Source organism: Molossus molossus, unplaced genomic scaffold (genome assembly GCF_014108415.1).
Source record: "Molossus molossus isolate mMolMol1 unplaced genomic scaffold, mMolMol1.p scaffold_m16_p_10, whole genome shotgun sequence".
Taxonomy (NCBI): domain Eukaryota; kingdom Metazoa; phylum Chordata; class Mammalia; order Chiroptera; family Molossidae; genus Molossus; species Molossus molossus.
Window position 1 is genome coordinate 25594318 of NW_023425345.1, and position 72089 is coordinate 25666406.

The 72089-nt window shown below is 42.9% G+C and overlaps 2 protein-coding genes and 1 long non-coding RNA gene across 3 annotated transcripts; 1 reads left to right on the plus strand and 2 right to left on the minus strand.

The window, feature by feature from the left end:
- Positions 1-4869: 4869 nt before the first annotated feature.
- GPRC5D (G protein-coupled receptor class C group 5 member D) lies at positions 4870-11737 on the minus strand. The gene is made up of 4 exons (XM_036250847.1): positions 10846-11737; positions 6282-6338; positions 5047-5117; positions 4870-4908 (listed from the first exon to the last, which is right to left on the minus strand). The coding sequence occupies exons 1-4, from the start codon at positions 11735-11737 to the stop codon at positions 4870-4872; spliced, it is 1059 nt and encodes a 352-aa protein (XP_036106740.1).
- Positions 11738-24061: 12324 nt separating this feature from the next.
- LOC118623584 lies at positions 24062-37613 on the plus strand. Its single transcript, XR_004958296.1, has 3 exons — positions 24062-24152; positions 29932-30018; positions 37421-37613. It is a non-coding gene; the product is annotated as an uncharacterized LOC118623584 (long non-coding RNA).
- On the minus strand, positions 30503-53879 carry HEBP1 (heme binding protein 1). The gene is made up of 4 exons (XM_036251314.1): positions 53696-53879; positions 45225-45363; positions 43497-43677; positions 30503-31083 (listed from the first exon to the last, which is right to left on the minus strand). The coding sequence occupies exons 1-4, from the start codon at positions 53771-53773 to the stop codon at positions 30912-30914; spliced, it is 570 nt and encodes a 189-aa protein (XP_036107207.1). The 5' UTR covers positions 53774-53879; the 3' UTR covers positions 30503-30911.
- Positions 53880-72089: the final 18210 nt, after the last annotated feature.

Here is a 72089-nt window from a genome sequence, read left to right on the forward strand (position 1 = left end):
AACATATTAACCAGAGTTAGCGTCATGGTCCCACCCAGCCTCAAAAGGGACAAAAGTGTAATCTTACCATGTACGAGGAAGGAGGAGAGTTTGGAAACATTTGGCAAACAGCACTTATGACTACCAGAGTTCTATAATGCTTTCCATAAAATTGACTGATTTCTAAAATTTCCTAAATAGTCACTTCAACCACTTGTTTTGGTGTTTAGAAAAATGAGTCGTCAACAGCAGGACATGGTAATAGAGTTATAGCTAAAACCCTAAAGCACTGTCTTTTTGGAAAATTGTCAGTGATATCTCTGCCCGTAAGTAAGGATTCTCAGGGGGTAAAATAAAGTGTGAATGAATCTCTTATAAAATGCCAAGCTTTTACATGTAAATGGTTTTCTTCAAGAACATATTAAAGTCAATAACATCCTCTTAATTTTCACATAAAATAAATGTGTGCCCAGAGGATTCAACCCCTAGTGGTCTGACACATGTTTTCCAAACACAGAGTTGTTTTCACCACGTACTAAATATGGTCCAAATTCTAATAGCTACTTTAGAAAATCCAGAAAGATATCCAATGGCATTTCCAATGTGTAGTTAGCAGTTCTTTGAGTGAAGAATAAGATTAGTATTATAAATTCATCATTCAACTCATTTCTTCAATTTGACAGTTTAACCCCCACAGTAATCCAATCCCACTGATTCCCTTGAGACAGTCTGGAAGGCAGTCCAGGAAAGACATCTCTGTGCCTCCTGAGGTAACCGTTTTGAATTCTTTAAATAAATGAGTCCTGCTGTTTGTCAAAATGCAAACTTAATTCTAACTAATCTGTCTTTGAAGAGCAGTAAACGTGATCTCTCACAAGAGATCAGTAGCTTCAAACTGGCCTTAGCCAATAAGGCATTTTTAAAAAAAATCCTCACCCGAGGACATTTTTCGATATTTTGTTCAGATAGAGTGGGAGGGAGGGAGAGAGAGAAAAACATCGACGTGAAAGGGACACATCAAGTGGTTGCCACCCACACGACCCAACCAGGGCTGGGGACAAACTGCAACCGAGGCACGTGCCCTTAGCGGGAACCAAACCTGGGTCTCTCTGGACCGCAGGCCGATGCTCTAACCACTGAGCAACCGGCTGGGGCTTTTTTTTTTTTTTACGATAAGGCACTTTTAACAATTCCAAGAAAAGTATTTCTTTACTCAGATGTCAAGTATTACTTCTCAAAAGTCAAGGTCTTCATTACCACTTCCATTTAATGTGAATTGAGAAGCACCTCCCTCAAGTACAGAATACAGAGGGGCTTTTGTACCAAGGAAACAAAATAGATTTTCTAGTTTATTTTTCATTTAATTGTGTGCTTCAAATAGATGTTTAGGCTTATTCCAAGAAGGCTGCTGCAGCAGTATCTTGTTTATCATTTGATATTGAAGAAGAAAAAAAAAAGAACCTTATTCTGCCATAAGTTGAGTTGGGCTTGCTGTGTGACAATCCTGTGTCCCCATGACAACAGAGGAAGTTTCTGAGAAAAGGTAGGTTTGGAATTGTTTGTGGAAGGACACAGAGAGGACCTGACCAATATGAAGTAGATATAATCCTAGGAAAAGGGAGCTTTGATTTAAAAAAAGAATGAAGAAATAATGGGTAGAGAGAATGAGGGAAAATTGGCCTGATCATACCACAAGTTGAAATAAGGTATGATAAGTAGACACACTTTAAGTTTATGGGGGAGATCATGAAATTTAATGTGGAGGGACATAAATCTTTGATGCTCTTTGGATCAGGAAAAAAATTATCAAGATGAAGAATATATTAAATAATACCTACCCAGGCAGGTATTATATTAGCAGTATGCTCTAACTGAGCTAACCAGCCATTTACATCAGAAAGGTATTTTATTTTATTTTTAAAATATGTTTTTATTGTTTCTTTTTAAAAAGAGGAATGGAGAGATAGAAACATTGATGTGAGCAAGAAATATTGATCGGCTGCCTCCTGCATGCCCCCTACTGGGGATCGGGCCCACAGTCAGGGCATGTGCTCTGACCAGGAATCCAACGGGGACCTCTCAGTTTATGGGACGATGCTCAGTCCACTGAGCCACACCGGCCTGGCCAGGAAGGTATTTTATACTGAAGTTTGTCACTGATACCTTATCTTTTGGATACATATATAAAATCAGTGAAGGACTACATAAAATACTTAAGAGAATAAGTGCCTTTCAAATTATGGAACCCATTACCTATAAGGAAATGAGTTTAAATCTTCAAGTAATAATTATTGAACTGCGTGAGTACAATAGGTTAATCATAGTTTTATTTATTCTTTTAAACGGTTCCTCATGGATCCCAACTTAGAAGACTATTGGGGTTTTTAGCTTTATGTGAATTGCTCCATAAACTCGAAAGAAATAAAAATGTATTTTCATTAAAATAGTCCACAATTTCATGCATCATGAATGATCAACTCAGGAGAGATTAATCCAGGAAAATAAAATTTTATGAAATTGTAGATCAAGTCTGCACCACCTGATCAAGCCAGCCACAGCTAAATGGACCAGTGGTGGGTACCGGACCCGACGGCAGCCAATCCACAGGCTAATTGTAGGGCTGATGCAAAAGAGCTCCCGGTCAGAGACACTGATGAATAGCTGGACCAATCAGACCCCTCTCAGGAGTCTGAGTTATGACTATAGGGAGAGAGTCAGTCAGCTGGTGGTGAAGAAAGTGTCAGAGGGAGATGGTGGGGTCAGGGCAATGCCTGACAGTATTCCATCCCCATGGAGCCAGATGAGTGACAATACTGGGTTCCCAAAGAGAGTTTAGTCTCCCTGCGGCCATGTGTAACCTTACACTACAATTCATTCCTGAAACAGCCTGAGTGAAGCACTTGCAACCATACAAATCTCCTAATCTAACTACTTCAGTCCAATATTTGGTAAAACTGTGCTATACACTTCAGAGGCAATTTGGTACCAAGAGGTTCAATTTTGCCTTTACTAATTTTAGGAAAATCATATTGGGGAACAATTTTAGCCATTGTATATGGCTTCAGTGTGTTTATTAAAATGTGTCAGCTGACTCAACAGAAACATTTCTTGCCTACAAAACAGAATAAAACAAAACATAATTAAGTCAAAGGTGGCACTGACATTGTTATCATTTTGGCGTTAAAAACTAGGAGGATCAGTGATGATGGTTTCCTTCTAGAGGTGTGAGGTTGCATGGCTTGCTGTTTCCTCTCAAATTAGGGTCTTTATGTGCTCTGTTAAGTGGTATGCCAACTAATCAATAGGTCTGAGTCTTAATGTTTAAACATTTCCTCAATTTAAAAAAATTTTTTTATTACCAATAAGGGCAGAAGGTCAAACTCTGGTCATTTACCTAGGTACTGGTTTGTGCCGAGAACATTGCTCAGGGCACAGATTTCAAAAAGGAGCAATTAATTTGAGTGTAGCAGAAAAAATATATGAAAATAGAACACTGTGTAGAGGGCGAGCCCTTGAACAGCTGCTGGGGACCTGGATTCTCGTTGGTTCTGTCTCTAACAAGTCACATTATCCTGGGCAAGTCCCTTTCCTCATCTTTAAAAGGAAGGAGCATTATGTTATCTCCCCCACCAAAAAAGGCAGGCAGGTACTGTCTGCCTTGCCTGCCTAGGACTGAGTCTGGGAACAGTTCCTGGGACCTTGCATATGCTCAGGAGAAACTTGTTGATGTTGAAAAAGTTCATGCTGTACATGGCTTTTTTTCAGGTATGGAGTCTTAGCTGTTTTTCAAAGATCTTTCACACAGCAGGTCGGAAACATCACATTTGGTTCTCAGGGGAGGAACACACCTTCCTTGTTAATACAGAAGTGTAGGTGTGGAGAGGCCTCCTGGAGTGGGGAAAAGAATTGTCTGTGCTTTGGAAAACCACTAACTACTATGTGATTTGGGTCAAGTCATTCCGTTTCTCCAGGGTTCTGTGTCCTCCTCTGCTATGTCAGAGGGCTGAGCTGCACCCTTCGAACCCTCTGGCAACACACCTCTGACTCTGGCCCTGTTCTGCCTGTTACATATAACAAATGGGAGTTAAGGACAGATGAACCCATGGGGAAGGACGAGGGCCTGCATGAGGAATGAAGGCAGAGTAATTAGTGCAGAGGCATCGGTTCATTAGAAACTTCAAGACAGGCAGACTCTGCTTTTTATGTGCGCCAGCTAAAATCCTTTATGAGCATCAGCTGGGTGGCTCTTCCTTGGCTGTTTTTGGTTCATCAAAGCAGGTCACTGACCTCAGCCACATAGGCCGTCATACTTGCTGTCCTGGGGTGCACACACTGTGGGAGAAAGCCTGCCAGCTTGCAAGTCCATGTCATGTTCATGTTATTTAAAATGCCCAACTGTGGGGATCCTGAGGATTCTGCTCTGACTTTTATCACAAATGCTGGGTCACTCATGTGTAAGGGCCTTTTATAAAAAATGGAAGTATTCCAATAGTGAGTTGCTACTGACCTGTAGACTCTGTCATAATAGCACGACTATAATTTCTTCAGACGAGGGTCTTTCGGTCTCATTAGTAAGAGGAACCAATCTGTGCTAGCATTGCTAAAGAAGGGAATCTTTCAGTTACATGAATGAAGAAAGAGACACATAGTCAGGTATGGTGGCCAGCAAGATTGTAATTAAGCTCGAAAAGGCAGTCTTCTGATGAAGGGTCCACATGGATGGAAAGAACCAAGAAGCAGAGAAGGATGGATGAGTGGATATTTTGTTGGCAATGTGACTCTGTGGGCTCCCCAGCAGCCCATCAGATTCACGTTGGGATGGTCTTCTGGGTTTTCTCTACTCGCGTTTCCTGTGGACTTCATAATTCTGCGTCTTTGTGGGGGCCCAGTTCAGCCCGTGGGATGAAATACTTGCGTGGGATCAACAGTCTAGAAAGGAAGAAATGCGATTGTGAACTTTCTGAGCCAACACAAGGGATGATACTCTCTAGAACTATGTTTGAAATATTATCATTTCACCATCATTTAATACTTTGTCAATAAAAAAGAAAAAACAATTGAGCCCACCCACAACAGAACTTCTTTACCATCTTTCCCCTTATCCTTAACAAGAAACTCTTTGTAAGGTTCTTGAATAGCTGATCACTGGAAATTGAAAGTAATCCAAGAAATTCTCACAGGGGATAATAAAGATTTTCCCATCGTGTAAATGCCCCCCAGAGGGTTGATTAGAGCAAATGATACAGCTATGTCCCAGACTGTGCGTTGTTCCAGGAAAAGGCAAGTCTCGGCTAACACACCAGAGGGATTACCCTAGAGCTGCCTAGTACAGTTTGTGACTTTCACTCTTGCATTTTAGTTACTTCTGGTCCCCACCATACAGGAATTGTGTCCGAATTCTGTGGCTTCAAGCCGTCATAGCACAAAGGCTAGTTACCTCCAATTCTACTCAGCAGTGCTCCCTCTGCTTTTGCACAAAAGGATTGAAATTGGTACCCCCAGCTGGACAGGAGAGGATGGTGACCGACCTCGCCCAGCTCTGGGGGCAGCCTGGACAGTGGAGCTGGACCGGGACTCTGACAGGCAGGCAGTGGGGCTCAGCAGATTCGTTCTGACCATGGATACTAAAAATAGACCTGCCCTGGCCGGTTTGGCTCAGCGGTTAGAGCTCGGCCTGCGGTCCTGAGAGACCCGGGTTCGGTTCCCGCTAAGGGCGCGTACCTCGGTTGCAGTTTGTCCCCGGCCCTGGTCGGTTGTGCGGGTGGCAGCCACTCGATGTGTTCCTTTCACATCGATGTTTCTCTCTCTCCCTCTGTTCCTCTCTCTCCCTCCCACTCTACCTGAACAAAAAATGGAAAAATGTCCTCGGGTGAGGATTAAAAAAATAAAAAATAAAAAAATAAAAATAAAAATAAAAACAGACCTGACACTCATACCTATTTACAATCCCCCGTTGTGTCCAGGGCAAAAAGCAGTGAGCTTGCTCCTCTGTGCCCTCAAACATACCCTTCGGGCTGCCTTTTCTTTCCAGGGACACTCACCGGCATCAGACTAGATTGTTGAGGGCAGCGGGGATGGGATTGGGAGGGGCCTGGGTGGAGGCAAAAGGCCTGGCTTGCCTGGATGGTGCCACCCTGGTGCGGCTTAGTCTAGAAGCTCAGGCTCCACATGCCCGTAGGGATGTCCCTGCCCTGCCACTCCTCTCTCAGGCCAGGGAAAGCCATCCGAGACTGCCTGGCCGCTCTCCCGAGAAAGGAGTGCTGGTATGGCCCTTGGCGGTGGACACAGATGAGCACATTTACCTGTGGCGGAATATGAAGTTAATGCTACATCCTCCTGAGCTCCATCACTGTCTCGGGCTGAAAGCCAAAGGAGGGGAGGGCTGGGTTAGTGTCAGGTTCACCTGGAAACGGCACATGAGGACTAGGAGACTTAATGGCTTGCAAAGAGGCTCTTGGCCCTTTAAAAAGGAATTCTCCATTGAGGCTGTTCTAACAACAACAAAACCTATGATTTAAAAAAAGTATTTTTAAAGCTTCTGAAGAAGCTTATATATGGGGAACCTTTTGCATTCAGGAGAAGCTCATCTGTGTTTAGCAATTGAAGAGGCTGAAGATTCATCATCACTTTTAGAGAAAGAACGCGGGCGCTGGGTCCGAGCCTCTGCTCTCTAGTCTGACCACATGGCCCCGGGCATCTCACTGTCTGCAACTGCAAAAAAAAGAGCCTTAACTACGTCATCTCTGAAGTCCCTTGAAGCTTCATGCTCTATGCATGTTGATCCGATGTAAAAAACTGGACATAATAGAAAACATCATTAAAGATCATTTTAGATTGTTGTAGAATATCACACATGTGGTTGTTTAATACCTGTCTCTTCAACAGGACTGTGGCTTTATGGAGAAAGCAGCTGTGTTCGTCTCTAAGGCTAGGCCCTTGCTCAACACGTATTTGTTCTTTGGTCACAGATGTAGCTGGGCCACTGGGATTCACACTTAGTGGCTGTAGCATTGGAGCCGGTGAACTCTGTGCTCCTATTGGTTGGCTGTGTTCCCCAGGGCCCAAGTCCTGCCCCTTCTGCTGCCTTTGTTTACTATGGGAGTGAAAGAGGGATCATGATGATCATGATAATAAATCTATTTTATAGGGTTATTTTGAAGATTAAATCAACCAATGTACATAAAGCCCATGGAATAGGGCACAATATATAGAAAACACCATAGTGCTATCCACTGTATATTATTATTGGCGTTAGTGCTGGTGGTATAGTTATAATCGATACTCTGACATCTTCTATCTACTGGAATTTTTGAGAGGGGTTGGATCCTGTGAATATGAAAGGCTCTTTTCTCCTTCACAGGAGAATGAACTGTGGTTTAACTTTGTTCCCAGTGGCGTAACAAGACTCCTTCATACTCAGCCCATTGGTAACCGATACTGTTACCAGACCAGATTATAAATAAGAGAAGCCTGATTCTCTAGCTTGCTGCCTTCTTCCCTCTTTGTGCCAGTTCTCGGTCTGCGACCTGTAGCTCTCGAGGGTGACAAAAGAGTGGGTTTGCAGTTTGTTCCCATGAAGGAACAAACAAAAATTACTCCCCCTGGGACCATTCAAATTGGTTTTTTTATAGTAAGGTACATATCTTGAAGAAAAAAAATGTTGAGAATTGTCAAAAAGAACTATGTCCAGCAAAAGTTGGTATTTGTTATAAGGAAAACAACCCAAAGGGCTAATGCTTGCAAAAACATTTTTCTCTTGGTTTCTATCATTTTACAGTCATCGACCCATTTTTACATTACATAGCCTCATTATTTTTGTCTTAATACCTTCAAATAAAATCATGCTAGGTTTGTCTGTACACATTCAAACACTGGACAGAAAAATGCCCACTATAATATGATACTTTCAAATATTCATGGGTCTTGCTTTTAGCAAACTTGATATAACAACATTCTAATTAGGCCGGAACAGATAAAGTAGACAATAATGAGAATAGGAGCTTTCCCATCCTAAAAATATCATGGCCGATATTTTAGTGTATTTAAGGTTTCCACAAATTCTATCACACTTAAAATTCTCAGTTAAAAGAAAAACTAATTTTAGAAGGTCAATCAATATACTGTTTGTTTTTAGGAACACACTTGTAACAGGGCGGTGAATGTTTATACCCAATTGTTTGGTGGCCCGTAGTAACAGCCTGAGTGCATTTTCATTTTCATTCTCCATCCAGATTTTTTTTTTTAAATCTTGGAATTAAGTCCATAAACCACTTCAGAAAGATAAAGCCTAATCTTTTTTTGAAAGACTTCCAGGGAAATGGGGTCCTTAATCCCCTTTCTGGATCCGTTTCAATGTTTACCAATTCTTATTTTCACATTTAATCTAAATCCCTCATGCTTTGGTTTGAGTCCATTTCTACCCATTGTCTTCAGCTGGAGACAAAAAAACAGGACAACAGCCTCTTGGAGAGAGGTCTTTATACTTGTGAAATTCTCTGCGGATCCTCTTGTCTTACTTTTCTCTCAGTTGAATAATTCTGGTCCCACAACCCAGTGGTAAATCAAATAATTATGTGACTGGAGTCACAGCTACGAACAGTATTAATCAGAAGAGTCACCTGACAAATGTATGCCTCATGGACGCGAACAAAATGTCATGTTTTAGCACGGGATTGAGGGAGAGACTTCAGATAGTCTCCGAGAACAGCACAGAGAACTACCATCTCATTTCATTGTCTTAGCCTTTGCACACAGGTCTGATGTTATAACCCTTTAATCATCTTTGTGGTTTCCCACCGAAACCTTTCCAAGTTCCTCACACTTCTCATTAGTGGCTCCCAGGACTGGAAGGGGTGTTCTTGTTAGAGACTGACCAGTGCTGAGTACAATGGCCTGGTTGTTCTTGCTGACCACATGCCCGCGTGTACAGTACCGTGACTGGTTCTTGAGCAAACGAAAACAAAGGCAGTGCTGAGCTGCTTTCCCACTGTCAGCTCGTGACCTGCAACACACTCAGGTTGTTTCGAGTAATTGTTATTGTACTGTACTTACTATGCTGTACGTGCCTGGCTCTTACCTATTTCGTGTCTATTTCTTAGCTAGGTGTAGTCCTGTACTTCTTAATTGAGTTTCAATCCTTCTTCTAATTTTTGACATTTGTACTTTTTCCAGGTGACCTAAATTCTGATTCCATTCTCTAAAGCTTCAGTTTCTGGTTATTCTGTCTAATTTTGGAGCACAATCTATGTGTTCTTTTCTACACTGTTGTTTTTTTCCCTACAAAGTAGCAACCTGCATTGACAATAGCCTGGCAGGCTATTTTCTGCTCAGAAACGGGCTTTCTAACCATGCTCGAGCCATGAGGTGAGTTCCAGGAAACACGGTGCTTTCCCAAGCCCTTGCTCTTCCTCCAGGACACTCCTCAGAACACTTTGAACACTTGCCCAACATTTCTGAGGTATGGGATGTTAGTCATTCCAAATCCCAGTGTGTTTTGGGTTTTACAAAACTCTAAGAATTTTCTCTCTCCTCCTCTCTCTTAACTTTCGTTTCCTGGAAACATAAAACAACAATAAAACAAACACAGGAAGTTCTATCCTATCTTCTGGTGACAACTGTGAGAAGTAGTTTCAAGAAAGATCGACTCTGCAATTCTGCCACAAACCTCAGCGATCCGATTACACATCATCCACAAGCAATGAAAAACTGTTATAGACAGGATATATACTGTCAGGGTCTGATGCTCGGTCAACTGATCTGAAAAGAGTTAATGGATGCATCTATCTGAACAGGACTTAATTTGAATGTGTAATTAGCCATAGATTACAGCTTGAAAAAGTATATGCACTTAAAAGAAAAGCTTCTATTAATTTTTTTGAGCCTAGTGAAAATTATGTACGCTATACAATATATAAAATAAGATCATCTTTGCACATTAGAAATAAACAGTGAGAAATCAGATGCCTATTAAGACACAAGAATGAATGTAGAACTATGATATTTGGTTATGAATAATAGGCCAGATGTTTTAGAAAGGAAATAATGAGTTTTGAAATATTTCCAGATGACTGAAATTAGCCACTATTTTCCCCAGGTTGTTGGTATCTAAGCCTCCTTATTGTCATGGATAATATATTTTATTCTTTAATAAAGGACAGTCAGGTGGCTTGGTCTTACATAAGGATCAAAATATGACCTAGAAATTATGAAAATGTCACATAAGCACATTGCTTTATTTCTATTAATAATCGTACATCTGTGCCTTTACTCAGGATTATGATTTAATGCCTCTTCCTGTCCTTTTTTGTAAGCCTTGCGGGGTTTTAAGCAGTGAATAGCTTGAAAAGCATGTTATTGGGCTTTGTGACTTTAATGAGGTGATGAGTCTTGCAACTCAGTTTATTATGATGTTTGGGCAAATTAACTTTGAGACTTAACTTTTAACATGTCAATCACTGTTGCCAGGATTGACTTTTGTACTTGACAGCCAAAATATCAGTCCTTAGCATTATATGTCATGCAACTGCATGGTCCAAGCCTCAGCTGGGGCCGATGAACTCATTTTATAGTGGGTGCCTTTCTTTACCCAGCATGAGCACTAGAGCCACACCATCTTTACTGCGGGCCTTTGATTCATTTCTGTCTTAGTCTCATTCCATTGGTCTCTGTATTTTGGAAGAGCTCATTTTTCATAAAAGTTTAACCTTGATTCTGGGGCTCTTCATCTGCATGCTTGAACTATTTTGTTATCTACTAACTTCTGACCATTTCCTTTTTGTTCCTTCTTGGTTCATCCTGTAGTCCTATTTCTCTCCTGTTTCTCCCCCAGAAGACACTCCCCACTCTCTGAATCCCCCAGGAAAGTACCTCTTGAGAGTTCCTGGTTTTCCGCTCTGAAGCTGCACTTGTAGGCTGGGGCTGAGCAGGTGTTGCCTGGTAAAGGGCATTGCTGTTTACACGATCTGTAGAGAATGCAGAGCTCAGGTATGATGTACAGCAGCAGGAAAACCCACGCATTGGTGACCAGGGCAATGCAGACGACAGGGTCATCCCACTGGGGCTGCCGCTGGAGCTGTGGATTGCCTCTCATGAGCATGGAGATCCACACCACCCAGATAAGGATGGAGATGAGCATAGTGACAAAGATGAACTTCCCATGCTGCTTCCAGTTCTCACATGGGCCACAAAAGGTGGCGCTGGAGACGAAGAAGGTGAGGGCCATCAGGAGAAGGACATAGACCAGGAGTACAACAAAGTCCACATTGAGCTGACAGGGTGCCATGTGCACAAATGTCATACATCTGGTCATTATGAGCGACACATACTCAATGGCAATGATTGTCTGCAACAGGCTACAACCAATAGCAATGCACAGCATTGTCGTCCAAGAGAAGGAGACTCCACCCCGGACCAGCCTCACCAAGTAGAAGGTATGAGCCAAAAGGCATGAGAAACAGAGAGCAAAGAGAACTCCAAAGAAAAAGTAGCGTACAGGGGCAGTTTGCTGATTGAACTGGAAGATGAAGGCAAAAGCAAGGCTAAAGAGCCCCAGCACACCCAGGAGGAAGAGGAGCTGGGTAGGGAGGACATTCCACAGGCAACAGTCTTGAATCTTTCGCATGAGGAAGATAAGTGCCAAGAGCAGAATAACTGTAACCACTATGCCAATTATTGCCAGGCACTCCAGAACGATGCCCCATGGCCCCTCGGTGTCACAGAGGAAATAGTAGTCCCCAGTGGACTCGAAGTCCTCATACATGGTGACTATAGGTGGACCTCTTGAGAATGGACTTCTGTTTCCCTGCGGAAAAAAGATGAGACAAACTTATGACTTTATATCTACCCACAAAAATGACTGTTGAGTATATGCAGGTCACAGTAATATCTCTCAGTCCCAAATAAAGACACCTGGATGTACTGAATGAAATAGCCCCAAACTATCAAACCCTCACAACTGTCTTAGCTCTATCCTCCTGGGAAAAACAGAGCAGTCTTTATTTGGGGGCCCCAGATAATTCATCCATTTCCATCACAGTTTCCACCTAGGCTTTTTGAAATTAATGCAGAAAAATGGGGCATGTGACAAGGTTAGCATGATTGATGGGATTCCAGTTATGGCTGGCTCCAGGACAAGGCCTGTTGACATTAATGGATCATTGATTGGATCACCCGAGACACTGATGCATTGAGGGGGACAGGTGATTTTTCCTAGTAATATTAATGACTGTTCCTTCTTTAATTCAAGTCAATTCAATGCATCATATTATTGTTAAATACTTACTAATTGCTCATCCAAGAATTGGTCCCTGCCTTTAAATAACTTTTCGGATAGTTTAGCACCAAAATCTACGTCTTAACAGAGGTTGCCTAGGAAAAAATTCCACATATTCATTTGGAATAGAGTATTTTGCAATAGAATACTCTGAGCTCTCCTCCTGGTCTTCAGTTATTCCCAAGCTAAATGGCAGAGTGACCTAGGTTTATAGCTGAGGACATGGCCCCTTCATCCCAACTTACCTTCTCTGTGTCCACGCAGAAAGCTGAGGCTGTGGTGGCTGCGAGGTTGTAACTGCCAATGAGTAAGAAGGAGACAACCTCAGCTTCTTTATTCTCTCCCCAAATGGGCGGAAGGACTGGAGGCCCTCACTCAGATTCCTGCAGTGCCTATAAAAAAACCCGGAAGGTCAGAAAGACACACCTATTCCAGTTTCACAGCAACTTTTCTGCAGAGACTTCTTTGGTGATAACAATTATTTTCCATGCTGCTGCTCACTTGAGGCACCTTGGCCTCAGGGAGGTCCTGGAGGGGAGTGAACTTAGGAAAGATTGCTTGCTCCCCACTTACTCCACTGTGCTTGAGAAGCTGAGAGAGGCAGGCCCTCAGATCCTTACATGAGGACCTTCATTCTTCTTCTGACCTACTTCCTGAAAAGCTGTCTCCAGAGTCTTCCCCGCATCTTGATTTTAATTGTAAGATCCAAAGAGCATCCATTCAACAAAGGAATGAGTTTTACTGGGACATAAAGAAGGGTATGTGCATTTAGAGGGCCAGTGGTTGGCAACTTTGTGAATTGGGGGAAATTTGTCTTCTCTTCTACTCTCTTTTCCTCTCTTTTGGAAGTCCTTGCCCAGGCTTTGGCTGTCCAAGTGTGGGCTTTGGTATACTTTCCCTGAGTCCTTCCTCTCCTCACCCTGTATCTGAATGTATTTGTTCTGGGTCTCATTCCACTGGGAATTCCTAGGGCCCAAGATAGAACTCAAAACTGAAAGTTACCAGCGGATGTTGGTAGATTATATTCCTTTTCTCCTGTGGTGACATGTAGCAGAGTGCTGTGTCCCACTTCTACTGGCTAAGGGTGCCCTCCCATCCCTCCACCCCTGCTCCCAATGTACTCCTTAGCTCTCATCCTGGATACTTGTCTTTTGACAGAGGACATCTGAAGACCCCAAATCAGTACCTGTTAGTCTGATTTCAAGTTACTCTGTGGCTTGGCCTTACCTTTCTCATCCACCCACATTTCTTTCCGGTCTCCTGGTCCTGTGGTTTATCCAGGTTGGTTTTCCTACCGCCTCCCAAAGAAACAGGCTCCCATCTGCTTGCCTTCTCTTAGATGTCATCCCCTACCTACACTGCCTTTGCTTTATTCCTGTTTATCCTTTGTGCTGTATTCCCACTGATCTTGTTTCCTCCCCAAATACTTTTTCTACCTTTAAGATCTAGCTCACTGTACCTCCTCTATGAGTTTTCTGCCTTCCCTGATCACTCCAGCCCTCATTCACCCCCTCACCGTGAACTCAACAACACACAAATCTTTGCCGTTCAAAATTACAGAAACCATATTTTCTGCCTGTTTTATTTGCATTATTTAATTAATTAAATTTGTATTTGTTTCATCCTCTTGATTAGATTTATAGCTGCTGGTCAAGTTCCACATTTTATGCCCCCCCATAGCACCTGGCCCCCAGCGGAGCACCTCCTAGGAGGTGGACAGATTGTTTAATTGAAAGGTAGGTGCTCATAGAATTCCAGGCCTTGTGAAGGTACTTTTCAGCAGTGTGCTTCTCCAGCAGATGCTTTTTAATGAAAACCACCTGCAAATATGTCAGGACCTTCACAAACCCCAGACAAAGTCATTCTGAAGTGGGGTTCTATTTTAGAGACAGCTTGACTTTAAAAAAGTCACTTTTTTTTCTCCTTTGAGAAAAAAATATTCTAAGGAGGACAGTCCTTCCCTCTACTTGCTTCAGGCATAATTGTAGTCAGACTGAAGCTGCAAAGCGAATCTAAAGTTTACATAAAAGGGTAAAGGGATTTTCTAGATGATGAAATGTAACATCCATGAGAATTTACTCAAAAAGCCTAGGGAAGGGCTAAATTGCTGTCAGTAGGACAACAGAGGATTTCCCATTTAGTTCTTCCAAGAGAATTCTTCTGGTGACCTCGGTCCTCCTCCCAGCCCCCTCCAGCTAGTTAGTCACCTCATTCTTCACTGTTGTGATGTTCTGGCCAGACTGTCTTCTAAGGAGATTCCTCCTGATGGCTTGAGGCAAGTGAATTAATGGGTTAATGACCACAAAGCCCTTTGAGCACCTGAGATAAAAGAACTTGTCTCAGGTACTAATTATTGTTATTTAAAAATATGGGGTTATAGAATTAACCCATGTGCTGCTAGGCCTTCAGGGAATGAGGCCTCCTTTGCCTACACCTCCACACCACTCAAGCCTCATTTCTTTTGGCTTCTGTGTGGCAACAACATCACACCAAACAGTCCAGATATGGCTTTGATGAATCAAAGAATATTGATTACCACGAGTCCATTAAAAATGGAGATAAAACAGTCGAGAGCTCAAATGCCTTTTGTCAAACACCTATTTGTGTTGTTTCCTTCTCCCAGAAACAGAGCTGGAGGAAATGTTAAAGGTCACCTGTCTTAGCCCTTTCATTAATAATTAGTAGTAAGGAAGCCAACTTTATTACACAAGGAATTGAATAATAAGGAAGTAGGGGCCCAGAGAAATGAAGGGATGTTCCGAATGTGTGGAATGGTAGAGGAGACAGACAGGGTTGTTGACTCCTGGTCACATTCTTTCCCTCCCTCCCTCCTTCCCTCCCTCCCTCCCTCCCTCCCTCCCTCCCTCCCTCCTTCCCTCCCTCCCTCCTTGTCTTTCTTTCTTTCTTTCTTTCTTTCTTTCTTTCTTTCTTTCTTTCTTTCTTTCCTTTCTTTCCTTCCCTTCCTTCCTTCCTTCCTTCCTTCCTTCCTTCCTTCCTTCCTTCCTTCCTTCCTTCCTTCCTTCTGTCTTATTTGTTCTCTGGTCACATTCTTGCTGCCATACAAGACTGCCTTTCCTGACACTTCCCACCTCAAGAGGACAGGCCCTGAAAGAGACAAGGCCTTAGACACGTGGATCAGGATCAGAAAGAAAGAAAGAAAGAAAGAAAGAAAGAAAGAAAGAAAGAAAGAAAAAAGAATAGATTATGATTGACTGACCCATTACGCTATGTACCTGAAACTAATACAAAATAATAGTGAATAGAAACTGTAATTGAAAAAAAATAGTCACAGGATTTGAAGTTGAGAATAGGGAATATAGTCAATAATATTGCAATAACTATGTGTGGTGTCAGATGGGTGCCAGACTTGTTGGGGTGCTCACTTTGTAAATTATATAAATGTAAAATCACCATGTTGTATACCTGAAACTAATATAATATTGTATGTCATCTGTAACTAAAAAATAAAAAAGATAGAGTTCAATACCCAAAAAAAGAGAATAGGTTATGAGAGAGCATATCAGATATTCTTTTTTTTAAAATCCTTACCTGAGGATATTTTATCATTGACTTTTTTTTTTAGATAGAGTGGGAAGGAGGGAGGGAGGGTGGGAGGGAGGGAGAGAGAGAGATCAATTGGTTGCCTCCCACATGACCCTGACCAGGGCCGGGATCGAACCCAAAGCCAAGGTACATGCCCTTGACTGGAAATCAACCAAGGTACATGCCCTTGACTGGGAATCAAACCAAAGACTCTTTGGTCCAAGGGCTGATGCTCTAACTGCTGAGCCAAACCGGCCAGGGCACATTAGATATTCTTCATCCTGCAACAAATTCTGCAGCTGTCATGACTGGTTGTGTGAGGACTCACTGTGTGAGATGGGGTGCGTTGGCCAGGAACATATCATTTGCTCTTTTGCTCACTGTCATCTCTAAGGCTGGCTTTGTGGGGGTGACCAGTGTAGTTGTTCAGGGCCCCCCACTCAGAAGGATCCTGTGTTTAGAGTTTAATGCTCTGTGATCACCACCTTGAAATGCTGAGTAACTTGATCTTTGAGTCTGTGTTTTGTAGGTGAAGCCAGATGGGCTATGGAGCATGTGCGGGGCTGAGAGCCTTGGCTTGTGTGCGATCCTGCCTGCACTGCCTCCCAGCCTCCCTGCGACAGGTTCTCGCCTCCTCGCCATGCTACCCCTGGGGCCCTGCGTTACCCAGCTTCCCCCTTTCTGCGCCGGCCTCAGTCCGCCTAGGGTCACCTGCCCATCATGGGTTGGGCAGTGGCCCTTGAAAAAATGGGTTGACATACCCATGTCCAGGCAGGGTGCCACATTTTCATTTGCACTGGGCCCTGCACATTAGGCCCCTGGCACTTCATTCAATTTTCTGGTGTATGATGGTTAATTTGATCAATATTATATCAGGAGTAAACATTGTACAGTTGAATTGTATATTAATATAGTGTGCAGTTAGTTGTGAAGAACGTCAGTGTTGTGTCTGGATCAGCAAATTGTCAAGACTGGGTGTCATTTATGAATGTTCAGGGTATTTTCAGGAAGAAAGTTTTCTGATATTTTTTTCCAGTTGGTGACTATTACAGCATTTTAAGTGAAGTAGTCTACATTGCTCTTATATTGGGTTGTTTTATCATTATTAGAGGAAAGCAGATTATGTGAAAAGTATAGAGGCATGTTCAAGTTCAACTGTAGGATCTGGAAGTGCAAATACAACAGTATTGAGAAAAATGTTGAGTAGTAAACATTTTGATTCTATTTGAGCTGCATTATAAAAAGGAAATGTAGATGTAGGATAGTACAATGAATATTATTTAAATGTGATTTACTAAAATATGCAAAGCTTAAAAAAATGACAGGCAACATATAAGATAATGAAATTATATTATAGTTTACAAATGAAAACTTAAAATCTTAAAAGTTAAAAACACACCTGGAGAAACAACATGATATCCTGTTAATAGGTCCCTCACATGTTTCCAAAGAAAAATACATAGATGTGTCAATATTTTCTAAGTTGTCATCTACTATTAATAAAAAAGCTTTATAATAATCCATTTAGTAGTATTTTTGGTGGCAAAATAAGAAATGGGTCATACATCTGTTAAAAAATTATTCTTCCAGCCCTGGCTGGTTTGGCTCAGCCGTTAGATTATCGGCCTGCGTTCCAGAGAGACCCAGGTTCGGTTCCCGCTAAGGGCACGTACCTTGGTTGCAGTTTGTCCCCGGCCCTGGTTGGGTTGTGTGGGTAGCAACCACTCGATGTGTCCCTTTTACGTCGATGTTTCTCTCTCTCTCTCTTCCTCCCACTCTATCTGAACAAAAAACAAAAAAATGTCCTCAGATGAGGGTAAAAAAAAAAAAATTATTCTTCCAGGATGTATGAAATAGTACATATGATTTTGATGATAAAATGATGAACCAGTTGACAAATTTAAAATTATAACCCATAATATCTCATCAAATCTGTACTATTGCAGAACATAGAAAAGCAATTTGAAACAAATTTATTGATTTTTTTCTTTTTTAGAGAGAGAGGAAGGGAGAGGGAGAGAGAGACAGAAATATTGATCAGAGAGAGAAGCATCAGCATTGATTGGCTGGCTCCTGTACACCCCATACTGGGGATCAAGCCCGCAACCCAGGCATGTGCCCTGACCAGGAATTGAACCAACAACTTCTTTGTACATGGTTGATGCTCAACCACTGACCCACACCAGCTGGGTGAAAAACATTATTTTTAATGAAAGTATAGTCGACATCCATATTGCATTAGTTTCAGGTGTACAATGTAGTGATTCAACATTTGTATTCTTTATGATGTGATCACCACAATAAGTCTAGTACTTATCTGACACCATACAAAGTGATTATGATAATATTACCTAGTTTTCCTATGCTGTACATTACATTCCTGTGACTTATTTGAAGAGCAGTGTTTTAACATAATTACAGTCTGATATAGATTTTGTAATTCAACTTGATAAAAGCTGGCTGTAAGTTGTCAACACCTGTCGTTAGATCAGATATGAGTGATACAGTTTTGACAGATGATTTTTTTGTATTGTTTAAATTTAATTTTACCCACAACTGGATTAGATATAAACTCCAAGTTGGAAAAGTATATTGTTTGTTGATTCAGTATTATTTATTTATTTAATCCTCACCCGAGGACATTTTTCCATATTTTGTTCAGATAGAGTAGGTGGGAGAGAGAGAGAAACATCGATGTGAAAGGGACACATCAAGTGGCTGCCACCCACACGACCCAACTAGGGCCAGGGACAAACTGCAACTGAGGTACATGCCCTTAGCAGGAACCGAACCCGGGTCTCTCTGGACCACAGACTGACGCTCTAACTGCTGAGCCAAACCGGCCAGGGCTGATTCAGTATTATTTAAACTGGAGAGATAGTAAAGGGACTACAAGCTTAGACAGCAAATATGACCAGAAAATATAGCAGTTATTAAAAATTGTTCAAAATGACTAACAACCATGGTTTATTCATCATGAAGCTTTACACCTAAACAAATTTTACTTGAACTTCATGGATTTATTGAAATCAAATGAGATGTCAGTGAGCGCAACTTTTAGAGACGTTTTGTTCAGATGTTGGAGCTTGACCGTATCCACTTAGTATACATGGTGGAATTCCCGGTTGTCACAGGTAAAATACTAACCTAAGCACGATACATGAACTCAGAAATAAGACTTAGATTTCTTGAACTGGAAAACTATCTCATTTGATGAATATTTTTGGCCATGGTATTTGGATAATAAAAGTACATATTTAGATAATTTTGGGGCATTATTAACTACAATTTTGGGAGAAAACTGTGATGTATTTTAACATGTCAAACATACTCAAGGATTCCAAAAGACGCAGCAGTTTTAAAAAAATGGCTGTGATTACCTGACATTCCTCCCATCAAGAGATGAGGTCGAATTCCCCTCCACTTGACTCTCGGCTGGCCTCAGGGACTCTTGTAACCCCTAAAACGTGGTGGAAGTAATGATGCATGAGTTCTAAGACGAGGTCAAAACAAGCCTCACAGCTTCCTTCTGCTTAGGTCCCTTGGAATACTTGGTCTCCAGAGGCTTTCTCCTGAGAAACAGGTGCCGTGCTCTGAGAATCCCAAGCCACTTAGAGACCACACGTAGGTGCTCTGGTCAACAGCACCAGCCGAGCCCAGCCTTCCAGCCATCCTCGTCAAAGCACCAGGTATGGCAATATCAAAAGCCCTCTGGGAAACGGATCCTCTTGTTCCAGTTGTTCAACTGAACCTTCACTGAACAGAACTGATGTACATGGTTCTATGTAAGCATTACTGTATTTGCATTGCTGAGTGTTTCGCAAGTTAGTATCGATTTCTACTAAGTTCTAAAAAGCCTAGTCAAAGCCAAAGGCGCACATCCCAGAGGCACCAGCATTCCACAGAAAGGATGTTCATTCCAAAGTTTTTAATGTTTTCTTATGAATATAATATATATATATTTTTTGCTGCTGTATGTTCCCAATATTATTATAACACATAGAAGGGAACATTATAAAGTCAGTTAGAATAAAATAAAATGAGAGATATTGTTCTACCTCACTTTTCTCTCAAAGTCAAAATGATTACTTTTTAGAGGAAAACCTAAAGTTTGAAAGAAAGACATTTGAATAAAAGATCTATTTGCATTTCAAAACTGAATCAAAAATTGAATTAAACCTGGTGAGCAAAGACGAGACTAAATGCATTTAATGCTTATACTGAAGAATGAAGACATTACGGTCCTGGCTCAGTTGGAGCATTGTCCTGTACACCAAAAGACGGTGGCTTCAATTTCTGATCTGGGCACATACCCAGGTTGCAGATTCGATCCCTGGTCAGGGCGCGTACTGGAGGCAACTGATTGATGTTTCTCTCTCTCTCTTCCTTCCTCTCACTCTCTCTCAACAAAACAAAACAAAACAAAACAAAACAAAACAAAACAAAACAAAACAAAACAAAACAAAACAAAACACACCAAAAAAACCAACAAACCATTATGTTTATTATTTGGATTAAGATTAAAGAAAAAATTTCTAGTGCTAAGTAGAATTGCTGTATTACCAATCACAGTCACCTATTTTGGTGAATTTCAGGGTTTTCAACTTTGGATTTAAAAAGAGAAAGAACACGGTTCAGCATTGCCCCAGACGTGCCTGTCACTCTGTTCTCAGGCATTCTGGAATGACTTCACAGACAAGCAAGCACATGTGCTCACTAAATAAAAATCATGTCTAAAAACTCTGTTTCTACATTGCTTATTTTGGATTTTTTAGACTCTATAACTAATAATAGAATAATATGCAATGTTCATTCTGCTATGCTTTTGTTTTACCATTGGTAATAATGGGAAGTATTCTTTCATAAAACATGTTAGTGTGTGTGTGTGTGTGTGCATGCTTGTACTGGGTTGAAATGTAAAATGTATTTCTGACTGTATGTTAGGGGAAAAAGTTGAAAAAATACTAATCTCATCAAATGAGCACTGGCCTGGACTCCGATGTGGGTTTTAGTATTAGCTGTGAAGTAGCTCATTGATCTTAGAGAAGTCTCTTGGTCTCTCTGAATTGAAGTGTTTTCTCTCCCCTGTGGGTATACTTACATAAAGGAAAGACATCACTGATTTTTGTAATAATTTGATCTGGGCTGAGTTACAGAGTTTTAAAATCAAGGTGATTGTATAATCATACCACAGGTTAAATAAGACTGTTTAGCCTAGGATACCACTAATTTTAAAGGACTTTTATATCTTAATTATCAACATGTGAACTGTTATGTTCACTTCAAATGTTAGGTCTGCACACTAAAGTAGCCCATCTATTTACTTCGAGAGCCTCTTTCTAGAACTATATTATCAGCATTAATTCATTTATTTGCTCTTTTAGTCTTCTAATGATTTTTTTGAGCATCTGTTTTGGGCCAGCTACTGTGCTTGTGCTTGAGACATCACTGCTAACGAGACGTGGGGCCCATTGTCTGTAGCATCAGAGTTGCGTACACACTGGGGTGGTGGAGGCAAAGCAGGTAATGAAAACATCAATAGGTATTCAGTACATAGTCTGTGGGTGCACCAGAGAGGGGGTCAGAGAAGACCTTGCAGAGGGAGAGACGTCTAAGCTGAGTTCAGCTTTGCAAAGTGAGGGGTAAGACTGCTCCAGACAGAGGGAAGAGCCTGCACAACGGCCACCGCGAGGGACAGAAAGGTGGCTGTGGTGGGAGAGGAGGAAGAGTGTCCCAGGGCCTTGTATTTTAACGAGTATGGATGTTATTCTGAGAGTAATTTTGTTTATTGTACATAAGCTTTATGTTGCATTGCATTTAGTATACTTTATTTATTAACTTATCCAACCCATGATCGTGGAGCACCTATAACTATTTTGTGTGTGTGCCAAATGTGATGAAATGGTGGTGAGCAAAACAGACATGTTTTCACCATCAGTGAACTTACAGTTTGGTGGTGGAGCAGCCAATATAATATAACAGCAAGTGAAAATTTACACACCACACACACACACTGTGATTGTGGAAAGTACTAAAAAAGATGCTGTGACAGAGGAAAATGAAATAATGGTTAGGAAGGCCTCTCTGAGAAGGCATTGTTTAAGCAGAGACCTGGAAGACAGGAGAGACAGCTACACTCAAGAAGAGCAGGAGGAAGAGCATTTCAGGAAGAGAAGTCACAATGCACAGGAGCTTCGACGTGCCAATGAGCACCGTGTGTTTGAGAAATTGAAGGAAGTCATCGTCTGCAGCAAGGAGGGGAGTAGCAGAGGATGAGAGTGGAGTAGGAAGTGGGCGTCAGAGGGCAAAGGGAATGGAGTCTGATGGAACAGGAAACCACATTTGGTTTAATGCCCTTAAACCAAAGGGCATTAAGCAGGGAAGATCAATTATAAAAAGATCAGTCTGGCCACAGACTGTCTAATCTACTAAGGAACACAAAGCATTTGAGAATGGACTAGAGATGATCAGGGTAGGAATCAGGAAGCCAGCTCAAGAGTCTGGCGAGATGATGTGATGGTGGCTATGAGTTTTTTTGGATTGGGTGGGGGTGATGGAGAGGACCAGTAAGATCCAAGACATGTTGGAAGTGGACTCTCTGTCTTGCTGGTGGTTGGGAGATGAATAATGAAGGAAAACTGGGTTCATGGTACCTCCAAACCCGCTCCATGAGCAGCTGTCCACATCTCAGTTCATAGCAAATCCATCCTTCTAGTTGCTCAAATAAAAATCCCTGGAGTCATCTTGACTTTTTCGTTCACCCAGAATATAGTCTAACAGGAAATCCTGTTGGCTCTACCTTGAAAAAATATATAAACAGACTCTGATCGCTTCTCACCACTTCAGTGTCACCGCCCGTCCACATAACTGTCATCTCTTGTCTGCATTGCTGCAGTAGACTCCTCCTAACTAGCCATCAACTCCCACTCTTGTTCCCCAATCTAATCCCAACCCTGCATCTCTTACAGTGCATAACCAATACAGCAGCCAGAGGGATCCTTTGAAAAACAGTTTGATTATGTTACTTCTCTGCTTAAAATCCTGCAATGGGCTTCTCCATTTTATACAGAGGAAAAGCCAAAGTCTTTAAAGTGGCCTTGAAGGACGTGAATGATCTGGCCCTTCTCTGATCATTGCCTCTCTGATCTCATTTGTTGCTCACCTGTTTCAGCCTCTCTGGCCTGTCCCTCAACCACACAGGCTCACCTTATCATGGGGCCTTTGCACTGGCTGCTTCCTCTGCCTAGACTGCACTTCCCCCGACACCCACGTGGCTGACTTGCTCACTACTCCCAAATCTTCGTTCTCAAGGAGGCCTTCCCTGACCGTACTAGTAAGAACTTCACACCACCCTCTCTACCCCACACTCTCTAGTTTATCCTGCTCTACTGTTTAATTCTGCCACAGCACTTATTACAATGCAATAAACAACTTATGATGTCTATTGTTCACTATTTATATCTGTTTTCTACAAGGACAGAGTCTTTGTCAGTTTTGTTCACTGGTAGGTCTCATGCTCAGAACAATGCCTGGCAGAGAGTGAGGGCTCCATAAATATTTGTGAAATGAATGAAGGATGAGAAGGAATCAAGAATGTGTTAAGCCAGAGAGTGGAGCCAAACACCACACACAAGCACAGGCTGACAGCAGGATTACCAGGGTTACCAGAAAAAGAGGGTCAGCAAAATGCATGTGGTCTTCCCAACTCTCCCTCTTGGCCAGGCATGGCTGGAGGCACTGTGGGTTTGTGCTCCAGGAGGCTCCCACTCTGCCCCACCCACTCTCCATTTTAAGGAAGAGAAGCGATCAGAGTCTGTATTTAATTTCAGAGTAATGGAGTTGGTAGAAGACAAAAAAAAACCCCCAAAACTGGCCAGTTGATCAAGTTAATATGAGGGCTGTCCAGGGAGGAGGGAATGGCCTTGTGGGCAAGAGAAACATTCTGATCTCAGATGATAACTGCACCAGGGAGGACCATCCAGCAAACAAGGAAATTCTTTGTCTCTCCTTTAGATGATTTCCAGTGTTTTGACTTAAATAAGCAGGTGAATGTGGTGCTATTTAGAGATGAGGAAAAGATTTTGGGGGATGGTAGAGTCTGAAGCAAGAGTTCAGACGGGACATGCCGACTCGGATATCTGTGAATTACTTGTGTGACTGTGTCATGTGGGTCAGAGGATATATGCGCCTGGAGCTTATAGACTTATGTCTGCCTTTTCTACTTTTCTTTATGTGCCAGGTTCCTGTGGGCATCCTAGCCGCGTGCCAAGCTGGGTGGCAGGCTGGTAGGCAGGCTAGCCCTCTCCATCCTCAGTTCTCAGGTGCCTGCTGGATTTTGCAAGTGAACATCCATTTCAGAGTAAGTAAATGTGGATGGACAGAGGGAGTGGAATGAAAGGAAAGAAAACAAACACTTCGTGTGGCATTTTTAAGGCAGTTGGTGAAGGAAATGAGAAAACTGAGGTGGTGTGTAGAAAGCAAGAATAGATTGAGGGAAGTCTTTTTTTTTGTTTTCGTTGGAGAGTGTGAGCATGATTATGTGTGGAGAGGAAAGAGACAGGGAAGAGGGAGAGATTGAAATCACAAGGACAGAGTGAAATAGAATGAAATCCTTAAGGAAGTGGGAGAGCTGGCCCCCAGCACAGGTGACAAGATTAACATTGGATGGCAGGCAGATCAACCTGAGAGAGGGAAGGAGTCGAGGATGGTGTCCTCTAATGGTCATCCAGCCTCTTCTAGGCATGGAATCGACTTCCTTAACTCCGTTTCCTTCCTGAAGCCCTTGAAGAGACATCCAAGTGCTGAAGGCTCCTTTTGATTCCTAGGATGGCGGAGCCTCCGCGGGGCTCTGCTTCTAGCTCAGGGTCCCCGACTCATAAAACACACTCTGCTCACATGGCAAACACCCAAAGCTGGGAGCCCATAAAAAAGGCTCTGAAACGAGAGCAGAGATGATTGAAAACATACGTTATATATTTAAAAGGTTTGCATAAACATTCCTTTATTTAAGGAGGTCAAAATGGTTCTGTGCTTGTATTGGCAGCGTAAGAACTTCTTTTGGCTGAATTTTCATCTATAGAGTGAAAGAGAAAAGAGAGACAGGGCTGCTGATCTAACAGGTGACAAGTAGGTAGGTGGCTGTTGGTTACTCATGCGATTTCTCGAGTTTTAAGTTCATGAAGTTTGTTCATCTAAATTCCAGGCAGCGGCCTATACCCTAGGGATATAGGGATTATATTACTGCCACTTGGGCTGAGCCTGAAAATAAATTATACAGGGAGGAGGGAGCATCCACCCAGTGCACTCACTTGAAGAGACATTCTGCCTCATTTCCTTTCTTGCCAGACAAGGAAACCAGTCACTGCACTGAGTGTTTAGTACTATTTGGTCCTGGAGTTAGATTGCCTGAGTTCAGATGCTGGCTTTGCCACGGGCCATCTGTGTAGCTTGGAGCATGTTCATGAGGGTGCTGAGCTGCTGCCTCGGTTCATCTGTAAACGGGGTAGGAGGACAGTGCCTGTGGCTACCTCACAGGGTTGTTGTGTCAAATAGACAAGGCAGTTCACGGGACGAGTTTGCATGGTGCCTGGACAGGGTGAATGCTCAATACATGAGAGCTATCAATATCTCTTATTTTTTTTTAATTAATAAGTTTTAAAACTAATCTACACTAAGAAGATGGAGTATCTATGTACCCTTATCCTATGGGGGTGATATGGGAAGCATAAATCACAGAGGAAGAGGGGTGTAACTGGAGGGATTGGGAAGAATTCAAAGGCTCTGGGGCTGGGACTGGAGGGATGGGTAGAGGGTGGACAGGCAGGCACTTAGGGGATTCAGGGGTGGGGAGTGAGAGCAAAGGCTTGGAGGGGGCAGGTGAGCATGCCTCAGGGGACCCTGCATTCACTCTTGTGCTACTAGAAGATAAGGAACCCAGCAGAAAGGATGAGGCATGATATGAGAAGAAGCTGGGGTCTGAGCCTGCTCATAAAATGACTTTTTGATGAAAGTCTAATTAATTCATTGCCAGGGAACACTTAATTCAACTTCTACCTGAAGTCTGATTATGAGATAGTTCTACACAGCCCACACCAATTCCGGCCACATCTTCTGTCTGCTCTGACATTTCTACCTGACATGAATTGATTCTTGATTCTGCATTTCTGGATTTTGCTTAGGTCTGTCCCCAGATTCCTAGAATGATGGTTGCTATAGAAACAAAATATTTCTAAAGAAAAAAACCCCCAAAACTAGAGCTAGTCAAGAATATAGATTCAAAGGCAAAATCCATGGCATTCAACCAAATAAATACCCATCAGTGTGGCATGCTGTGAAGCTTTAATTACTGTGCTCAAAGATCAAAGTGACATTACTCAAGAGTGGAGAAGCCAAATGTAAATGAGGGAGGTCTTCCTTAAACAAGTGGTGACCAACTCCCTGAGCTCAGCCGTGTCCCATTGTGTTTCTACACCTACACTCACGTGAGCAGGACAGTGCCGTAGTGTGTGGTGCTACATGCGGGACCAAGTTTACTGGGTGTTGCTCACAAAGTGCAAGGGTCTTAACCTCGGGAAGATGCTTGGGCAGAGGCGGGCATTCTTATATAAGCAGTTCCAGAGAGGCTGTCATCCTGAGCACCAAACCCAGAGCATAGCTTGGATGTTTGTTCATTTCTGTACTCTACTGTTCATTGTTTTCCAAGGTAATCATACTATCATCTTAAAAAATTGGCCATATGCTCTATTCCAGACCCTAGGGAGAGGAGGCTGAGATGGGACCAGAAGATCAGGTTTCCTCTCTATTTTGAGAAAGATATTGACAAAAGAGTGGGTTGATGAAGACAGAGAGGTTGCTTTACTAGTCAATAGATTGGCAATGAGCAACCTTGGTCTCTGTGGCTCTGTTTTCCATTATTGAATCTAATGAGGATGAACAACGTATTTCCTTCACTGGTGTCCCTCTTTTTTCTTAATCACTACACCCACACCATTCAGTCACCCTGTGTCCTCACTGTGGGGGAGGGGACTGACAGCCGCATCCTTCTTCACCTTGAGAATGGCGTAGAGGGCAGAGAGGGCAGATAGGGTAAGCAGCAGACACTGGGAAGAGAGCTTGCATGGTGCTACAGATCCATTTGCATTGGCTCAGAAGTGAGAATGTAGAATTAAAACTTTTAAGATCCTGTGCAGTCTGGCCTCAGTCAATCTCTCCAGCTGCCCCCCACTTCTCACCTTCCCACTCTTGACTCTAGGTGCACATACCTACCCATTGCTGAAATCACTGTAGCTGAACTGCCCTAAAGCCATTCTGAATATCGTTCGCCTTTGCTGCTCCCCACGAGAGAGGATGCAACGCCAAACACACACACTTTCCCATCTCCACGGCAGGCCTGGGTGGTCCTCAGTGCCAGTTCTGGCCCGTTAGAAAACAGTGGGAATCTTCTGGGGGGAATTTCCGGGAAATCTATTGTTTCTTCAAAAAATGAGACAGATGCTGCCCTGGCCAGTCTGGCTCAGCGGTTAGAGCGTCGGCCTGCGGTCCCGAGAGCCTCGGGTTCGGTTCCCGCTAAGGGCACGTACCTCGGTTGCAGTTTGTCCCCGGCCCTGGTTGGTCGTGCAGGTGGCAACCACTCGGCGTGTCCCTTTCACATCGATGTTTCTCTCTCTCTCTTTCTCTCCTTCCACTCTGTCTGAACAATAAAATGGAAAAATGTCCTCAGGTGAGGATAAAAAAAAAAAAAATGAGACAGATGCAACTGATACAGCTTTCCCTCCTCTCCCCTTTTCCTTCCTTGAACATCGATGCGGTGGCAGGAGCCACACCAGCCAGCTTGTAGCCATGAGGGGAAGAGCAAGGCAAGTGCAGAGATGGAGCCATGGAGCCACTAAGCTTATCTAGGTTTCTTGCTATGCAAGAAAATAAAACTTTATTAGTTTAAGCTACTGTTGGTTCAATTTTCTGTTACAACTTAAATCATTTCTAAATGACATATGACCCTGAGCTAGGTGCTGGGGATATAATGAAGAACAAAGCAGGTATGGGGCTCCTTCTTATCCAACATATCAAGTGTGGGGCAGAAATAAACAGAAATGAAGGCCCTGGCCGGTTTGGCTCAGCGGTTAGAGCGTCGGCCTGCAGTCCAGAGAGACCCGGGTTTGGTTCCCGCTAAGGGCACGTACCTCCGTTGCAGTCTGTCCCCAGCTCTGGTTAGTCATGTGGGTGGCAGCCACTCGATGTGTCCCTTTCACATCGATGTTTCTCTCTCTCTCCCTCCCATTCTATCTGAACAAAAAATAAAAAAGTGTCCTCGGGTGAGGATAAAAAAAAAAAAAAAGAAATGAAGAAGTCCAAACATTACAAATGGTGATTTGTGTTATGAAGGAAATAAAAGAGATAATGCTATGATAGAGAACTCTAGGGGGGCCCCACTTTTTTAGATCAAGGGGTCACGGAAGGTCTCTTTGAGGAGGGAGGGCGGTTAAGCTAGGACCTGTAGGATGAGAAGACCCAGCCATTTGAAAAGGAGGTAAAAGGGTTTCAGGCAGACTTAACAGCTAGTGCAAAGGCCCTTGGGCAAAAAGAGCTTCGTGCGGTCCAGGAAGGACAAGCCCGCGGTGGCAAAGGATAGTAAGGGAGAGATTTGAAAGGCAGGAATTAGAGAATCAGGAGCCACATCCCACAAAGCCTGGCAGGTCGTAAACTGGAGTTTGCCTTTTGGTCTACGGACAAAGTGAGTTTTTAAGCAAAGATCCCTCTGGCTGGAGGTTGGAAGATGGAGCAAAGCGAGGTGAGCGTGGCCGTGTGGAGACTGGTTAGGAGGCCAGGGGAGAAAGATGGCCACGTGTCCGAGGATGGTGCTAGCGGAGACAGACTCAGATCGTTTAGGGCTTGCCTCGTGGCACTGTATGATGGAGTTTAACACTCACTGGTCACCTCTTATTTTTTTAAATTTATTTTTTATTTTCTGATTTTCCTTCTATGCCACTGGTCGTTTCTTTTAGATCTTTGTCAGGCTCTTTTCCAAAGTTCTCCTCTAAATATTGGGGTCCCTCCAGTTTCTTACCTAGGCTCTCTTCTCCCTTTGTTCCCCAGTCTTCTGGCAGAGTGCATAATTCACCCCCTCGATCTGTATATTGATGAATCACCCATGCATCTTCAGGTTAGGTTTCTCTTTTCAGCAACAGGCATCATTCTAACTGCCCACGAGACAGCCTCATCGGATGACCCACAGGCCTAAAAAGCCTCTGTGGACATTGTTCCCCAGTCAACCTGCTTCTGGCCTGTGCTCCCGACTGAGTGGCAGCCCCGTCCTGAGCACTGTGCTCGACCCTTCTCCCTTGTCTCACTCACCTGCTGCTCACTGAGGCCTGTTGATCCCGTGTCTCCCTCCAAACTGTCCACTTCTCCCCGCCCCCACCCCATGATCCCGACTGAGGCCTCCATCACCTTTTACTCAGAATCTTGTGATTGGTCGCCCTGCCTCTTGTTGCATCCACTTCCAATCCATTTTCCACACTGAAGACAGAATTTTCCCTCTCAAACATGATGCTATCATGTCCCTGCTCAAAGCCACTGTCTTACTTGTCATTTTTCTTAGGATAAAATTCAAACCTCTTAACATGACCTAAGGCCCCTGTGGCTGCACTTTGAACCCTGAGTCCAGTGTGTGAGTCTGTGGGACCCTCGGCGCCCTCACCTGTGTGTGGGGTTCATGACAGCCCCTCCCTCACAGGCCATGTATGTGGACTGCATGGGGGGATGTGAGGCACCCAGCATGGAGCTGCAGGTGGTCAAGGCTCAAGGCTGGTGTGCTTTCCCACTGACCTTCAGATCAGGGGTGCCCGTCCCTCAGAAGAGGCCACTGTTCTGAACAGCACCAGGAAAGATGGCAGCTGCTATCCCTCTCTTCAGCAAACCCCACTGTATGTCCAATGACACCCCTTTGTGGTGAGGATTAAAGCTTATTCTTTTTTTTTTTATCCTCACCTGAGGACATTTTTGCACTCATCATCAGACAGAGAGAAACATCGATGTGTCTAATGTCACTGGGCCTCAGCTCTTTCAATCTCGTCTCATTACCTTGAATGCATTCCTGCCTCTAGGGTGTGTGTCAGAGTACAATCATTTTTCTCTTCCAGCTACTTGTTGGCTCCTGGAACCCTTCGTGGACCACAGTTGCAAATAGATCCCCACCAATGATCCTTGAACCACACTGCACAGACAAGGTAAATATCTATGACTTAGAGACGGTCAAGCATGCGGTGCCCATCCTCCCCCAGGATCACTGGGTTTATATTCTGAAGCACTTTGAAACTCTAAAGATAGGATTCCTGCCACAGTAAACACCATCAGTAAGAATCATAACTCTATTGTCTATAAGATGGTAGAATCTTCTTTCTTTTGTTTTTGGTTACGGTTTGCTCTCAATATTGTCTCGTATCGGTTTCAGGTATACAGCATAGTGGTCAGACAACCATACGCTTTACAAAGTGTTCTTCCCAATCCCTCCAGGACCCACCGCACCATACATAGTTATTACAGCATCACTGACTGCAATCCCTATGCTGTACTTTACATCCCCGGGACTATTTTGTAACTACCAATTTGTACTTAATCCTTTCCTTTTTCACCCAGCCCTCCAACCCCTCCCCTCTGGCAACCAAGGATGGAGGAATCTTGAAATACTTAGACTTAGACTTGCCTCAGCTGTTTAAGTCAAAGAACTTTATTTTCACTTTATTTTTAGACAAAGTCTTAGAAGAATCACAGATGAAAGATTGCACACAGATTACATTTCCCCTCTCAATTACAAAAATACAGATTCGATCATTTTAAAACATCAGTTTATTGGGACGCAGGTGGCTGGGAAAATGCTGCTGGGGTTTTCCTGGTCTACAACCAATCTTCTAAATCAAGGGAAGGGGTGCGGCCTGACTTGGCTGTATTTCCCACCACGAGAAAAAGAGCCCTGGTATTGAACGTGCATGTTTCAGAAAACTGGCAGTAACTGGCTTTGAAGGAAAGTTGGTTGAGCTGAAGTTGCAGTCAGAAGCCCCTCCTGCCCGCCCAAGTCAGGGGTGACAGCCCACATCCTGGGAGTGCGGGCTCGGCGAACAACTCAGGTCTTCACCAGCCAGACCTCATTGCGACGTCCATAGGGCTTCATGGGCGGGTCGTACCCAGTGCAGAAGTAGATGTCACTCCGGTAGGTGGCTGTGCCCTCCAAGGCCGTGCGCAGCTGGGCGGCGTGGGCGACGTAGTCAGCTTCCTTGGCATAACCCCCAAACTGCCTGAAGATACGAGAGCAAGGGGCTGGTTAAGGACGGGCATGTCTCTGAGACAGGGGGATCTTTATTACAACAATCACGTTCTTGTGGTGAGATGGTGAATCTGCCACCACCTGGATGGGCAGATCTGACCTCTCTGAGCCTCAGACCCTCCTCAGATCATTTGTAAAACTGCGACAGGTTTTCTTTCTCCTCCAGGGTGTTGTGAACGTTGAGTGCAATATGGGTGTGAACACTCTGCTGCAGAGCCTGAACCTCAGTAGTTCCATATAACTGCGAGCTTCCCTGTCTTCTCTGAAATTTCCCAGACAGGGCGGCTGACCTTCCCCAAGGCACACCTTCACCCTTTCCTCTAGCTCCCTCTACTGCCCAGAGGCTCCTTCCTCTTCTTAACCTCTGTCCCCAGCTGGGGAAGGAGGAAGGGTAAAGGGGAGTCAGGGTGCAGCTGCAGGTTCCGTGTCTCCCCCAGCACAGCTGTCTTCTAATGAGTGACCACATCACAGCCGTGAGAAGTAGCAACTTTGCTAAAAATCAGAGCTACCAAAGGCAGGGCCCCCAGGCGAGCTTTAACTTGCCCCCAATAAAGAAATTACTTCTAATAAATCCCCTCCTGGGCTCAAGTCATGAAAGCCTTCTTTTTCTAGTAAATAAAGAGACTTTTCCCAAATCGGGCCTTTTTCCCGATGGCAGAGGTGGGAACAGGAAAGCAATCAAGCCGCTCCTTTCAAGGTGGTTATTCTCTCCTTACGTCATCTGCCTACGCGCCAACATTTATCCTGTGGCCTGCCCTAAATATACCACTCTAAATCTGAGTTGCCCTAAAATCTTTATTAGAGTCAAATACATTCCCGTTTCTAATGAGCTTTATGACTCAGAAGTCTGAAGCTGCAGCAGGCCAAGATTAGGCCAAATGCATTATTTTTGGTGGGGTTCTCTGATTCACGCTTTGCTCTTTTATAAGTGGTTAGTCATGCTCCGCAAGCATTCAGCACCTTGATTACAGGGCTATTGATGAGAAAACACCCAGGATCTCATGTTTAAGAGATTGGTTATTATGTCTAGACAACAGCCGCAGAACATGGAGAGAGCTGAGACCAATTTGGAATAGAGGAGGCTTGGCTCTTCAAATACATCGAAGAAAAATTATGAGACAGATAAAGTTGAGCTCTGGCTTCATTGAGGCTTAAATAAGAGGAAACTGGAGTGGTAGACAGAGGATGGACATTGAGGAAGTGTTTTCCTGGCAATAAAAGCCTGCCAGACACTGGAATTATTTTCAAAGAATGTCTACAGCTAGAGAACCACCTGTCTGAAAATAATCAGATGCTGGGTGTGGGAACAGGTGTCGAGTGTCCTCTGTGGCCCCTCGCATGCCGTGGTACTAAATTTTCTCCTGTGAAAATGGGGTTGGCTCTTTAAGCTACTGGGTTTTGGAAACATCCAAAGGAGTGGTTCTCAATTATCTTCATTCATCAGCTGGAAGCAACATGGTTAGCTGTGTGCTCAACCCTTTCTAGCTCTGGGCAGAGGCTTTACTTTCTCTAATCTTCAGGTCCTTCCTCTGTTAACGAGGGATGATAGCATCAGTCTCAGAAGGCTGCTGTAAAGCTTAAAGGAGAAACAACTGCAAACGGCTCAGCCCAGTGCCTGTCACCTAGTAAGCTCACAAGAAACTGTAGCTATTATTGTTACTTCCCGATTCATTCAGAACAGCTATTCAGCTCCCTGACTCCGGAGGTGGGGGACTGATGCTAATCTCAAGTAGAATATGAACACAGGAAGAGAGCGTCATGATCAAGAGCAATCTCACCTTCTCCATTAGGTCTAATCTCAAAACCCCGTTTAATCTTATAAACCCTCTCTCCTTCCCCTTTTTTCTTCCTTGGATCTACTTTTTCTTTACTTATCGTGTTCATTGCTCATGGTCTGAGTCCCCAGGCTGTATGCAGGCGAGGATCTTTGTCACTTTTGCCCACTGGTATATCCTGAGCACCTAACAGTGCCTGACACATATCAGACTCTTGGGCCAAATGCACAATTCTGGGCTAAACAACAGTGTTACTGTCTTCAGGCTGATAGACCCGAAGATGGTGGCACTGAAGTCCGTTTGCCTCCACGTTCATGTACTCATTCAATAAACACCTAACGCACATACTCAGGGGACAGCAGTGGGAGTTCAAACAGGAAAAGGGGATCGACAGGAACACGCTGTGAAGGGTCCTGAATGCCATGCTCAGGGCTTTGAACCTGGCCCTAGATGCAAAGGTAGACTTACGAGGGCTGTTAAAGTAAGAGACTGATGTGATCGGATTGTGTTTTGGAGAGATGCCTCCGGTGGCAGGGGAGGGACAGAAGGGATGGAGGCACTGGAGGCCAGGCGCAGCCCAGCGTGAGACCACGAAGGCCTGGACCAAAGCCACTTGGAGAGGTGCCTAGACGTGGAGGGGCGGAAAGAGGGGAGTCGGGATTGCCCAGGGCTTCCAGTTAAGTCTCGGATGGACTGATGCCGTGAGCCAGATTAGGGGTTCTCAGCTGAAAAGTCACTTTCGAAGGAGGGTGGGGGAGGGTTAATAATTTAGTTTGGGGTGTGCTGATACGAGGTTGGCTCTGTGAAATACATGCATGCAACAGTAATTGTGTACCTAAGCACGTGGGAGGCACTGTGAAAATCTCCTTAGACTTGGGGAAGGACTGGAGTCACCGCTGTCGAATGGGAAAGCTGAGTGTAAGAGAAGAGAGAAGCATGCGAGTCCTGGTGCTGGTTAGAACTGTGCTGCGGAGGAAGGCGGGGCCTGAGCGGTGAGCAAGCGCAGGGTCGCACACTGCTGAGGGACGCCCAGTCCAAGAGGTGGGAAGGAGGAGGACTTGGCCAAGGCCTGGGAAGGAGCTGTCTGAGAAGTACAAGGAGTCGGGCAGAGAGTGATTCAGAGAATGTCGTCATTCGCGGATTTCTAAGGTCATTATTGGGAAAAAACACACAACTGTTTATACTTATCCCCTGGTGGACTGAGATGCTGGCAATGAGCATAAAGATTTCCCTATTGCTTCATCCTGGGGGCCTTCTATTGAATTAAGCAAAGTGGGGTGGGCTATGAAACAGGTACATGTGTTCTCCTTCCTGCCAATCGAATCAAGGCACAGCACTGCATGAACAAGCCAAAAGACCAAACCCTACCAGGCACATAACCCTGATAAATGCAGGAAGCCCAGCCCTGGCTGCCTCACTTGTATTTGGGGACAAGCTGCCTCCTTCAACCCCGCCTCAGCTTCCAAGTGCACACCGAGGTGACAATGCAGTGCCCACAGCTCTCCAGCTCTCCGAATTCACGAGCATGTGCGAGTAGGAGCTAAGGCATGCTCGGAAAGTGCCTTGAGCTCCTCAAAGGAAATAAACAAGAAGTCTATACATTGTTTTTGTAAGCCTGTTAACAAGTCTCTAAGTCTCCATCTTCAAACAAGCTCTCCTGGGGGCACTATTTTATCTCACCCAATATCAGAACTCAGCATTCCTGACAACGATTTTTGGTTACCATGGGAACCAAGGAGCTAGCACACGTCTTGGATTCCAGAAACACACAAGGCACTGACTAAAAAGGGCTGGAAGAGTTGGAGGTGGAGTGGGAGGAGGAGATGATGCAGGTTCAAGAATGCAAAAAATTCTAACGTTATCTTTCAGGGAGTGTCTGGTGCAGGTGGGCAGTGAGGAAGAAACAGAAATGAAATGACTGTGAGCCTGACCATCCAACTTGGTCTAAAACTTTAAGAATAAAAAAGTCAACAGATTTGTGGAGAGTTTGCTATGCATGTAGCTCTGTGCCAAGCCAAAGAAGTGTAAGACCAGTAGTATACAATCTCATGTCCACAGAAAGGAGGCTGAACTCCACAAGGCATTTCCTTCTATCAGGCTGAACCAAGCTTACTGAGCTGAGCATTGCTGAGCATCACTGTGCACGAAACACAAGCTAGACACTGCAGAGCTGCCCTCAAGAGGTCTAACTGTAGTGGGCGGGACAGAAAGACATAAAGATAATACTGGGCAGAGGGCCCCAGAATGGAGGTAGAAGGCACAAACAGACTGACCTGAGGGTGGGCAACAGGGAGTGATCTGACTTAGAATCTGAAGGGAAGGCATTTTGGGGGACGTGATATTAAGCAAGTATTTATTGAATAGCTCTCCTTAATGCAGTGAACAATGTGACAAAAATTCCTGACCTCCAGGAGCTTCCAATAAGAAGAGACGGGAGAACATTTGAGAGGAGCTGGGTGATGTGAGGTACAGAGTGGATGTTGTACGTGTGTTTGGGGGGCCATTGGGAGGTGGGGGTGAGATGCTTTGAGATCAGCTGGACAGTGGAGTGGGGCTATGTGTGGAGGGCAGTAAATGCCACATCAAGGCATTTTTACTAGGCTTTCCTGCCTGGTTAAGCATTTGGAGACTCAACCCAAAGTTCACCCATCTCCCTACTCATGAGGAAGGAGAATTTTATGACTAGCTTGGGCTTTGGTCCCAGCCCTAATGTGTGCCTGGGTCAGAGGCAGGCTGAAGGTCACAACCAGAGCTGAGCAGCTGGGGGGAGTAGTGTGATTGGTCCAGTGCCTTTGGGCTGGCCATGATCAAAGCTCAAAGGACACCTTAGAAGGGGTAGAGGTGGAAGAACTAGAAACAATCAGGAGGCCATGGCAATAGCTTAGCAATGGGAGGGAAGGGGCAGCTAGGAGGTGACCAGAGCTTGTCCAATAATTAGATATGGAAGGTGAAGGACACAAGATGACATTTGAACAAGGTGGGCAGGAGGATGGAAGGGACCTTCAGTAAAACGAAGAACATAGGGGATCAGATTTGGGGAGGGAAGTTGAGGTCTATCCGGGACATGCTGATCTGAAAGATAGCTGAGGAGGTTTATGTAGGAATACCTCCTGGTGAGCAGGAAATGTGAGGCTGGTGCTTGGGAGAAAAGGCAGCACCAGCCCTGTAGACTTGGGCTCAACTGCCCAGAAATGGTGACCAAAGCCCCTCTAGGACCAGCTGGGAGGAAATGAATGGTGATCAATCTGGATTTTAGGTGATTAGGTTTTAGAGACAGAATCTTACCATTGGCAGGAGTCTTGGAGGTGAGGTGGCTTATATATCAGAGGTACTTAATAAACATGTCAAATTGAACCAAACTTCCCACTTACTTCCAACATTACATAGCGTAATTGTTGTATGTCTGTCCAGATGGTACTTGAACTCCTCCAGGGCAAGGACTTCATTACCTCATTAGCTATCCACTTTACTGATAGACACCTCATGCCAGAATGTTTTTATTTTTGAGTGGAAATAAGCTTCCCCACAATTTCAGTCCACAGACACCAGTTCTCTCTGAAACAACACAGTCCCGAAATATCTCGAGACATTTGTGTTTGTGTTTCTTCTACTTCAAGCAGCGGTCCCTTTGCTTGGTCCCTGCTATGTTTTTGGGACCTAAAAAAATTCCTGGTACAGAGCAAGTGAAAAATGAATATGTGACTTTTTGAATGAATGTGTACATGGCCTCGTCTCAGTCTTCACGAGTCTCATGAATGATAAGACATTCAAGGGAGCTGCGCAGAGGTCAGGTTGGAGAATTACTGATGAAATGTGACAAGTGATGCTATGGGTGGGGACTAAGATCCTTAGGGAACAAGGGAAAATGGAGAAATGCAGGGAAGGCAAGGACCAAGACCCTGGACCCTCACAACAGTGCCATCTATTTCATAGATGACAAAACTGAAGCTCAGAAAGCCCAAAGTTATAAAACTCAGTGATTAGAGTTGGGGTTTGAATTCAAGTGCATCTGCAGAAACTTGACCTTTTTGTTGTTACTTCTAAGAAAACTTTAATCCTCAGGGAGGTGAAGTCAAGAAGTAGAGAACATTGCCTGCATGTTTACCTCACGCCTAGCATTGTGTAGGTGTTTACAGATTCCATATTCTGTCCTCACAACAGCCCTATGGGTGAAGCACTCTTACCCCCTCCTACAGGCGAGAAACTGAGGCACAGAGAGGCTCAATCATAAGCTGAAGGTCCTAGCCATTAAGCAGTAGAGCTGGGAGTGGAGCACAAGTCGCCCCGACAATGAACTCCATTAAAACCATGAAACCATGAAAGTTTCACTAAAACCATCAAACCTCTGCTGCTGTTGGTCTCGCTGGAGAACCCAGTGCTGAAATGCGTAGAGGAGGCTGAGCTCTGACCTAAGTGGTCTTTACTGACAACAGGGGGAGGGGTTGTGGTGGGATGTGGCCACTAAGTGTAAGAATAATTCTATGGCCTCTCGTGAAAACGAAAGATATTCTGATAGTGTTATTTTTTCCACAGCCTTCTATTCATTTTAAAAGCATCTGTAATGAATACCGTGAATAAACGTACACCCCCTTTGTGGACATCCTTCACAAGGTCACCGAACAGGAAGGCTGAACTCAGGGTGCACGGCTTTCCTTCAGAATTAACGCTGTCTTCTAATGGTGCCTTTGAAACAAGGTTTCACCTCCGACTGCCTCATTCACTCTGCTGTAAGGTACTCTTTGTTTTTAATTCTAATTTTATTATGCATGCTTTTGGTTCAACTATAACACATTTGTAATATTTGTTATACTAGAATAGGTAACCAAATATTTTTACTTTGCTAGATATATTTTATGATATGGGTTAATTCTGAAAAAGTGCCCTGCATATTTAGTCTGGGTTACACAACTCCTAAGAGGTATAAAAATCTGAAGAAAAAAATGTAAAAGAAAGAGAGAGAAAGAAAATAATTATTTAAAATTGATCAGATAATGCTCATAACAACAAAAACCTAGATGCAGGACTTTTGAACTCTGGTCTGCGGACCGACGCTCTAACTGCTGAGCTAAACCAGCCAGGGCCAAACTCTACTATGATAAAACAGCTTGTACTAGACTAATCTTCCTATAGAAAATAGCTATATAAAAAAGCTAGACAAATGGTGATGGAAGGAGACTTGACTTGGGGTGGTGAACACACAATACAATATGCAGATGATGTATCATAGAATTGTATACCTGAAACATACATACTTTTATTAACCAATGTCCCTCTAATAAATTCAATTAAAAAAGATGAAAAAAAAAAAGCTAGACAACATTTATAAAATGTTTGAAGGCACTGAGAATAACGAGCATGAGCAGAACTTGAGGGGTTATAGGTGGTGGCTCTTACTCAAACCCCTTTCCTCACACCAGCATGGGAAATTGAGCCCAATCAGAAAGTGGCTATTTGACTAAGCTGCAGGCACCTTAAGGTACTCTTAAACGCACATTTGACTGTGCAGTGACACCAAGTGGCCAGTTGAGAAATGATTGTATGCTAACTTTGGACTATAGATTAGGTTAAAAAAAAATGAACTGAGCCAGGCTGCACACCATGTTTGTTACTTTCATCTGTTGAGATTTCAGAGAATTAATAGGAAACTTCCACAGGCCTGGCTTCAATAGTAGCTTTTAATAGATACCCTTTCTTACCATCGGGGCCGTGGACAAACTGCAACTAAAGAATGTGCCCTTAGCAGGAACCGAACCTGGGACTCTCTGGTCCATGGGCCGATGCTCTAACTGCTGAGCCAAACCAGCCAGAGCTGGAATGAGGGTTTCTTAAAGAGACATTTAATTCCTCCTGTAGAACAAGAAATGTCAAGGTGTGCTTGAAACATACCAGAAAGCAAAGAAACTACCATAACTAGAGTCATGTCAAAAGAAACCAACTTGAAAAGGTTCCACTGCCAAAGACAGGACCAGTTGAACATCAATAAGAATAATAATGACAAAGAACTGAAATGTACCAATTATGTTTAAATTAGGATGTTTATATTGATATTCAAAAGACAGAGATCAATACCACCTCACCTTTTGTAGGCAGTTAAGGAATGAAATCATTATTCTGAAAATGGATTAACAAAGAGAAGGTATCACACTAAAGAGAAGGCATTTTGCTTTTTTTCTCTGTCTCTATCTCAGGGGAACTAAATAGTAGGTAAGAGGGAGTTTTTCTTTATCAAAGGATTCCAGCCAATAAATAAAGAGGGAAAAATAGAGGACATTATCTTTTTACGTCCTCTAATGAATCAAGGCATCTAGGTAAGGGTGATCTATGATCACTAACATCACAAAAACAGGGGTAAGCAGACGTTTTGAGCCCCTGATGGAGGAATACAACACCACCCATGAAATATCCTGACACAAAACTCAGATCTGGATCTAATCATGCCTCTAGTTCCAACGAATCCACACAGGGGGCAGAGGAACATGTTACAAAGCTGCAGAAAGGCAATCAGCAGAACCCAGACTGCAAGAAACGATAGGATGAATGATCCATAGGCAGCAGGAAAAAAAGGAAATCGTGTGGTGGTGAGAAAAGCTATGCATTGATAAAAATGTGGGGGATGTACCAACCGATCACAATGGATGGATCTTATTTGGATGCAGATTCAAACAAATTGTAAAAACAAATGATGAGATAATGGAAGAAATCTGAACACTGGATGTTTTATGTTGTTATAACATTAATGAATTACTGCTAAAACTTTAGGAGTCATAAGTTATTATGATTATGTACTTCAAAGTCTTCAGTAGTCGCATGGAAATATTTATGAAATAAGTAATATAAATATCTGGCATTCACCTAAAACTAATCCAGGGTAGGACTGGGTGAAGGTTGTGAAGGCACATGGTCCAAAATTGGCCTTGAGTTAATTATCCTTGAAGGTGAGTGATGGGTACATAGGATTTCATTGTCTTATTCCTACCATCTTGTTATAAGTTGGAAAATTTCCATACTAAAAAGCTAAAGAGAAATGAAAAAAATTGTACCAACTGGTTATCCTGGGTCTGGTGATACAAATGATTAGAAACGAGTCCCCTCTGCCTGATGTCTTATATGAACGAATTTAATCATGTCTACCTCATTCCTTATGAAATAAGAAGGGGCAAAGGGAAAGAATAATAACTGAAACCTACTACAGATCATAAATATTAAGTAATTTATAAATAGTATCTTAGTAAATACTGAAAGATACTCTAACAATAATCCTTTGAGGTAGATTATATTATCAGCACTTAACAAATGGGGAAAGTAAGTCTTAGAAACTTCCCAAGCATCATCCTGGAATTCAAACTAAAATATACCAAAATGTGACTGTTTATTATATTATACCAGGCTGCCTCCCAATTCACAGGAAAGAGAATGGAAAAGAGAGCAGGAACGAGGGCAAGGCAGCCCAGTCGCCTAGTGTGCAAGATTTGGGGAGGCACTCACTCTCAGTGCCAATCCTGTACTTAGACAACTATGAGAGTGAGGGCCTCCTTAATCCTGTACCACAGGTGCCTCACTTCCCCACCCTCATTCCCGCACTGAGAAAGATACTCTTTTAACTAGCGTTTGCTGACGGCTGGAGAGTCCAAATGAAGGCTGGAGTAGCCGAGTTGGGATCGCATTGCTTGCTGCCCAGCTGTACTATACGCTCCTCTGGGGGCCCTGGGTCACCTGGCCTAACCGCCCACTTCATCCCAGCTCACATGCTCAGCATGCATTGGCTTCAGAGAAAACGGCGCCCTCAGGTGTACAGTTGGAGCAAGGCAGTCTGATAACTAAGTTTGCAGGCCCCTCTGGGAGCGGACAAAAACTGTCCAGTGCAAGGTTAATTATATAATTATTTTTCATGAGGTTGTTCTAGAGCAGAACTAACCCCCACCTGTGGTCACTAGTGGTGAAGCTCCTGGTGTCTGCCTATACATGGTTTGGTGCCCATCAAACAGTAGGATTTTAACAAATGGAGAGTCACTGATTATCTAGAAAAGACTTGGTTTTAAGGGGAGCTTGGGGCCCGAAGAATAAAGACATGCAACTGTTTGTATCTGTTACTCACTACAGTCATGGGAACATGGCCACAAAGGAGACCCTGAAAACAGGCTCAAATGGTAATAGGATGCATGTGTGCTCTGCTCAAAGGACCACAGATCATGAACCACTAGGGGGTGGCAGTCCAGCTCTGGCACATGCTCCCTGCCCTTCTGGCATTTAAGGGAAGAGTGAGGTATCCCCAGTCCTTTATGCTTCCTATGTATTTATGACCCCAAACTACAGCTTGACATAGTTCTGAGTCTCCCAGAACCCTTTTGTGGTTAATGTAAGTGTTCAGCTTAAACTGAAGGGATATTCTTTATATCCAAATCAACTTCTTAACTGATACAGGCATTTGTTCAGATACACTACAGATGTTTGTGTGCTGTAGGCTGAAGAAATTGAAGTGAGAAACTGTCAGGACTCAGTATTTCTTACTTAATTAATCAACAATACAAATTTAGAAAGTGAGACTAGAAAACAATCCCATTTACAATTGCATCAAAAAAAAAAAAATAAAACCTAGAAATAAATTTAAGGAGGTGAAAGATCTATATACTGAAAACTACATATAAGACATTAATGAAAGAAATTGAAGAAGAAACAAATAAATGGAAAGATAATCCATACTCATAGATTGTAAGAGTATTGTTAAAATGTCCACACTACCCCAAGTGATCAACAAATTAATTCAATCCCTTTCAAAATTCCAATTGATGTTTACACAGATATAGAAAAACAATCTTAAAATCTTAAAAATCAACCATAAAAGACCCTGAATAACCAGAGAAATCTTGAAAAAGAAGAACAAAGCTGAAGGTATCACACCTTTCCTATTTTCAAAAGCTATTACAAAGCTACAGTAATCAAAACAATATGGTATTGGCATAAAAATAGATACATAGATCAATGAAACAAAATATAGAGCCCAGACCAGTTGTGACCATGGTTATTTGTATTTGACACTCCAAATTAAAGGAAACAAAAGCAAAAATAAACAAGTGGGACTACATCAGACTAAATAGTTTCTGCACAGCAAAAGAAACTATCAACAAAATAAAAAGGCAACCTACCAAATGGGAGGAAATATTTGCAAGTCTGATAAGGGGCAAGTCTGATAAAGGGTAACATTTACAAATCTGATAAGGAGTTAATATCCAAATATATAAAAAACTCCTATAACTCAATAGCAAAAAAGCCCAACAATTGGCTTAAAAATGGGCACAGTATCTGAATAGCCATTTTGCCAAAAAAGATATGCAAAGGGCCAAAAAGTACATGAAAAGGTGCTCAACATCACTAATCATAAGGGAAATACAAATCAAAGCCACAATGAGATATCACCTCACACCTGTTAGAATGGCTATTATTAAAAAGACAAGAAATAACAAGCATTGTTGTGGATGTGAAGAAAAGGGAATCCTATGCACTGTTGGTGGAATATAAATTGGTGTAGCCACTGTGGAAAACGGTATGAAGAGTCCTCAAAAAGTTAAAAATAGAATTCCATGATCCAGCAGTTCCATTTCTAAGTATATAGCCCAAATAAATAAAATTACTATCTTGAGATATCTGAATCCCTAGGTTCAATTCAGCATGATTTATAATAGTTAAGACCTGGGAACAACCTAAGTGTCCATCTATAGATAAATGGAAAAAGAAGATGTGATACTATTCAGCCACAAAAAAGAAGAAAATCTTGCCATTTATGACAACATAGAGAGACTTTGAGGGCACTATGTTAAATGAAATAAGTCAGACAGAGAAAGGCAAATATTGATCTCACTTATATGTAGAATTTAAAAAAATGAACTCATAGATACACAGAACATATTGGTAGTTTCCAGAGGTGGGGGTGGGGGCGAGAAATGGGTAAAGGGGGTCAAAAGGTACAAATTTCCAGCTATAAGATAAATTAGTTCCGGGGATGCAATGTACAGAGAGGCGACTACAGTTAACATACTGTATTGTATATTTGAAAGTTACGAAGAAAGTACACCTTAAAAGTTCTCATCACAAGAAAAAAAATTCATAACTATGTCTGGTGAAGGAAATTAACTAAACTTATTGTGGTGATTGTTTATCATAGGATCATGTTGTATACCTTAAAGTAATACAATGTTAAATGTCAATTATATCTCAATAGAGCTGGAAGAATATACATTTTATGCAAATGCTCACTGTAAATGATTCAAGTATCACCTTGAATGACTAAAGAATGATCTCCTGGCCCTGGCTGGCGTGTCTCAGTGGTGAGAGTGTCCTCCCACACACCGGAGGGTCACGGGTTCGATTCCCTGTCAAGGGCATGTACCTGGGTTGCAGGTTCAATCCCCAGCCTTGGTTGGGGAGTGTATGGGAGGCAACCAATTGATGTGTCTCTTTCACATCGATGTCTCTCTCTCCCCCCCGCTTCCTCCCTTCCACACGCTCTAAAAATCAATGGAAACATATCCTTGGATGAGGACTAACAAAAACAAACAAACAAAAAACATGAAACAAACAAAACAAAACAAAACAAAAAGAATGGACTTTTTACTTGGAGTAGACAGTGATGCTTTCCCGCTCCTCAATCTTAATGCTGTCATCGCTGGGAACCGGCGGGTTGCTCTGGAACTGGTTTGGAATCCGGAACCAGACTTTGATTTTCTTCTGCAGTGAGCCATCGTCACTGGGGAACACGGCGAAGGAGATGGGAACTGTCATTCCCATCCCAGTCCCTGCAACAGGAAGACCCATGCGGTGAGGTGGGTATGAGGGACAGGGCGAGATAGGCTGGCCTCATTCTCCTTCCACAACACTCTCTCCTAGTCACAAAATTAATAATAAACACTTGAGGCATTAAAAAAATATACAGTCACACACACACACACACACACACACACACACGACTTTCAATTTGCGTATATTGGAAGTAGGAGAGTAGTGACTCAACTCTTTGGGAAAAAAATGATTTGGTAATATATATCAAGGCAGTAAATATATAAGTATCTAATTACTTTCTATCTAAATATCAATTTTAAGGAAATATCCAAAATACAGAAAAGGCTACAGGGAAGAGGATATTCATTGCAGCAGAATTTATAATTGTGAGAAACTGGGAGCCATATAAATAGACTCAAAATAGGACCACGTCTAAGTAAATTAGAGGCACGTGCTGCAATATAAAGTAGCTAGTAATAATTATGCTGAAGAAGACTATTTCCCAACAATGGAAAATAATGATGAAATAAATAACAGAAGCAGGATATACAATAACACAAACACTATGATTATATTTAAAAAGCCTATTAAAGGGCCCTAAAGAAATACATTCAAAAGACGACGATGATTGTACTAGAAAAGATAGATGAGATTGCTGTTTTGTTATTTTCAAGATTTTCTTTAATGAGTTTTATAATTGTAATACATATTTTCTTATAAAATATGTTATGCTAGCGTTAAAAAGAAAAATGTTTCTTCTTGACCTCCTATGGGTCTACTTACTGTCGAAAGCCTGATTAGTTTCTAACCTGCTAAATTATCAGCTTGAGACTATCCTTCAAATTAAACATCTATTTCTTTTTTCACCTTGCTTTCTGACCCATTTTGGGTTTGCAGTGATTCCAAGGTATAGTCCACCTTAGAGAGCTTAAGCATTAAATTCATATTTAAACGCGGTTTAAATGCTAACAGGTACATGGGAACTTTAGGCCTCACATTTTAAAATAGGGAGGCAGCCCACACCAACTGCCAAGTCTTTAAGAGTGGGCCAGCTTTCGAACCCTCAGACCCTTCCTTTGCCAGAACAGAGCCAGGGACTTGCCGTACGCATCAATCGCTGACCCTCAGTACCCTGCAGAATCTGAGCTACCAGGGGACTGACTCAAGATTTCTAGCCTGGGGGTAGAGGTCTCCAGTCAGAGCTGGTCCTCTCTTTGTGGCTTGACTTACCATGGGCACACTTTACCCAGTTCACCAATCCAAAGACATGATAAGCACTGTAAGGTTAAAAAATAACAATAAACCAGAGTATACATCTCCATACCCGAGAGAAAAGCATGAACTCGCAATATCAAGCAGGGATACTACAAAGTGAGGGGTAGGCTGGGCTGAAGTCAGTGTGGTCTCCGAAGCTTCCGTGCCCACGCAGCACAGCGAGTCCACATGTCAATGAAACAGGCAGTGACAGGTGCCCTGGGGCCCCTCCCTGTGTTTTGCACTCATGAAGTGAGACCATGCAAGGCTCGCCTCTGAAACCAGGGCTACATTCTTCAGGGATACTCACCCTTGTCATTGGTGCCTCCCACATACTTCATGACTTTGGGCATTGCTTCCCGTAGGGCCTCATCCACAGGCTTATCTGTCACCTCCACTGTGGCAAACTTCCCGCCTTCACAGGTCCTTTCCTCATAGGACACTTCTTCCTGGAGACAGAGAATACACAGTGCTTAAGAGGTAGACAGTAGCAAACTGCAATGACTCTAGAAGCAGAAATGATCCAGTTACAGGAGGCACTGCTGCTAAAGAACTTCCCATAACGAGCCTGGTTAAGGCCACAGGGTAGAAGAGACAGCCTGAGTATAAAGGGTCATGAGAAATAGACTTTGGGGTTTCTTACAGATGTAGAGACCGCAGGAAAAAACTTCATGTAATCAATATTGTCAGAGTGGTAAGAGAAGCTATTGCTTCCAAAACCACCCAGCACATTCCCAGAATGCTATAATAGAATGTTCAGAGATCAAAGAGCTCTTGGAAATTAAGGATACAACAGAAATTTAAAAATTCAGTAGAAAGGGTGGATGATTAAGTCGAAGGAAATCTTCCAGATTCAAATAAAAAAGGTAAAAAAGTAGAAAACAGAAGAGAAAAGAAAACCAGAGGATCAAGCCAGGACACCCAATATCCGAATAACAGAAGATCCAGTAAAAGAGAAGAAAAAATTGGAAAGGAAAAAACAAAGAAATACAACAACAAACCCACAGAATTCTAAGGCCCTGAGATTAGCCTCATTCTGGTAGCAGGGTTGCAAGTCAAGAAGAATCAGAGTAATTCTGTTCACCCTGAGTTCACACAATTTCTCTCCCCAACTCACCTCACTAAATCGTACCCACCACTCCCCTGAATGCTCAGCTCCACCCTCCCTTCTCCAGTCCGACCTCCCTGGCAGTGATCCCCTCTCCTCATCACAGCTGTGTTGTCTCTGTCCGAAGGTCATTATTCTTTCCCATACAGACCCATGCAACTCTCCTTCACCTCCTCCTTGCCATTTGATATCTCAGTGATATTTGTATTTCTGAACACACCGTAAGGCGGTATTTTTCGAACATTTAAAAAATTATAGTCCATATCAAAAAATACATTTTTACATCATGCTCTATCATGAATATACATGCTACTGAAATAAAGTTTTACAAAATAATACTTTACCCTGATGGATGGGATGCATTCTGATACACGTGCCCCACTTCCCCCCACTTTCCCCCCCATTCTGTTTACTTCTATTGTACTCAAATGGATTTTATTATTTCCACTAAGAGAAGAACTTACTCTATATTGATTTTACTATTTAGTAACAGAACACTAGAAAAATCTGCTATAAAGTCTCTAGGGATAGGAAGTATACTGCAGTGCTTTAATGTGAGATGCTCAATAGATAATTATTTATTGATTAAGGAACTGCCTCTCTTATTAATGATTATGAAAAATAGATACGATAGAAGACCTGGCTGCCCAGGCCAGTCAGACAGGCCTTCCCATGACATCCTAGACTGAAGCCTCTCAGCTCCCAAAGGGACAGCATGCGTCTCTAGAGACGGGCAGGACTGTGGGGCTGTGAGGGGCCTGTACAGTGTGAAGAAGTACAGTACATAAACCATTATAATGTCATATTTAGAATGTAAAAATACCTATTGTTTCTGTAATGCAGAATTAAAGGAGAGTAGTGAGAAATGGACCAGGGAAATCTGAAAGCAAACCCCAAGTGCCAATTTCATAAACTGCCCCTCACATAGGATAGAGGAAACGGTACCAGACCGAGAATCAAGAGGCCACAAATTGGCCTTGACTTTGGGGCACTATGCCTACTAATTCTGTGGATTACTGTGAGGCCCTCCCCTTGGCGAGTCTGACATTTCCAAAGAGACTTCAGTAGCAAATTGTGTTATGTAAACTTCAGGTGTTTTGCTCTTTCTGGCGTTGTCTGTCACAGCGGAGACAAGACTCACCCTTTATTTGAGGTCCCACGGAGTCTAACCACTTTTAATGTTTTAAATTCCAGAAATACCACTCTGTGAATCACAGAATTTCAGCATGGAAGAGGTTTTAAATTTCACCCAAACTAATTTTACCAAAGAGGAGAAGCAGAACCAGAGAGACTGAGTTGCTCAAGACCACATAGCTACTAAATGGCAAAACAGGAACCAGAATTTAAGTCCCCAAAGTTTAATCTAATGCTGTCACAAAACTTTATGCTACTGTAGGGGATGAAGTGAGCATTTTTTTGGAACCTCCTTCTTTAGCTCTTAAGTTCGTGATTTGTGGTAGACATTTGTAGGCCCATGGAAAAGACAGAAAAGAGGAATCAAAAGTCATTTAGTGCAGTTCAAGCTCTCTTGGGAGGAAGCTGGCTGGATCTTTCATTTTTTATTCATTCAACAAACAACAATAGAACATCTATGTGCCAAGCACTGTGCCAGGTGCTACAAAACAGAGATGAAAGATATGGTCTCTGACCTCATGAGAGACATGGTCTGATAGAAGTGGCCAGGAAACAGGCGATATGTCGAAGGGGAAGAGGAGTGTAAGGGCAGTGCAGGAACACAGAAGAGACTTATTGAGGTTAGTTTGGGAGGCATATGTTTGGGTGGGTTATGTTGACTTTGAGGTGCTTATAGATCATCCCACTGGACATACAGTCAGTCACTAATGCATTGTTTCATTAAATAAATGTTTATTGGAAACCTCCGCAAGGTGCTACAGATTTGGAGTTCAATACGACATAAGCAGTCTAGTTGGTTGGTGAGAAGAATTAAAAAATTATTATGCAATGTTGTAAGTGCTCTGTTAGTTTAGGAAGGGCAATTCCAGATAGTGGGTACACAAGGTGAAAGAGAAGAGTTAAAGAACAGTGTGTTGATGGTGACTAATACAAGTGGTTCCTTGTGGCTGGAGCATGACTGTCATGCGGGGCAGGGCAAGGGAGGAGGTCAGAGGTTCTGGCTGGGGCCGGATGCTGAATAACTCATAGGCTGTCACAGGGAGCTGGGCTTGTAACCATTAGTCCAATGATGGTGATCTGACAGCAAGACAGTTTCATCCACCCCAAATAAGTTTAACTGACTTTTGTGTAATCTAAATATAGGATTTTGCAAGTGTGTCTGAATCTTGAGTTCTAGGGAATGGTACAGGAGATCTGTACTCTCAGCCTGTTCCCCGGAAAAACTACCAAGAAAGTAATCCAGTTTGGTGCAGAGAGCCGAGACCCCATGGAAAGTCTACCGTCCATTAAGGCTTAACTCAACACCTTCTCTTCCTGAGTGATCTGTCCTTCCTAAACTCCAAAGGCAGATAACTCTAGAGCTGGAAGGGCCCTTCCATACCTGTCAGCTCACCTGCCTCTTGCTATAAACAAACAAACTGCCCATTGAGCAGCTGGACATACAAGAGACCGGCACAGGGCTATACATTTGGGAATCATCAGCAAAAAGGGGAACTAAAGCTGTGAATGAGGTTGAGGTTGCCCAGAGAACACTTACCGAGTATTCTATATAAATCTAATCATGTTAATTAATCTCCTACCCAAAAGCCTTCACTCACCAAGTTCTTAACCTATCTCAGATGGTCCAGGGACCACCTAGCTTCTATCTACCTTGTCAGTTACACCCAGAGCACCTCCTCACTGGCCTTCGGCTATGTCCTTAAATGCCATGGTCATTCCTGTCTCAGGGCCTTTGTACCTGCTACTTTCTCTACCTGGAGTATTCCTCTTCTGTCTCTGCCTGATGGACCCCTACTCATCCAACAGATCCCAACCTAAAAGTCACTTCTTCAGAGAGGATCCTAATTAAAAACAGCTCCCCAATGACATATCTATCTATATTATTATTATTTTTTAATCCTCACCTGAGGATTAAAATCACCTGAGGATTTTTCCCCCCATTTATCTTCAGATAGAGGGGGGGGGGGAGAGAGAGAGAGAGAGAGAGAGAGAGAGAGAGAGAGAGAAAGAGAAACATTGATGTGAGAAAGACACACTGACTGGTTGCCCTCTGCATGACTCCAACCAGGGCCAGGGACTTAACCACAACCAAGGTACATGCCCATGCCCATGCCCAGAATCAAATCCTCGACTCTTTGGGCTGATGCTCTGCCACTGAGGCAAACTGGCCAGGGCCCCAATGATATTTATTATAAGTCCTTGTATTTTCATAACACAATACTAATTGCAATGATAACTGAATGACAATGCTTCTAAACCTCCATCTGCAAACATAAGCCCCATGGGGCCAGGGATTGTCTTTATCATTTACCACTGTATCTCTTAACATCACGTCCTGCTTATAGTAGGCACTCTATTTGCGGGAAAGGAGGCCGTGGAGTGAAACTGGTTTTTGCTCTACTGACAAGGAATACAACAGCCATAGCTGGTGGAGAGATGAGAATCCCATGCAGTTTTATGTACCCTGTGAGTAAGCCACACTTTCAGGTGGTTCTGTGGCAGCTGTGGCCTGTTTTCACAGTGTCTATGTCCATAACCTCTCACTAGAATCACTGGATCTCTGAGGGAATTTAGGTTTGAGAAATGTATCTTATAAAACTAGTCTAGTTCTTCAGGGAGCTGAATTTAAATAGAGTTCTATTTCTGCAGAAAATAAAGTAGCTAAATTAATACAGTTAACACAATGCTTTTGACTTTTCAAGTCTAATATCTTAAAGTGCATTTCCTTGTTCCATGGAACATAATAACAGGCCTTCTCCACCCCTATTCAGGTAGCTCATGCTCCCAAGCAATTACTAGATGAGGATTTTGGCCTGTGGCCACAAACACCAATTTTCAACATTCAGTGGGAACCCTGGTCAAGTTCAAGTCCCAGACAGAGATCTTACAAGACTGCTTCTTGGTATGGGATTTGCAAAGTCCTCTGCAAGGCCAGTTTTTTTTTTTGTTTGTTTTCCCCTTGTCACTTGGGTGGGTATACATGCTGATTTTGGAAGCCAACTTTCTCACTGTAAGAAAATATTAATCACCCTGGTCAGTGTGGCTCAGCGGTTGGAGTATCAGCCCATGGACCAAAGGGGCACAGGTTTGATTCCGGTCAAGGGCAGTTTTGGTTCGATCCCTGGCTCTGGTTGGGTTAGTGTGGGAGGCAACCAATCAGTGTGTCTTTCTCACATCAATGTTTCTCTCTCTCTGTCCCTCCCTCCCACTCTACCCGAAAATCAATAGAAAAGTGTCGTCAGGTGAGGATTAAAATATTAATCATCATCATCTTCAACAATCTGAGTACTTTCTATGTGTCAGGTATTATTTTAAACTTTTTACATGGATTCATTCATTCAATCCATTCCAGCAATGCTGTGAAGAAGTTAGTGTTTTTATCTTAATTTTCAGATGAAACAGGAGCAAAAGAGATTAAGGGAGTAACGTGCCCAAGTTACAGAAGGCAAGCAGTGGAGCCAGGATTCGAACCCAGGCAGTCGGGTCCCAACCAGTATGCACAGGCTGGACACACACCCATAAAGATGTCAGTTATTCTATCAGTCCTGCCCTGAGCATCCACAAGACCTGCCCAACCCAACACAGAGACTATGTGTCCTCCTCCCTCCTCAAGCAATGCAGAAGGCACATGATAAGGTTTACAGCAGCCTGGGCCTCCCTCTGGGTGCCTAGAATCAGTCCTGAACATCTGGTGAGCCCAAACCCCAGTTACACAGAGCACACCATGTGCCACTCATGTGCCCAGGAGAGCCAACAGTTTCTCACTCAGACTCTTTCCAGGGTAAAAGATAATTTCAGGGAGAGGCTCTCTTCAAAATAACACTCAGAATTTTCATACACACATACACACATGCCAGGTTTACAAGTATCTGAATATTTAATTAATTGTTACACAGGTATTGTCATTCTCCAAATTGAGGAATTTCAGGGTTCAGAGTGGTTGAGAGGTTAAGTAACTTACCTGTAAAATTACCTGTAAAATTAAGAGAAAACTAAGCATTACCACCCCCACCAAGTGTTAGATATTCTATTTAACTACTTATAATTGGTTATCTCATTTAAACTTCAAAACAACCTTATGAGATATGACTACTTATTATTTTCTCTCATGATTAGCTTCAGAGAGGTTAAGAAAGTTGCCCATGACCATACAGCTAGTAAGAGGGAAGCTGAAATGAATTCTGACATAATGATATTACTGCCTCTGTAGGGTATATTAGTTTGTAAAACATTTTCATGTTTTTAAAAAATTTAATATTTATAGCAACTCTGGAATTAGATGGGAAGGGTATTTTTATACCGATTCCACAGCTACAGAAACTGGGTTTCATTCAGGTTAAATGATTTGCTTCAGTCTTGGTAACACTGTCCCATATACCCATCAAATGTTGAGGGAAGGCTTATCAGGGAGCTGCATTTATCCCCAGAGGCATCAATTCGGTGGCAGGTGACACTATCAATAAAGGTCTATTAGGAAACAGAAACTATTAGAGTATTTTGAACAGAGGCACCTTAATTCAAGGAACTGATTTCACAGATAATAAAAGGGCTGAGACACCTAACGGGACAGCGAGGCAACCCAGAAGTTAGCAAGCACCATACTAGAGTTAGAGGGAAAATTATCTGTTACCTGAGCTCAGATATCTGAATCACTTGGTGGAAGCTAGAAGCATGGTAGCTTGTCTAGCAAGAGTCACAGAGAAGCTCCTTGTGCCAGAAACATAGCAGGGTGAAGGAGAGGGAGAAATACCCTGGCTTCTCCCTTCCTCTGGCCCTCTTATCTCCCACTAGTGCCTCCCACTGGGCAAACCTCGCTGGGAGCCAGCTGACAATACAGCCTGGGAAACAGCCCACAGGGGTCAGCCCCGACTCCATGTGGGGAGACAGAGCCCCAGCAGGAAATGGGTGAAGAAGGGATCTGAGGGCAAGCAGGCAGCAGACCAGTCCAGACCACTAGCCCGCATTCGCATTGTCTGTTAACCTAAAAAGACCAAGTGAGTCAGATTCCACTATAGAAAGAAAAGCTCTCTGAGAGTTTTTGGTAACGTGGATTCTTAAAGTGTTAGGGCCAACATGGACCCTAGAGATCACTAGGCTGAGGCCACGGACTGGCATTGCTCAGGCAGGATCCAGCCAGACAGATCCTCCGGCTTGCAGTGTTTACAAACATTTGCTGTCAGTTGCCAACAGTTAAAATGGACATAAATGCCCTATTCAAAACCACAGCCTCAATCTCAACACTCCCTATTCCTTCCTCCCCCTCTCTGCTTTTCTTCCCAGCATCGATGACCAGCTGATACATGTGGCTTACTTGTTCATTAGCCAGTAAAGTGTAAGTTCCATGAGGACATGAATTATGTTCGTCTTGTTCACTGCTTTATCCTCATTGCCCATAAGAGTGCCTGGTTGGCACTCAACAAATAGTTATTGGCTGAAGGAGTTAATTTTAAATTGAGAGATTTCACACAAAGAATCTGGATGGCTAGTTTTCCTTAAACAATCTGGTAGCCCTGGTTCACATCACTGCATGGCAACAACTGCCTGGAGCTGCCTTGTATGTGAACACCTGAGTTCTTTCTCTGATTTGCTGCAGTCCCCACCTTGCCTTGTAGCCTAAAACAGCCAGCTTCACTCATTTCCATTACCTGCCTGGCTGCTTGTAGGTGTTTGAATGTTACCCTTGTTCAGGGCTAAACTGCTCATCCTAGAGCTGCAGAAACTGAAATACAGGCAGATGAAGTGACAGACCTCTGGCTATAGTTGCTTGAAGAATCCAGAGTCCACTTGAGGGCTTTTGTGTGATGATCACTGTACTAAGTACCAGAACTTTGTCCCTGGACAACACGGTCCTTTAACAAATGAGGCAGTGAGTTGGAAACTGCATATATATAGCCACCAAGTGCACAAAGTAGCTGTTTGCAAGGACATCATAATCCAGGGGCAGGCTCCTTGTTTTGAGGGGGCAGTCCAATTTGCCTGTGTTAGCAGTGATGTCAATCTCAGGAACACAACAATTATGCACTACTCACTCATCCTGTATTCTAGGCACCCAATTCTGGGAGTCCTATTGGCCAACAGTCGTTTTACTAGGCCTTTGCATTTGCTTTTTTTCTGTGCATTCCTGCACAACCCTGAGGCCCAGCTGAAGACACTTCCTCTGCAAAGGCTCATCCTCAGCAGCAGTTGGGACTTTTTTAAAGGACATTACTTTTCAGTCCTCTCTGCAGACGAGGGTTTCGCAGCAAACAAATGTTCAGAATGTAATGAACGAATGCATTCAACAGGTGCTGTCCGTCTCGCCAAGCTGGGATTCTCCCCACCAATCAACCTCGCCTGTTTGTGTCCCCTCCTCCCAGCGGAGCTCTTAGCCCTTCAGTCCAAGGGCTGGCAGTGGAGGGCCATGCCCATGGAAGAAACCATAGTGCACAATCTGGGACACATTCCTGTCCCACCTGCCCCTCAGAACCCGCTCCAGCCCGGATCAGGGTGCGGTGGGGGCGCAGAGCGCCTGCAGGTCCTCGGCAGCCCTGCGGGCCTACCTTGTCCCCTTTGCTCAGGACCTGCCAAGGCCACGTCTCTACGCTCCCGAACAGCGAGTTCCTGATCATGCCCAACATTGTGTGGCCGCGGCGCTCCAGACACACCAGCGGACGCGGGGTACCAGGGGCAGCTGGGCGACCGGGAGCGACCGGGGCGAACTAGTACCGGCGGCGCGAAAGGGGGCGAGGGTGGGGCGCCTCGGGCTCCGCCCCGCGGAACGGCGCTGGGTGGGCGGGCCCGGGCGGGGCGCCCTCCGCCGGGGAAGAGGCGGGAAGGGCCGCGCTCCGCCTCCGCGGGGCTGTCCTCCGGGCTCTGGAGGAGGAGCTGGTCTGCGGACCCCGGGCGGCCTGTCGCTCTCCGCCCGCCCCTCCTCCTGTGCTGAGTCTGACCGGTTCGCGGGGTGCACGCAAAGTGGTTGTACCCTGGAAAAGATTTAGGCAGCGGCGGTAATCTTCAAAGCACCCCCTCCCCCATTTCTGTCCAGCGCCGTGGCTGCTCTCAGGTTCCTGGGCGCCACCCTTGGACCCCCTGGTTCCTCGCGTGCTTTTCCGGGCCTTCACCCTAAGGCCCGGTTCCCCGCCGGTACTGCGCCGTCCAGGTTCTCAGTCTTGCCTCCCTTCCCTCCCGTGCTCTTGGAGACAGCTGAGACGCATCCCGACCGACAGATACCCTTAGTTTGCCATCCGTTCCCTTCTGCACCATTGAAAAAGCATCTGAAGTCTCTCTTCACCAGTTTCTTTCCTCCAGTCTATTTTAATCACAGATTCCACAGTAATTTTCCAAAGCACGGCTTTGCTCATTCACTCCTTTTACCCCCAGAACCTTCTAACCAATTTTATTACCATTTATTGAGTGTCTGCTCTCCCTGCCAAGCGTTTCGCAAATATTATATCTACTCCTCACATAACTAAACATAAATATTTTACTAGGGAGGAACTCGAGGCTCAAAGTAATTGACTTTCCCAGGGTCAAAAACCAGTGTGTGGCTTGGCCAGGATTTGAATCCCACTGTGGTGTCAATGTCCAGGACGCTTTTATTGCACTCTGGCACCCCGACCTGTCACAGATCAGCATATACCCTCAGAATGTTCCTGACCCTGTGCCACACTGATGCTTCCATCAGGAAATCCCCCTCTGATTCACCACTTGCAATCTGACATCTCTGAAAGTACAACTTTCACTGTGTCTCCGGGAACACTGGGTGGTCCTTCTGTGGGAACTTGTGCTATTTTGTTTATTCTTTGCGCAGGCAGCTCTGAACCAACACGGAGGCATTTCCCCCTGAGTCTGCATCTTGAGAGGGGCACACTGAACCTGAGCCAGGCAGTGGGGATCAATCATGGTGCTACTGATGACCTCTAGTTTTGTAGTAACAGATATTAACTTTATTAACTGGGTATAAACATGGTTTACTTTTGACAAATATTTATGGATCGCTACAAAGTAAATGGCCATTTAATTATTTTATATTTTCTGAACTCGAAGATACCAGTGATTATAAGAGACATGGTATTTTATGTGCCACCAAGAAAGAAAACAAATGCTACCAAGTAAACTATGGCAGTCAATTGATTTGAGACCTTAAAGTGTGAAGTGGTATGCAGCTCACAATTCATAAGAGACTGTGTGCTGCTCTGTAAGAGTTCCTGAGTACTTTTCCTGCTCACAGCTGCGTCTTCTTTACAAACTAATTTCTTAAAGGGCAAAGATGTATTTTTCTTTAGCTTTGATCTCATTTGCCACACCTAAGGGTTGCTTAATAATTGCTGAATGATTAACAAGACTGTTCTTGATATAATTACCTATTTTAGTTACTGAACTAGGTACATAGTCAAGTAGCAAAACCATTTGGGAACCAGAAGACATTGGGTCAGAAGATCTGGGTTCCAATCCTATTCTGTCCTACTATTGTCTCTTCTGCAAATTTCCTAACTTCTGTAGGCCTCAGTGTCTGCATCTGCATTGGGGTAATCAGGTCACCTCACAGTTTTGGGGTGGTTAATGGAGCTCTCAGGTACTTAAAAGTGCTGCGTACATTGTTAGGGGCTGGACTCTACATGCCCAAGGTCAAGTTGGTTCTGCTACGAAGAATTGAATCCAGCTGCTTCAAGAGCATTGCATGGATGCATCATTTTAAAGCACAGATTATTAAATGTGTTCCTTTATCTAAAGGCTTTGACATGTTGTCAAATACTTTCTTTTGTAATTTATTAGGTATTATGATGGAATAATGTTGAGTGTGTGTATACTGTGGGCAAAAGAAATTATATGTGTTGTTTATGCAATGGTTTCAAGAATAACATGTTATGAAAAATCAGAGTATGGTAGGACAGAAATAATAATAACTTACACTCATTGAGGGCTGGCTATGAGCCAGTAAGCATTGTAAGTGCTCTATTTGGTTTATCTCATTTAACTTTAACAGTAACCTTGGGAGGAATATACTACTATTTCCCCAACACTGCAGACTAGGAAATTGTGGCATAGAGAGGCTTGGTAATCCACGTAAGAGAAGGCAGCTAGTAATGATGAGTGCAGAGTTCGACGGCAGGAAATGTAGGGCCAGAGCCATGTTGCTCTTAATACTTCTGTATGCACGTAGGGCAGCAGGGCAGGAAGTATGAACCCACACCCAAATCACCAAGCACTGAAGAGGGTGGGAAAGAAGACACTAAGGGACTTCACAGTTTAATTAGAGCAATTGCTGCAGCTGCTTGTAGTTGTTTCCCTGGAAATGATACCCAGGGAGATAGAGATTAGTTCAAGAGATCAGGGGTGGGGGCTGATAACTGCAGCCGAAGAACTCACTCAAAATATGGAGCTTGATGGGCAGAGCACTCAGACAGAGCTTACCTAGTCTGAGAGTGAAGTAATGTAGGTAGCAATATTTATGTGCAAAGCAGGACAAAGCAGAACTCTATCAACAAAGTTATATGCATGTTAAACTGTCTACTAAGATTTTGCAAGGGCAAGAATGCACGACCAGGGGCTATGGGAAGAGAGGCTGGTGAGGACAATATTAGAGAGAAAAGTCAGCTGCTGAGGAGAGAGGAAGATTGAGAGGAAAAACTTTAAAGGGAAGGTTTCCTTTCTGATACACGAGATGGTTGCTTCCTCCATCATTAAAGTGGACATGCTTTCTCCAGTGAGTGGGTTATAAGGAAAGTCAGAGTTGAGACCCACCTTAAGAGGAGGTAAGATGAACAAAGACGGTTCAATCACTTTGGAGTTACATTTTATTGACTTTGATTCTCAGGCGTATTCTAAGTTTGAGTTGAAGCTCAGAAACATACATACCCTGAAGGTGTGCCATTGTATACAGTCTTCCCTCCCAAATAGGACTGAGAAACGGAACCTTGTACCATTGTTGTAAATTATTGCAATAGGGCATAATAAGCCATTTTGCTTTTCATCTTCCCCCTTTCAGAATGGCTTTATTGTTTTAAAAATCACTCACACATTTAAAAAATGTTACTTAAGAATTTTACTTAAGTATTCATGATGAATATGCTAACAATACCACCAATAATATCAATGCAATAAAAACAGCTCCTAATATCTTTGACGTCTTGACTATGTGACAATTAAAAGCCACTCTGAAAGTGCTGGTAAACCAAGTTCCTGAGCTCTAAAAGCCGAGGCTGATAAGTAGGCTGAGGACTATGGTGTCTCGGCAGGGGGAGACGTAGGTTAGAGAAATACCTATGAAAGTCATCAGCATCTTTGGCTAGTCACAGGCACCTTGAAAGTGATGGAATTGCCCAGGTAGAGTATGTAGAATATGGCAGGAGAGCACCAGACAGGACACTGGGGGACCCTAACATTCAAGGAGACAGGCAGCGGGGGACAGTTGCACTAAGGAGAATGAGGAAAGTGATAGCATAAGGAGGGAGAATCCATGGAGCCACTGAGCCAAGAAGCCAAGAGAAGAGTGTGTTCCAAGGAGCGATGAACAATGTTAAAAACTGCCAAGAATTCAAGTGAGAAAGAGACGGAAAGTGTTCATTGGATGTAGTAACAAGAATGCCCCTGACCTTGGCAAGAGCAGTTACAGGTTTGGGGGTGCAGAGAGCCAGAATGCGTGGCTCAAGGACTGAGTGCATGGTAGAGAAGTAGAGACAACAACAGTTGGTTTTTAAAGAAGGAGGGAGGTACTCAGCAGCTGAATGAGGAGGGGTCAAGATACATTATTATTATTTTTTTTATAAACATGGGAAAGACTGAAGCAAATTTTAATTTTGCAAGCAAGGAGCTAGGAAAACAGAAAGTGTTAAAGATTCAAAAGTGAGGTGACTGACTGAGTGTTATTTCTGAAGACTTGAAAACAGATGTGAATCAGAACATGGGATGTTGGACATATCTTCTATTAGAAAGAGGGAAGAGGAAAAGATGGGTATAGGTGAATGTATTTTTGTAGGTTGGAGGTGGGAAGCTGTGGGAGCTCATGGCAGAAGGCTTTTATTTTTTTTTGAGAAATAGGTTATGAGAATGATGGAACAGGTAGCAGGATAGGGCAGGTACCATTTCTTCCTTATAGGCGCGACCTAGGCAAATCAAATAATAATTGGCAATAAGGCTTCATCAGAACACTGTTTTAAACTAAGTTGTATACTAAGAAGGCTAGAATTTATTATCAAGGTAATGGGATCTATTCCACTAAGATTTTCACACGAAGTGGCTAAATAATTGATGTTCCTGCCTCATGTTAGTAGTGTCTTCTGGCACAACCCAAACTCTTGTGAGTGCTGGCCCCAGGGAATGGGACTCTCTGTCCCGTGTTGGCACAAAGACTGCCTTTCCAGTCAGCATTTCTCTTCCAGGACAGGCCTCCTACCAGGTGTTGACTGTGGACGTGTTCCAACCTTCAGGGGAGACCCACTTCCTGCCCACAGTAGTGATGAATTTTCCTCTGCCTCTTAGAAGATTGCATAAAATCAGTACCACAGGCATTTATTCACCAGGGAATTGCTTTCTTTTATTTTAGCTTCTAAATGACAAAATGAAAGGTTATTTAATGCCTACTGTGTTCCCAGGCAGGCTTTGGAGTTCTAAGCAGCAGCAGTGAGCAAAACGGACAGAAACCCTTGCTTTCTTGGAGTTTACATTTCAATGTGGAGGAGACAGACAGTAAATAAATACACTAATAAGTCTACAGTTGGCCTTTGAACAATGTGGGTCTGAACTGGGCAGGTCCTGTCTGCATTTTAGTGGATCACACAGTTCAAACCTGCGGTGTTCAAGGGTCGAGTGTATTTTCGATCTGTGGTTGGGAATCCATGGAAGTGGAGGGCTTTTTGACTGTGTGGGTGCTTAGTGCCTCCAGCCTCTGCATTGTTTAAGGATCAACTAATAAGGTAGATGGTATGTGTTGAGGCAAAGGGGTGTCAGTGTGTGGCATACTTTAGAGACGGTGATGATCTTTGAACAGAGACCTGGGAATGAGGGCATAATCGAGGAGATAACTAGGGGAGAAATTTTTAAGTCAGTGAGAAAAGCACATATAAAGGTCCTGAGATGGGGTAGTACCTGGTATGTTGAGATCAGCCAGGAGGCAAGTGTGGCTGGGGTGACTGAGAACAGAAGGTAGTAGCAAGAGTGGCTACAGGCATGGGTTCAAGAGGCAAGCTGCCTGGGTTCAAGCCCCAGTTCCACTGCTTACAGATTGAGTGACCTTGGGCAAGTTATTTGTCCTCTCTGTGCCTCAAGGTTCTCACCTATAAAATGAGGATAATGCTAATACCTACCTCATAGTCTTGTTATAAGAATGAATACTTGTAAAGCCCTCACAACAGTGCCTGGCACACAGAAAGTGCTTTATAAGTGAATCTCAGACTAAGAAAGAAGAAGCATGACTTGGGATGGTGTGATGGTTAATTTCATGTGTCAACTTGACTGGGCCACGGGATACCCAGAAATGTGGTTAAACATTCTGGGTGTGTCTGTGAACATGTTTCTGGATGACATTACCATTTGGATCAGTAGACCAGTAAACCAAATTGCCCTCCCCAATGTGGTTGGGCCTCATCCAGTCTGGTGGAGGCCTGGATAGGACAAAAAGGTGAGGTAAGGGAGAATTCAAGATCTCTTCCTGGTTTTGAGCTGGAACATTGATCTTTACTCAGATTGGGACTTATACCACCGACTCTCCTGGGTCTCCAGCATGCAGATGGCAGACTGCATAACTTCTCAGCTTCCATAATCACATGAGCCAATTCCTTATAATACATCTCTTTACATATAATATATAAAATTATATATAATAGATTATATATAACAGTGGAGATATGGTCCTTGCCAGACAGCTGAGTTGGTTAGAGTGGTGTCCCTATACACCAGGGTGGCAGGTTTGATCTCCAGTCAGGGCACATACAGGAAGCAACTAATGAATGCATCAATAAATGGAACAATAAATTGATGTTTCCCTCTCTCTAAAATTAATAAATAAAAAATAGTGGGGAGATATATATATATATATATATATATATAGTCTTCTATATGGAGTATATAATATTATCATATGCAGTCTATCTCAGATTGATTTTGTTTGTTTGGAGAACCCTGAATAATACAGATATGGTACAAGGTAGATCATGTAGGACCTGATAGGTTTGGGTTTATTCGGAGCAAGATGGGAAGCCATTGGAAAGCTGTAAAGGACTTTTCTTGCTGCTGTGTTGTTGATCGTAGACGGAGGAGCCAAGGGCAGAAGCAGGGAGACCAGTCAGACCACTGAGGTGATGCAGGTGAGAGATGTTGATGGCTCAGATGAGGGTGGGGCTACAGAGTTGTGAGATGTGGTTGGGTTCTGGATGAACTGAAAGGTAAAATGAATATGATTTAGCTGGTGAAATGGGATGTTTGGCTTGAGCATCTGAAGTAGCGGTTCACAACCTGTGGGTCGCGACCCCTTTGGGGGTCGAACGACCCTTTCACAGGGTCGCCTAAGACATAACAGTAGCAAAATTACAGTTATGAAGTAGCAACGAAAATAATTTTATGGTTGGGGGTCACCACAACATGAGGAACTGTATTAAAGGGTCATGGCATTAGGAAGGTTGAGAACCACTGATCTAGAGGAATGAAGAACCTTAAACATACAGCATGTGGGACAGCAGCAGTTGGTTATGTGTGTGGCCCTTCCCTAGGAGTGGGGTGCAGAGGATGTCTGTTAGTTTCTCCTGTACTCTTCTTTGCCTCAGACACTCACCTCTTGGTTGCAATTGTACAAATAAGGACAAATGTATCTTCCTTGAATAACCGTTCATTTTTAGCTATAGCATAGTCTAAGTTAATACTTAAAAATGAACTTTTTTTTTTCAAAGGAAGGATTGAAGAGGTAACCTCAGCTCACATGCTGATAATGGCCTGACTTGCCAATGATCAGAGAGCCGCAGCTTCCCAGACATTGCCATTTCCCACCACGGTCTCTGCTTCACATTCGCTGGACTAGGTGACCTGTTTGAGCTGTTCGCCCAAACAGAACAGTCTGCACTAAAAGAAATTCAGGCCTTTATTGTCTCACACACACACACACACACACACACACACACACACACACCCATACTCAAGTTTGCAGTGTTTGAAGTTAGTTTTTTCAGCTTCTACTATTCCCAGTAATGGTATTGAGATGTTTTAGAGTCAAATGTCAGCTGGTACTGCAGCTCCTCCCCACTTCAGCTGTCATAGCAATGAGCACTTGGTTTCGCATAGCCGAGCCCTAAGGTAATGTCCAGAGCAGGCCTATTTTCTCCATTTTACACTTCGGCCTCCGGAGTTGGCAGCTTGGATATTTCCATGCCATGAGAAGTCCCAGCCCAGGCCTTACTGGGACTTCGGCTATGCTAAAGTTTTGGAGCCCTGTCCAGGCTTCTCCTCATCCAGCAGAGATATTTCAAAGTCTAGAGAGACCACAGCACAGCTACTACCTGTAACAGAAAGAGATGGTGTGTGTCCATGTGGGGAAAGTGAGGAGCCAACGGTTCAACCAGAATTTATGAGCTCCATGTGCCAGGTGCTGCAAACAGAATAATGACCTTCCTTCTCCTCAACCATGGAACTTCATACTTGTAAGAATGAAGAGTTTATAATCCTTTGTCAGAGATTGAAAGAGGGTTAGGAGACATAGCTACCAAATGCATTGTATGGAGCTTCTTTGAATCCTGATTTAACAAACTAAAGGTTAAAATAGTTATAAATAACCCAGAAAATTGAACCTTGAATTAGTGTCAATTATCTTGGGTACAAATTAATGTGTTTATGTTTAAAGAGTTGCTTTGATAAAGAGTATGATTTTTACATGCTCTCAAAGTATTTCTCCAAAAAAGTAATAACACAGTGAAGAAACTGAACAATATCTTCCCCAAGTGATCAAAATGATTAAAATTAACATCACCAAGAAGGGATGACAGACTCTTAGATTAATATTCTGAGAACAGAAAATTGCCCACACAGGATTCTAGCCAAAGATCAGTAACCTGAATCTAACTGTAGAGACATCAGAAGAACTCACGTAGAAGAAAATTCTGTAAAATTCCTGGCCTGTGTTCTTTTTAAATGCCAGTATCTTAGATGACAAAAAGAGGCTGAGGAATTGATCCAGACCGAAGGAGACTAAAGAGACATAATAACTAAATGCTGTCTGTGCTTATGGACTGGACCCTGTACTAGAGGAAAAAACAACACTATAAAGAACATATCTGAAAATGTTTATTTCTATGCTTTTCTCCCCTTTGACTCTTTCTGCTAGAATGTACACATCATAAGAGGAGGGGCCTTGATCTGGAATCTGTCCCCAGTACCTAGAATCACGTTAGAAACATAAGCTCTCAATAATATGTGTTGAATGAATGAAGGAGGGGGTGGGATGGTGTGGGAGGGGCAGAACTTTAGGAAAAGTGGTAACATGAACATGGTTACTGGAGAGGTGTGTGTGTGTGCGCGCGTGTGTGTGTGTGTGTGTGTGTGTGTTAGCATCTAGGGTTCCATCCTACACCAAATACAATTTTTTTTGAGGGAAGAAGAAAAAAGTTGGGTAAAATATGCTTATATTTGAAATTTAGAGGCTGATCATAATCAGCAATTTTGGAGAAAAAGAGGAATCAAAAGAGAGAAACTTTATTATGTCTGTAACTCAGTTGTAATGTCAGCTATTTCTGTTTGATGACAGAGTCTATATTAAAATTACAAGTAGACTGATAGAAGGATCTAGTTCCCACTTACATCTAACAGTGCTCCTTGCAACTCCTACATCACTTGGAGAGACTGCTGAAGACTCCTTGGCCTCAAGTCAGAATCTCTGGGATGGGGCAATAGGGAAGTGGTTAACTTTTTAAAAATGTCATCTGTATTTTAGTGTAAAAAATACATTTCAAAAATTCAAAATATACTGAAGGATGTGCAGTACAGAGGTCTTCAAACCACATTTCCCAGCCACCCACTTCCCTTTCTCAGAAGCATGGATTGTTATACTAGTTTCAGCTATATTTCCAAGAGATATATTTTGGGCATAGACTAGCAAATATGTACATATAGGCTTCTCCCCACTCCCTTATTGCACAAATGGCAGTATACTATTCTCGTGGTTTCTGTACATTATTTTCATGTGCCAATATGTCTTAGAAATCATTCCATATTGATACATGAAGAACATCCTCATTTCTTCTACAACTGTGTAGAGTTCTATGTATGGATGTGCCATAACTAACTTCACAAGTAGCCAATCAATGGACATTAATGTTGTTGTCAATCTTTTGGTAATAAGAACAATATTGCAATGACTGACTTCTACACTTATCATTTCCCATGTGTGCAAGTATATCTAAAGAAAATTTTGGGGTGCTGAAACATGAACATTTTAAGTTTTGATAGATAGTAAATTATCTTCCATCTAGGTTGGTAAATTCACCAGTGAAACCACCTGGGCCTGCAATTTATTTTTTTTGGAAGGCTATTAATTATTGATTCAATTCTGAAATAGAGATGGACTACTTGGGTTATTTGTTTCTCCTTGTGTGGATTTTGGTATTCTGTGTATTTCAAGGAATTGGTTCATTTCATCTAAATTATGAAATTTGTGGGCATAGCGTTGTTCATAGTGTTTCTTTATTATCCTTTTAATGTCTATGGAATCAATAGTGATGCCCCCTTTTTCATTTCTGATATTGGTAATTTGTGTCTTCTTTTTTCTTAGCCTGGCTAGAGGTTCATCAATTTTGTTGATCTTTCAAAGAGCCAGTCTTTGGTTTTGTTCATTCCTCTATTGCTTTCTTATGTTCAACTTCACTGATTTCTATTCTAAATTTTACTTCTTATTTTTCTTACTTGAGGATTGAATTTCTCTTCTTTTTCTAGTTTCCTAAGATGGGAAACTTGATTTTAGATCAAGTTTGTTGATTCAGGTTATTGATTTTAGATCTTCCTGCTTTTCCAACATGGGCTTATTCACTCTGACAGTCTCTGTCTTTTAATTGGTGTATTTATTGATATATTTGGACAAATACCAATTGTGTTTGTGACTGTTTTCTATTTCTTGCCAGATGCTTCTTTTTCTGCCTTTTCTGGTTTTAATTGAGCATTTTTATATTATTTCATTTTATCTAGTCTCTTAGTTTATTGATTATACTTGTTTAAAATTTTAAATGATTACCCTAGAGTTGAAGATATACATTTTTGACGAATCCAAGTCTACCTTTAAGTAACACTTCATTGTTTCATGTGCAGTGCAGGTACTCTTTAGATTGTAGTAATTTGGCAGCCTTGCAGGGTTTAAAGGTGAAAGGGTGGAAGAGAAAATTATCTACTTGCTCTTTCATGGGTGGAAAGAGGTTTAAGGCTCCCACTACTATTGTGCTTCTGCCTCTGTCTTTCTTTCTTTTTTTTAATCCTCACCCGAGGACATTTTTCCATTTTTTGTACAGATAGAGTGGGAGGGAGAGAGAGGAAGAGAGAGAGAGAAACATCGACGTGAAAGGGACACATCGAGTGGCTGCCACCCGCACGACCAACCGGGGCCGGGGACAAACTGCAACCGAGGTACGCGCCCTTAGCGGGAACCGAACCCGAGTCTCTCCAGACCGCAGGCCGATGCTCTAACCGCTGAGCCAAACTGGCCAGGGCCTGCCTCTGTCTTTCTGTGTCACCTCCACGTTTGTTCTATGGCTGCTGGTGCAATGTGATTTGGAGCATAGATACTCATAACTTTTATATCTTTACTGGGAATTACATCCTTTATAATTATAGAGTGCTTTGAAAAATCTTGTTAATATATTTTCCCCTGAACTCAACTTTGCTGTTAAGATCATAGCCCCAGCTTTCTCTTCAGTTGTATTTTTCTGATGCCTTTACCCTCTTTTTATTTTTAACTTTTCTGAATGTGGGGCACACATATGTGAAGTATGGACAGAGAATCCTACCTCTGCCTATATGTTCTTTAATGCACCCTGTATCTGAAATCACTCTCTTCCTATGCAGAGATCCATCGATAAATGTATAATTAGTACCAGAGAAGTTTCCAAATTGATTTGTGACACATGAGCTGCATATTCAAAGGTAATACAGGATCAGGGTTATCTTCAGGGGCTCAGCTCCTACCTAGCAATGCAAGCATTTTTAAATGGGCAAAGCAATATGCAGTAGAAAATCTTCATTATGTGTGCCCTTGTACGTAGCAGAGTTTCACTTTGTGATCTAATCTGAAAACTTTTTCTTTTAAAATGTCAACTTAGTCATTTCACATTAATTGCAAGACTAATGTTTAATCATAAAATTTTGTTGTATTTTCTGTTTTCACAATTTATAGCATCTTTGTTTTTTTGTGTTTCATCTGTTAACACTATAGTATTTGTGTGTTTTTTAAAAGAGGTTTTCTTTATGCCTATGTTAATTATAGCACCTCTATTTTAACTATTTCTTGAGATAATGCTGACTAATTCCCTACAATGACCAAAAGTAATTTTAACATATTTGTTTTTCCACCTCCCTCCTTGGATTAGGGTGTTAGAGCTGCTGTAACAAACAAAGTAACCAAAACTGGGTGGCTTAAGCAACAGAAATTTATCATCTTACTGTTCTGGAGGCTAGAAGTTCAAGATCCAGGTGTTGGCAGGGTTGGCTCCTTCTGAGGACTGGGAGGAAAAGATCTATCCCAGGCGTCTTCTCTAGTTTCTGATGGTCTCAGACATTACTTGGCAGGTAGACAGCATTCTCCTTCTGTCTTCAAATCTTCTTCCTTCTGTATGTGTCTGTCTCTGGGTCCAAATTTCTTCTTTTTAAAGGAGGCAGTCATATTGAATTAAGGACCACCTTAATTACTTTATGTAAACTTGATCATCTGCAAAGACCTATTTCCAAATAAGGTCACAGTCACAGTTACTAGGGGTTAGGATTTCAACATCTTTTTTTGGGGGGAGGTGTCATTTCTGTTCTGTTTCTTTTGTATTTCTGTTTTATGCTTTTGTTCTGTAGTGATAATCACATTAAATTTTTATAATTCATGACAAAATGTTTGGTCTAAATTTTCATCTGATTTATATAGAAATATCTTTCTGTTAAGTGTCCTTTTTTTTTTTTTTTTTAATCCTTACCCGAGGATACTTTGTGTCTCTGTACAGTCCCTATGCTGGTTACTCAATTTTGAATGACGGGTTTCTACTGGTTCTGCTGTTCATGGAAGGTCAATGTAGGAAAGGGGCAAGAACATGTTTCAAGTTAGGGACATTTAAAAAACAATTCTGAGAGCCCCGGCTGGTTAGGCTCAGTGGTTGGAGTCTCGGCCTGTGGACCGGAGAGTCCCAGGTTCGGTTCCCACTAAGGGCACGTGCCTCAGTTGCAGTTTGTCCCTGGCCCTGGTTGGTCGTGTGGGTGGCAGCCACTCGATGTGTCTCTCTCACATTGATGTTTCTCTCTCTCTCTTATCCCCCTCTCCCTCCCACTCTATCTGAAGATAAAATGCAGAAATATCCTTGGGTGAGGATAAAATAATAAATAAATAAAATAAAAAATAATTCTAAGACATATGTGGAAATTCATTAGGTCTTTTCTTCTTCCTCTCCAGCCAGATAAAAACAACTCACAATGTAAATTGTCTCTTTCCCTACCTTCTTATGGACAGATGATGATGATGATGATGATGATAAAGAAGAAGAAGAGAATGGAGGGAAGGAATATGCCTAGTCCAAGGGATTCTTCTTTAGTTTTTTATTTTTATTTATTTTTCTGTTAATCCTCACCCGAGGATATTTTTTTCCACGTATGTTCAGACAGAGTAGAAGGGAGGGAGGGAGGAAAGGAGGGAGAGGGAGAGAGAGAGAGAGAGAGAGAGAGAGAGAAACATCGATGTGAGAGAGACATACTGAGAAAGATAGCCCTGGGTGATGGCTCCCTCTAGATTGTCCTGCATCCCTGCTCAATCCTCTCTGCTTTTGGCATTCTTTTGCCTACTTTGAGGTTCAAGGTTTCAAATATTTCTTAATTTAATTGAACATTATGTTTGCGTTTCTCCTTTTCCTTGCTATTTTGGGATAGTTTCCTAAGAGGGAATGGATAGATTCTGCTTTTACACCAATGTATTTATTCAGAAGTTGAAATCTGCATTTGGAAAGCTCTTCTAGTGTTATAGTTTTAAAGGTGACCACAAATCCTTTGACATTCTTTCCACTGAGAGATGGAGTCTGGTTTCCCTTTCCCTTGACTCTGGACTGGCTTTAGTAACTCACTTCTAATAGAATGTGACAAAAATGACTGCATGACTTCTGAGGCTAGTTAGAGAGGCCACCAGCCTCTCTTTAGTTTGCCTGCCCTTGGAGCCCGGAGCCGCCCTGGAAGAAGCCTATTTGCAGTCGCAATGCCATGAGAAAGCCCAAGCCACAGATAGGCTACATTAACAAATGGGTTGATAATTCCAACTGAACTCAACCTTTGACTCATCCCAGCCTAAGTACCAGGCATGTCATGTCGGTGAAGAAGACTCAAGCTTGTTCCAGCCTCCAGCCATTTAGGACATCCCCAACTGTTTAAGACTTTTCAACTGAGTTACCAGACACTGTAAAGCAGAGACAAGCTCTCCTCACTGTGCTCTGTCTGCATTCTAACCCAGAGAAGCCCTGAGCACAATAAAATGGCTGTTGTTTTATGCCACTGATTTGGGGGAGGTTTATTATGTGGCAACTAGAATGCCTGATGATACTTTTGCAAAATAAAATTTGAGAACAGTACTATCTATGATAATTTCCACTGCACTCATGACAATTGATGAGGTGACTTTGTGCTGTTTGAATTTAGCTAAGCCAGGACTACATTTCTCAGAATTTCGAGATTTGAAAGATAGAAGGGAAGCAGTCATTATTTTTAATGCTCTAAGGGTCAGTGCAGGGCATCCCTAGGCATGTGCTCGCTCATCTGCTGGTCTACCTTGTTGGCATGGAGTGAAGCCTGTACAGCTCTTTTGCCTCCTCATGGGCATTAAAAAAAATATTTTTTGGCTTCTTTGAGTCCCGAGCCAGGTGAAAATGCTGCTCCATGATAAAAGACACCAGGGGCTTCTTGGAAAGTGGTCCTAACTTCTGTAATTCTTCCTAGTATGTGGTTTTCCTTTTGACATATGTACTATCACGGTTGGAAGAGGAGGGAGAGTTAGCACATCCTGGGGCAAAATGGTGAAGGAGTACTGCTGTCCATCCCACATTTAAAAAAAAAACAACAACAAAAAACCTTTTTCCCTCTAACGATTGGAAAGAATGCTCTTACCAGATCAACAATGTGTACAGAGGCTGGGCTATTCTGTTTCACGAGAGGTATTGCATCTGGTATAGCAACTGTGGTTGAGACTCCCATGTGGCCAAGTTTGTGGTAGTAAAACCAGCGGTTGTCAGAGTCAATCATTTTTCTTTTTCCAGTTTTCAGGGTTAGAAAGGTGAATTCAACTGGGATATGATGGGGACCACCATTTCTGCCTCCTTTACTTCTTTGAAGGTGGTCCTAACTTCTGTAATTCTTCCTAGTATGTGGTTTTCCTTTTGACATATGTACTATCACGGTTGGAAGAGGAGGGAGGTGATTTCAGATGCTTTCACTTGGCCATTTCTACCGTAATGATTCTATTCAACAGGTCGAGAGACAAATTTGAGGGTTTCCCTATTTTTAAGTATAACCATCCCAAAGATGCACTCAGGGAACTGACAATCACTGGTAGGTTCGTGGACCCATTGTACCCACGGCAAGATGGACTAGGGCTAGAACTCCATTTATCTCCCATGTTTCATAAGTTTCCACTCTGACTTGGGGAGTATGATGGCATTTCAGGTCCCCTGGCATCAGTATCAGCCCAGACTGTATCCAGTAGCCCTCAAAAGGTTTGGGTATTCCCCTTTCCCCTGGAAGATGGCTGCAGGTCCCTTTAGGGGAAGGAATGGGGAAATGCTCAGTGTACATATTTACAGCAGTATTGTATGGTCCTTTATTACAGGGATTAGTTTTCCTCTTCAATGGGCTCTGAGTCTCAGACATGCCCTACGTCTGAAAAATGACATCACGAAAACCCATCGTAGTGACTGATATTGGCCTTTTGCTCACTAGCTTTCAATTTTTGTGTGGTTATATAAACCAATAATTTTCTCATCTATTACTCATCTATATTTCTCCCAGTGACACTGTGGTCTATCAGCTATCGCCATAAATCCTAGTAGGTCAGGGGACCTTGAATATCACACAGGCTTGGTCTGTGTTACAATAATTATGTTCACCTTGACTCTTGAGATTAGGTGCCACCATCTGGCCTCTGGTATTCTGGATTCCCATCACCCCTATTGATAATAGCCCAGTCCACAGCAGCATCTCCTGCAGTCAGTTATGGTGTACAGAGGACAGTTACTGCTGAACATCTCAAAGCTGCTGGTGTTTTCCCAGTGTTCTCTCTTATTGCTCTTGTGATGGGAGCCCTCTGGGCCTTCCTGGGGAACCCAGTTAGGCAGCAGGTTCTGTCATTCTTACATTTATTACACGCATTCTAACATATATAACATTTATACTTTCATTTTGACATTTATACTTTCCTGAGCCCATGAACACCTTCCTCAACATACTGTCAAGGCAGTTCAAATATTTCTATGTCATGGCAGACCAACTTATGCCCAAGCTTCAAGGAGTCATCCCAATAGCAGTTGAGGGCTGACTTCCGGTGACCTTGTCATGTCAGTAAGCCCCTGGTCATGAAAGAGTGCTCCCATGTCAATAATTACTCCCTTGTCCTGCCTTATATTCTTCCTTCCCTGCCTAATATCCTTAAACTCCACTCCCATACATGTCCCAGTTCCTGCTGATACATGTTGGCCAGGTATTCAGATTCACTGGGTGTGTATACAATTTGCTTCCAGAAGAGGAATTCCCCACTTGGGTTTTGCTGTGACTTGTCCCTAGTCATTGGTTTGAGGGCAGTTAGAGAGGATGGAGCCAGAGCTTGAGGAGGACAAGCAACATTTTGTGAAGTAACTGCCATAGGTGAGATCTTTTGGGAGCCTCCAATTGAACGGAGGATGTTCTCCTTTGGCCAGGGGGAGGGAGCTGCTTTTGCCAACCTGGAGGATTAAGAGGTATCAGGGCTCAAGGTTGTTAGGCTCATGCACCCAAATACCCCATTTTAGGTTTCTGATTCTCACTATCATCACATCAAGTCCTTGGCCTTGACATGAGCCTTGTTCAGGCTGTTCAGTATTCTTTGAGCTCTGCTAGTCTAGTAATTAAATCCTGGACGTGATTGTCCGCAGTGTTCCCCCACTTGCCCTGCATGGCTACAAAAGATAAGAACCTCTTTAACCACTGCTAGGTAGGCTTTCTCACATTCATAGGATGTCTTCAGATATCTGACACTTTCACAGGATGTCTGGAATTGTAAATCTGAGCTCATAGTTTTCATTGTTATTTTCTTCAAGGGTTCTAAAGCCATGAACAAAGGCCAGCCAACTCTACAGTCTTTATAATTACCTCTTTCTTACCTATCACCAGTCACAGTGTCCTCACCAATGTCTGACCTGTAAGGGACCCAGTTCCAGACTCTCATTCTCAGGGTCTACTGTCTGGAGCCACTTTTAACAAACGTTTTAGCCTAATTTCTTAAAAATGCAGTGTCTGAGACAAGGTCTCTCATGCTGGCCGTTATTTTGGGAAATGATTAATGAAGGAACAGCAGAAGGAAGAATGAAGCAGGAAAGGAGGAAAAGATAACCTAAGAGCACCTCACTGAGTTGATCCTTCTGAGGAACTAGAGGAAGTCTTGTACAGTGCACAGGAGAATTGTCTGCGTGAAAAAGAAGAAGGGAATATGTGTTACTCACTCCTGTTCTTGTATAAGGATTGTGTCAGGTGGTATTAACTTTCTCACATTTCCAGTTTTTTTTTTATCCTCACCTGAGGACATTTTTTTTTGTATTTATCTTCAGATAGAGCAGGAGGGAGAGAGGGAGGAAGAGAGAGAGAGAAACATTGATGTGAGAGAGACACACTGACTGGCTGCCACCCACATGACCCCAACAAGGGCTGGGGACAAACTGCAACTGAGGTACATGCCCTTAGTGACAACCGAACTTGGGTCTCTCTGGTCTGCAGGCCAATGCTCTAACCACTTAGCAAAACCAGCCAGGACCTCACATTTCCAGTTTTTAGAAAAATTATTCAGTTCTTTTGTATCCTCTAAACGGGAGGGTTTTTAAAGAAAAGTATCATAAACTTATGGACTTTACCATATTTTATATATATTGCAATCATTATTCTTATTAAAAATTTTTTTTCTTTATTGATTTTAGAGAGAGGAAGGGAGTGGGAGAGAGAGAGATAGAAACATCGATAAGAGAGCACATCAACTGGCCACCTCCTGTGTGCCCCCCACTGGGGATCGGGCACACAACCTGGGCATGTGCCCTGACAGGGAATTGAACCAGAGACCTCTTGGTGCATGGGTCGGTGCTCAACCACTGAGCCACACCAGCTGGAATCATTATTCTTATTGATAATCTTTCATATCTGGCTATTGGGAGCCCCTTCAAATTGTTTTAGTTTTGACCTCTGGGAGCTTCTTCACATTGGTTCCTGTGACCTTTCAATGTGACCCGAGTGGACTTCAATAGCGTCCTTGTTTTCTGGTATGAGTAGGTATCCCAGTCTTATTCCTGTTCCACGCAGAAACTCACCCATTTCTGCAAGGAACTCAGGCTCTTCTTCATGAAAAATGATACTTAGAAATGACAATCTGGGCACTAGGGGTCCTCATTGGGTTGGTCATTGCTTTGAGGCCTTTTCCCTGGACAGAGCTAGAAATATGTATTCTTCTATGAAAAAGGAAAATATCTCATGAGTTAATACTCATATTTCCAATTTAAATACAATATTATAGTTTTCTTTATCTAA

Coding starts and splice junctions, on each gene's coding strand:
- HEBP1 (XM_036251314.1), bottom strand. CDS start 53,773: ATGTTGGGCATGATCAGGAACTCGCTGTTCGGGAGCGTAGAGACGTGG. Junction 43,678..45,224: donor GGGAGGCACCAATGACAAGG/GTGAGTATCCCT, acceptor TTCCTGTTGCAG/GGACTGGGATGGGAATGACA. Junction 31,084..43,496: donor AGCATCACTGTCTACTCCAA/GTAAAAAGTCCA, acceptor TCGTATCTTCAG/GCAGTTTGGGGGTTATGCCA.
- GPRC5D (XM_036250847.1), bottom strand. CDS start 11,737: ATGTATGAGGACTTCGAGTCCACTGGGGACTACTATTTCCTCTGTGAC. Junction 6,339..10,845: donor AAACCAGGAACTCTCAAGAG/GTACTTTCCTGG, acceptor TTTGGCTTTCAG/CCCGAGACAGTGATGGAGCT. Junction 5,118..6,281: donor AACTTCATATTCCGCCACAG/GTAAATGTGCTC, acceptor TCCAGTGATCAG/CTATTCAAGAACCTTACAAA.